Raw genomic sequence first — 72089 nt, 5'->3', positions numbered from 1 at the left:
TCACTCGATCATAAAAGTCCTACGGGCTTAGATATTCTGAGTTCGAGTTTGAAAAAATCAATCACTCAATTATTAAAGCCTAAGGGCTATCTTACTTCGAGTTCGAGCAATGACTCACTTGATCATAAAAGGCCTACGGACTTAGTTATTCTGAGTTCGAGTTCGAAACAATCACTCACTCAATTATTAAAACCTAAGGGCTATCTTACTTCGAGTTCGAGCAATCACTCACTCGATCATAAAAGGCCTACGGGCTTAGTTATTCTGAGTTCGAGTTTGACACAATCAATCACTTAATTATTAAAGCCTAAGGGCTATCTTACTTCAAGTTCGAGCAATCACTCACTCGATCATAAAAAGTCCTACGGGTTAGATATTCTGAGTTCGAGTTTGAAAAAATCACTCACTCAATTATTAAAGCCTAAGGGCTATCTTACTCCGAGTTCGAGCAATCACTCACTCGATCATAAAAGGCCTACGGGCTTAGATATTCTGAGTTCGAGTTCAAAACAATCAGTCACTCAATTATTAAAGCCTAAGGGCTACCTTACGTCGAGTTCGAGCAATCACTCACTCGATCATAAAAGGCTTAGATATTCTGAGTTCGAGTTCGAATCAATCACTCACTCAATTATTAAAGCCCAATGGCTATCTTTCTTTGAGTTCGAGCAATCACTCACTCGATCATAAAAGGCCTACGGGCTTAGATATTCTGAGTTCGAGTTCGAAACAATCACTCACTCAATTATTAAAGTCAAAGGGCTATCGTACTTCGAGTTCAAGAAATCACTCACTCGATCATAAAAGGAGTACGGGCTTAGATATTCTGAGTTCGAGTTCAAAACAATCACTCACTCAATTATTAAAGCCAAAGGGCGATCTGACTTTGAGTTCGATAAATCACTCATCCGATCATAAAAGGCCTACGGGCTTAGATATTCTGAGTTCGAGTTCGAAACAATCACTCACTACATTATTCAAGCCTACAGGCTATCATTCTTCGAGTTCGAGCAATCACTCACTCGATCATAAAATCACTACATGCTTAGTTATTCTGAGTTCGAGTTCGGAACAATCACTCACTTAATTATTAAAGCCTAAGGGCTATCTTACTTCGAGTTCGAGTAATGACTCACTTGATCATGAAAGGCCTACGGGCTTAGTTATTCTGAGTTCGAGTTCGAAACAATCACTCACTCAATTATTAAAGCCTAAGGGCTATCTTACTTCGAGTTCGAGCAATGACTCACTCGATCATAAAAGGCCTATGGGCTTAGTTATTCTGAGTTCGAGTTTGAAAGAATTACTCACTCAATTATTAAAGCCTAAGGGCTATCTTACTTCGAGTTCGAGCAATCACTCACTCGATCATAAAAGGCCTACGGGCTTAGTTATTATGAGTTCGAGTTTGACACAATCAATCACTCAATTATTAAAGCCTAAGGGCTATCTTACTTCGAGTTCGAGCAATCACTCACTCGATCATAAAAGTCCTACGGGCTTAGATATTCTGAGTTCGAGTTCGAAAAAATCACTCACTCAATTATTAAAGCCTAAGGGCTATCTTACTTCGAGTTCGAGCAATCACTCACTCGATCATAAAAGGCCTACGGGCTTAGATATTCTGAGTTCGAGTTCAAAACAATCAGTCACTCAATTATTAAAGCCTAAGGGCTATCTTACTTCAAGTTCGAGCAATCACTCACTCGATCATAAAAGTCCTACGGGTTAGATATTCTCAGTTCGAGTTTGAAAAAATCACTCACTCAATTATTAAAGCCTAAGGGCTATCTTTCTTCGAGTTCGAGCAATCACTCACTCGATCATAAAAGGCCTACGGGCTTAGATATTCTGAGTTCGAGTTCAAAACAATCAGTCACTCAATTATTAAAGCCTAAGGGCTACCTTACGTCGAGTTCGAGCAATCAGTCACTCGATCATAAAAGTCCTACATGCTTAGATATTTTGAATTCGAGTTCGAAACAATCACTCACTCAATTATTAAAGCCCAATGGCTATCTTTCTTTGAGTTCGAGCAATCACTCACTCGATCATAAAAGGCCTACGGGCTTAGATATTCTGAGTTCGAGTTCGAAACAATCACTCACTCAATTATTAAAGTCAAAGGGCTATCGTACTTCGAGTTCAAGAAATCACTCACTCGATCATAAAAGGAGTACGGGCTTAGATATTCTGAGTTCGAGTTCAAAACAATCACTCACTCAATTATTAAAGCCAAAGGGCTATCTGACTTCGAGTTCGAAAAATCACTCATCCGATCATAAAAGGCCTACGGGCTTAGATATTCTGAGATCGAGTTCGAAACAATCACTCACTAAATTATTAAAGCCTACAGGCTATCATTATTCGAGTTCGAGCAATCACTCACTCGATCATAAAATAACTACATGCTTAGTTATTCTGAGTTCGAGTTCGGAACAATGACTCACTCAATTATTAAAGCCTAAGGGCTATCTTACTTCGAGTTCGAGCAATGACTAACTTGATCATAAAAGGCCTACGGGCTTAGTTATTCTGAGTTCGAGTTTGAAACAATCACTCACTCAATTATTAAAGCCTAAGGGCTATCTTACTTCGAGTTCGAGCAATGACTCACTCGATCATAAAAGGCCTATGGGCTTAGTTATTCTGAGTTCGAGTTTGAAACAATCACTCACTCAATTATTAAAGCCTAAGGGCTATCTTACTTCGAGTTCGAGCAATCACTCACTCGATCATAAAAGGCCTACGGGCTTAGTTATTCTGAGTTCGAGTTTGACACAATCAATCACTCAATTATTAAAGCCTAAGGGCTATCTTACTTTGAGTTCGAGCAATCACTCACTCGATCATAAAAGTCCTACGGGCTTAGATATTCTGAGTTCGAGTTCGAAAAAATCACTCACTCAATTATTAAAGCCTAAGGGCTATCTTACTTCGAGTTCGAGCAATCACTCACTCGATCATAAAAGGCCTACGGGCTTAGATATTCTGAGTTCGAATTCAAAACAATCAGTCACTCAATTATTAAAGCCTAAGGGCTACCTTACGTCGAGTTCGAGCAATCACTCACTCGATCATAAAAGGCTTAGATATTCTGAGTTCGAGTTCGAATCAATCACTCACTCAATTATTAAAGCCCAATGGCTATCTTTCTTTGAGTTTGAGCAATCACTCACTCGATCATAAAAGGCCTACGGGCTTAGATATTCTGAGTTCGAGTTCGAAACAATCACTCACTCAATTATTAAAGTCAAAGGGCTATCGTACTTAGAGTTCAAGAAATCACTCACTCGATCATAAAAGGAGTACGGGCTTAGATATTCTGAGTTCGAGTTCAAAACAATCACTCACTCAATTATTAAAGCCAAAGGGCTATCTGACTTCGAGTTCGAAAAATCACTCATCCGATCATAAAAGGCCCACGGGCTTAGATATTCTGAGATCGAGTTCGAAACAATCACTCACTAAATTATTAAAGCCTACAGGCTATCATTATTCGAGTTCGAGCAATCACTCACTCGATCATAAAATAACTACATGCTTAGTTATTCTGAGTTCGAGTTCGGAACAATGACTCACTCAATTATTAAAGCCTAAGGGCTATCTTACTGTGAGTTCGAGCAATCACTCTCTCGATCAAAAAAGTCCTACGGACATAGATATTCTGAGTTCGAGTTCGAAACAATCACTCACTCAATTATTAAAGCCTAAGGGCTATCTTACATCGAGTTCGAGCAATGACTCCCTCGATCATAAAAGGCCCACGGGCTTAGTTATTCTGAGTTCGAGTTCGAAACAATCACTCACTCAATAATTAAAGCCTAAGGGCTATCTTACTTCGAGTTCGAGTAATGACTCACTTGATCATAAAAGGCCTACGGGCTTAGTTATTCTGAGTTCGAGTTCGAAACAATCACTCACTCAATTATTAAAGCCTAAGGGCTATCTTACTTCGAGTTCGAGCAATGACTCACTCGATCATAAAAGGCCTATGGGCTTAGTTATTCTGAGTTCGAGTTTGAAACAATCACTCACTCAATTATTAAAGCCTAAGGGCTATCTTACTTCGAGTTCGAGCAATCACTCACTCGATCATAAAAGGCCTACGGGCTTAGTTATTCTGAGTTCGAGTTTGACACAATCAATCACTCAATTATTAAAGCCTAAGGGCTATCTTACTTCGAGTTCGAGCAATCACTCACTCGATCATAAAAGTCCTACGGGCTTAGATATTCTGAGTTCGAGTTCGAAAAAATCACTCACTCAATTATTAAAGCCTAAGGGCTATCTTACTTCGAGTTCGAGCAATCACTCACTCGATCATAAAAGGCCTACGGGCTTAGATATTCTGAGTTCGAGTTCAAAACAATCAGTCACTCAATTATTAAAGCCTAAGGGCTACCTTACGTCGAGTTCGAGCAATCACTCACTCGATCATAAAAGGCTTAGATATTCTGAGTTCGAGTTCGAATCAATCACTCACTCAATTATTAAAGCCCAATGGCTATCTTTCTTTGAGTTCGAGCAATCACTCACTCGATCATAAAAGGCCTACGGGCTTAGATATTCTGAGTTCGAGTTCGAAACAATCACTCACTCAATTATTAAAGTCAAAGGGCTATCGTACTTCGAGTTCAAGAAATCACTCACTCGATCATAAAAGGAGTACGGGCTTAGATATTCTGAGTTCGAGTTCAAAACAATCACTCACTCAATTATTAAAGCCAAAGGGCTATCTGACTTCGAGTTCGAAAAATCACTCATCCGATCATAAAAAGCCTACGGGCTTAGATATTCTGAGATCGAGTTCGAAACAATCACTCACTAAATTATTAAAGCCTACAGGCTATCATTATTCGAGTTCGAGCAATCACTCACTCGATCATAAAATAACTACATGCTTAGTTATTCTGAGTTCGAGTTCGGAACAATGACTCAATCAATTATTAAAGCCTAAGGGCTATCTTACTGTGAGTTCGAGCAATCACTCACTCGATCAAAAAAGTCCTACGGACATAGATATTCTGAGTTCGAGTTCGAAACAATCACTCACTCAATTATTAAAGCCTAAGGGCTATCTTACTTCGAGTTCGAGCAATGACTCACTCGATCATAAAAGGCCTACGGGCTTAGTTATTCTGAGTTCGAGTTCGAAACAATCACTCACTCAATTATTAAAGCCTAAGGGCTATCTTTCTTCGAGTTCGAGCAATGACTCACTTGATCATAAAAGGCCTACGGGCTTAGTTATTCTGAGTTCGAGTTCGAAATAATCACTCACTCGATTATTAAAGCCTAAGGGCTATCTTACTTCGAGTTCGAGCAATGACTCACTCGATCATAAAAGGCCTATGGGCTTAGTTATTCTGAGTTCGAGTTTGAATAAATCACTCACTCAATTATTAAAGCCTATGGGCTATCTTACTTCGAGTTCGAGCAATCACTCACTCGATTATAAAAGTCCTACGGGCTTAGATATTCTGAGTTCGAGTTCGAAAAAATCACTCACTCAATTATTAAAGCCTAAGGGCTGTCTTACTTCGAGTTCGAGCAATCACTCACTCGATCATAAAAGGTCTACGGGCTTAGATATTCTGAGTTCGAGTTCAAAACAATCAGTCACTCAATTATTAAAGCCTAAGGGCTACCTTACGTCGAGTTCGAGCAATCAGTCACTCGATCATAAAAGTCCTACATGCTTAGATATTTTGAATTCGAGTTCGAAACAATCACTCACTCAATTATTAAAGCCTAAGGGCTATCATACTTCGAGTTCGAGCAATCACTCACTCGATCATAAAAGGCCTACGGGCTTAGATATTCGGAGCTCGAGTTAGAAACAATCACTCAATCAATTATTAAAGCCAAAGGGCTATCATACTTCGAGTTCGATAAATCACTCACCCTATCTTAAAAGGCCTACGGGCTTAGATATTCTGAGTTCGAGTTCGAAACAATCACTAACTCAATTATTAAAGCCTACGGGCTATCATTCTTCGAGTTCGAGCAATCACTCACTCGATCATAAAATCACTATATGTATAGTTATTCTGAGTTTGAGTTCGGAACAATCACTCACTCAATTATTAAAGCCTAAGGGCTATCTTACATCGAGTTCGAGCAATGACTCACTCGATCATAAAAGGCCCACGGGCTTAGTTATTCTGAGTTCGAGTTCGAAACAATCACTCACTCAATTATTAAAGCCTAAGGGCTATCTTACTTCGAGTTCGAGTAATGACTCACTTGATCATAAAAGGCCTACGGGCTTAGTTATTCTGAGTTCGAGTTCGAAACAATCACTCACTCAATTATTAAAGCCTAAGGGCTATCTTACTTCGAGTTCGAGCAATGACTCACTCGATCATAAAAGGCCTATGGGCTTAGTTATTCTGAGTTCGAGTTTGAAACAATCACTCACTCAATTATTAAAGCCTAAGGGCTATCTTACTTCGAGTTCGAGCAATCACTCACTCGATCATAAAAGGCCTACGGGCTTAGTTATTCTGAGTTCGAGTTTGACACAATCAATCACTCAATTATTAAAGCCTAAGGGCTATCTTACTTCGAGTTCGAGCAATCACTCACTCGATCATAAAAGTCCTACGGGCTTAGATATTCTGAGTTCGAGTTCGAAAAAATCACTCACTCAATTATTAAAGCCTAAGGGCTATCTTACTTCGAGTTCGAGCAATCACTCACTCGATCATAAAAGGCCTACGGGCTTAGATATTCTGAGTTCGAGTTCAAAACAATCAGTCACTCAATTATTAAAGCCTAAGGGCTACCTTACGTCGAGTTCGAGCAATCACTCACTCGATCATAAAAGGCTTAGATATTCTGAGTTCGAGTTCGAATCAATCACTCACTCAATTATTAAAGCCCAATGGCTATCTTTCTTTGAGTTCGAGCAATCACTCACTCGATCATAAAAGGCCTACGGGCTTAGATATTCTGAGTTCGAGTTCGAAACAATCACTCACTCAATTATTAAAGTCAAAGGGCTATTGTACTTCGAGTTCAAGAAATCACTCACTCGATCATAAAAGGAGTACGGGCTTAGATATTCTGAGTTCGAGTTCAAAACAATCACTCACTCAATTATTAAAGCCAAAGGGCTATCTGACTTCGAGTTCGAAAAATCACTCATCCGATCATAAAAAGCCTACGGGCTTAGATATTCTGAGATCGAGTTCGAAACAATCACTCACTAAATTATTAAAGCCTACAGGCTATCATTATTCGAGTTCGAGCAATCACTCACTCGATCATAAAATAACTACATGCTTAGTTATTCTGAGTTCGAGTTCGGAACAATGACTCAATCAATTATTAAAGCCTAAGGGCTATCTTACTGTGAGTTCGAGCAATCACTCACTCGATCAAAAAAGTCCTACGGACATAGATATTCTGAGTTCGAGTTCGAAACAATCACTCACTCAATTATTAAAGCCTAAGGGCTATCTTACTTCGAGTTCGAGCAATGACTCACTCGATCATAAAAGGCCTACGGGCTTAGTTATTCTGAGTTCGAGTTCGAAACAATCACTCACTCAATTATTAAAGCCTAAGGGCTATCTTACTTCGAGTTCGAGCAATGACTCACTTGATCATAAAAGGCCTACGGGCTTAGTTATTCTGAGTTCGAGTTCGAAACAATCACTCACTCGATTATTAAAGCCTAAGGGCTATCTTACTTCGAGTTCGAGCAATGACTCACTCGATCATAAAAGGCCTATGGGCTTAGTTATTCTGAGTTCGAGTTTGAATAAATCACTCACTCAATTATTAAAGCCTATGGGCTATCTTACTTCGAGTTCGAGCAATCACTCACTCGATTATAAAAGTCCTACGGGCTTAGATATTCTGAGTTCGAGTTCGAAAAAATCACTCACTCAATTATTAAAGCCTAAGGGCTGTCTTACTTCGAGTTCGAGCAATCACTCACTCGATCATAAAAGGTCTACGGGCTTAGATATTCTGAGTTCGAGTTCAAAACAATCAGTCACTCAATTATTAAAGCCTAAGGGCTACCTTACGTCGAGTTCGAGCAATCAGTCACTCGATCATAAAAGTCCTACATGCTTAGATATTTTGAATTCGAGTTCGAAACAATCACTCACTCAATTATTAAAGCCTAAGGGCTATCATACTTCGAGTTCGAGCAATCACTAACTCGATCATAAAAGGCCTACGGGCTTAGATATTCGGAGCTCGAGTTAGAAACAATCACTCAATCAATTATTAAAGCCAAAGGGCTATCATACTTCGAGTTCGATAAATCACTCACCCTATCTTAAAAGGCCTACGGGCTTAGATATTCTGAGTTCGAGTTCGAAACAATCACTAACTCAATTATTAAAGCCTACGGGCTATCATTCTTCGAGTTCGAGCAATCACTCACTCGATCATAAAATCACTATATGTATAGTTATTCTGAGTTTGAGTTCGGAACAATCACTCACTCAATTATTAAAGCCTAAGGGCTATCTTACTTTGAGTTCGAGCAATCACTCACATAATCAAAAAAGTCCTACGGACATAGATATTCTGAGTTCGAGTTCGAAACAATCACTCACTCAATTATAAAAGCCTAAGGGCTATCTTACTTCTAGTTCGAGCAATGACTCACTTGATCATAAAAGGCCTACGGGCTTAGTTATTCTGAGTTCGAGTTCGAAACAATCACTAACTCAATTATTAAAGCCTACGGGCTATCATTCTTCGAGTTCGAGCAATCACTCACTCGATCATAAAATCACTACATGCATAGTTATTCTGAGTTCGAGTTCGGAATAATCACTCACTCAATTATTAAAGCCTAAGGGCAATCTTACTTTGAGTTCGAGCAATCACTCACTCGATCAAAAAAGTCTTACGGACATAGATATTCTGAGTTTGAGTTCGAAACAATCACTCACTCTATTATAAAAGCCTAAGGGCTATCTTACTTCTAGTTCGAGCAATGACTCACTCTATCATAAAAGACCTACGGGCTTAGTTATTCTGAGTTCGAGTTCGAAACAATCACTCACTCAATTATTAAAGCGTAAGGGCTATCTTACTTCGAGTTCGAGCAATGACTCACTCGATCATAAAAGGCATACGGGCTTAGTTATTCTGAGTTCGCGTTCGAAAAAATCACTCACTCAATTATTAAAGCCTAAGGGCTATCTTACTTCAAGTTCGAGCAGTCAGTCACTCGATCATAAAAGGCATATGGGCTTAGTTATTCTGAGTTCGAGTTTGAAACAATTACTCACTCAATTATTAAAGCCTAAGGGCTATCTTACTTCGAGTTCGAGCAATCACTCACTCGATCATAAAAGTCCTACGGGCTTAGATATTCTGAGTTCGAGTTCGAAACAATCACTCACTCAATTATTAAAGCCTAAGGGCTATCTTACTTCGAGTTCGAGCAATCACTCACTCGATCATAAAAGGCCTACGGGCTTAGTTATTCTGAGTTCGAGTTTGACAACAATTACTCACTCAATTATTAAAGCCTAAGGGCTATCTTACTTCGAGTTCGAGCAAACACTCACTCGATCATAAAAGGCCTACGGGCTTAGATATTCTGAGTTCGAGTTCGAAACAATCACTCACTCAATTATTAAAGCCTAAGGGCTATCTTACTTCGAGTTGGAGCAATCACTCATTCGATCATAAAAGGCCTACGGGCTTAAATATTCTGAGTTCGAGTTCGAAACAATCACTCACTCAATATTTAAAGCCTAAGGTCTACCGTACTTTGAGTTCGAGCAATCACTCACTCGATCATAAAAGGCTTAGATATTCTGAGTTCGAGTTCGAATCAATCACTCACTCAATTATTAAAGCCCAAGGGCTATCTTTCTTTGAGTTCGAGCAATCACTCATTCGATCATAAAAGGCCTACGGGCTTAGATATTCTGAGTTCGAGTTCGCAACAATCACTCACTCAATTATAAAGGTCAAAGGGCTATCTTACTTCGAGTTCAAGAAATCACTCACTCGATCATAAAAGGACTACGTGCTTAGATATTTTGAGTTCAAGTTCGAAACAATCACTCACTCAATTATTAAAGTCAAAGTTCGATCTTACTTCGAGTTCGATAAATCACTCACCTGATCATAAAAGGCTTACAGTCTTAGATATTCTGACTTCGAGTTCGAAATAATCACTCACTCAATTATTAAAGCCTATGGGCTATCATTCTTCAAGTTCGAGCAATCACTCACTCGATCATAAAATCACTACATGCTTAGTTATTCTGAGTTCGAGTTCGGAACAACCACTCACTCAATTATTAAAGCCTAAGGGCTATCTTACTTTGAGTTCGAGCAATCACTCACTCGATCAAAAAAGTCCTACAGACATAGATATTCTGAGTTCGAGTTCGAAACAATCACGCACTCAATTATAAAAGCCTAAGGGCTATCTTACTTCTAGTTCGAGCAATGACTCACTCGATCATAAAAGGCCTACGGACATAGATATTATGAGTTCGAGTTCGAAACAATCACTCACTCAATTATAAAAGCCTAAGGGCTATCTTACTTCTAGTTCGAGCAATGACTCACTCGATCATAAAAGGCCTACGGGCTTAGTTATTCTGAGTTCGCGTTCGAAAAAATCACTCACTCAATTATTAAAGCCTAAGGGCTATCTTACTACGAGTTCGAGCAGTCACTCACTCGATCATAAAAGGTATACGGGCTTAGTTATTCTGAGTTCGCGTTCGAAAAAATCACTCACCCAATTATTAAAGCCTAAGGGCTATCTTACTACGAGTTCGAGCAGTCACTCACTCGATCATAAAAGGCCTACGGGCTTAGTTATTCTGAGTTCGAGTTTGAAACAATCAGTCACTCAATTATTAAAGCCTAAGGGCTACCTTACGTCGAGTTCGAGCAATCACTCACTCGATCATAAAAGGCTTAGATATTCTGAGTTCGAGTTTGAATCAATCACTCACTTAATTATTAAAGCCCAAGGGCTATCTTTCTTTGAGTTCGAGCAATCACTCACTCTTTCATAAAAGGCCTACAGGCTTAGATATTCTGAGTTCGAGTTCGCAACAATCACTCACTCAATTATTAAAGTCAAAGGGCTATCGTACTTCGAGTTCAAGAAATCACTCACTCGATCATAAAAGGACTACGTGCTTAGTTATTCTGAGTTCAAGTTCGAAATAATCACTCACTCAATTATTAAAGTCAAAGGGCGATCTTACTTCGAGTTCGATAAATCACTCACCAGATCATAAAAGGCTTACGGGCTTAGATATTCTGACTTCGAGTTCGAGATAATCACTCACTCAATTATTAAAGCCTACGGGCTATCATTCTTCAAGTTCGAGCAATGACTCACTTGATCATAAAATCACTACATGCTTAGTTATTCTGAGTTCGAGTTCGAAACAATCACTAACTCAATTATTAAAGCCTACGGGCTATCTTACTTTGAGTTCGAGCAATCACTCACTCAATCAAAAAAGTCCTACGGACCTGGATATTCTGAGTTCGAGTTCGAAACAATCACTCACTCAATTATTAAAGCCTAAGGGTTGTCTTACTTCGAGTTCGAGCAATCACTCACTCGATCATAAAAGGCCTACGGGCTTAGATATTCTGAGTTCGAGTTCGAAACAGTCACTCACTCAATTATTAAAGCCTAAGGGTTGTCTTACTTCGAGTTCGAGCAATCACTCACTCGATCATAAAAGGCCTACGGGCTTAGTTATTCTGAGTTCGCATTCGAAAAAATCACTCACGCAATTGTTAAAGCCTAAGGGCTATCTTACTACGAGTTCGAGCAGTCACTCACTCGATCATAAAAGGCATACGGGCTTAGTTATTCTGAGTTCGCGTTCGAAAAAATCACTCACTCAATTATTAAAGCCTAAGGGCTATCTTACTACGAGTTCGAGCAGTCACTCACTCGATCATAAAAGTCCTACGGGCTTAGTTATTCTGAGTTCGAGTTTGAAACAATCACTCACTCAATTATTAAAGCCTAAGGGCTATCTTACTTCGAGTTCGAGCAATCACTCACTCGATCATAAAAGTCCTACGGGCTTAGATATTCTGAGTTCGAGTTCGAAACAATCACTCACTCAATTATTAAAGCCTAAGGGCTATCTTACTTCGAGTTCGAGCAATCACTCACTCGATCATAAAAGGCCTGCGGGCTTAGTTATTCTGAGTTCGACTTTGAAACAATTACTCACTCAATTATTAAAGCCTAAGGGCTATCTTACTTCGAGTTCGAGCAAACACTCACTCGATCTTAAAAGGCCTACGAGCTTAGATATTCTAAGTTCGAGTTCGAAACAATCACTCACTCAATTATTAAAGCCTAAGGGCTATCTTACTTTGAGTTCGAGCAATCACTCACTCGATCATAAAAGGCTACTGGCTTAGATATTCTGAGTTTGAGTTCGAAACAATCACTCACTCAATTATTAAAGCCTAAGGGCTACCGTACTTTGAGTTCGAGCAATCACTCACTCGATCATAAAAGGCTTAGATATTCTGAGTTCGAGTTCGAATCAATCACTCACTCAATTATTAAAGCCCAAGGGCTATCTTTCTTTAATTTCGAGCAATCACTCACTCGATCATAAAAGGCCTACGGGCTTAGATATTCTGAGTTCGAGTTCGAAACAATCACTCACTCAATTATTAAAGCCTAAGGGCTATCGTACTTCAAGTTCAAGAAATCACTCACTCAATCATAAAAGGAGTACGGGTTTAGATATTCTGAGTTCGAGTTCAAAACAATCACTCACTCAATTATTAAAGCCAAAGGGCTATCTGACTTCGAGTTCGAAAAATCACTCATCCGATCATAAAAGGCCTACGGGCTTAGATATTCTGAGATCGAGTTCGAAACAATCACTCACTAAATTATTAAAGCCTACAGGCTATCATTATTCGAGTTCGAGCAATCACTCACTCGATCATAAAATAACTACATGCTTAGTTATTCTGAGTTCGAGTTCGGAACAATGACTCAATCAATTATTAAAGCCTAAGGGCTATCTTACTGTGAGTTCGAGCAATCACTCACTCGATCAAAAAAGTCCTACGGACATAGATATTCTGAGTTCGAGTTCGAAACAATCACTCACTCAATTATTAAAGCCTAAGGGCTATCTTACTTCGAGTTCGAGCAATGACTCACTCGATCATAAAAGGCCTACGGGCTTAGTTATTCTGAGTTCGAGTTCGAAACAATCACTCACTCAATTATTAAAGCCTAAGGGCTATCTTACTTCGAGTTCGAGCAATGACTCACTTGATCATAAAAGGCCTACGGGCTTAGTTATTCTGAGTTCGAGTTCGAAACAATCACTCACTCAATTATTAAAGCCTAAGGGCTATCTTACTTCGAGTTCGAGCAATGACTCACTCGATCATAAAAGGCCTATGGGCTTAGTTATTCCGAGTTCGAGTTTGAAACAATCACTCACTCAATTATTAAAGCCTAAGGGCTATCTTACTTCGAGTTCGAGCAATCACTCACTCGATCATAAAAGGCCTACGGGCTTAGATATTCTGAGTTCGAGTTCGAAACAGTCACTCACTCAATTATTAAAGCCTAAGGGTTGTCTTACTTCGAGTTCGAGCAATCACTCACTCGATCATAAAAGGCCTACGGGCTTAGTTATTCTGAGTTCGCATTCGAAAAAATCACTCACGCAATTGTTAAAGCCTAAGGGCTATCTTACTACGAGTTCGAGCAGTCACTCACTCGATCATAAAAGGCATACGGGCTTAGTTATTCTGAGTTCGCGTTCGAAAAAATCACTCACTCATTTATTAAAGCCTAAGGGCTATCTTACTACGAGTTCGAGCAGTCACTCACTCGATCATAAAAGTCCTACGGGCTTAGTTATTCTGAGTTCGAGTTTGAAACAATCACTCACTCAATTATTAAAGCCTAAGGGCTATCTTACTTCGAGTTCGAGCAATCACTCACTCGATCATAAAAGTCCTACGGGCTTAGATATTCTGAGTTCGAGTTCGAAACAATCACTCACTCAATTATTAAAGCCTAAGGGCTATCTTACTTCGAGTTCGAGCAATCACTCACTCGATCATAAAAGGCCTGCGGGCTTAGTTATTCTGAGTTCGACTTTGAAACAATTACTCACTCAATTATTAAAGCCTAAGGGCTATCTTACTTCGAGTTCGAGCAAACACTCACTCGATCTTAAAAGGCCTACGAGCTTAGATATTCTAAGTTCGAGTTCGAAACAATCACTCACTCAATTATTAAAGCCTAAGGGCTATCTTACTTTGAGTTCGAGCAATCACTCACTCGATCATAAAAGGCTACTTGCTTAGATATTCTGAGTTTGAGTTCGAAACAATCACTCACTCAATTATTAAAGCCTAAGGGCTACCGTACTTTGAGTTCGAGCAATCACTCACTCGATCATAAAAGGCTTAGATATTCTGAGTTCGAGTTCGAATCAATCACTCACTCAATTATTAAAGCCCAAGGGCTATCTTTCTTTAATTTCGAGCAATCACTCACTCGATCATAAAAGGCCTACGGGCTTAGATATTCTGAGTTCGAGTTCGAAACAATCACTCACTCAATTATTAAAGCCTAAGGGCTATCGTACTTCAAGTTCAAGAAATCACTCACTCAATCATAAAAGGAGTACGGGTTTAGATATTCTGAGTTCGAGTTCAAAACAATCACTCACTCAATTATTAAAGCCAAAGGGCTATCTGACTTCGAGTTCGAAAAATCACTCATCCGATCATAAAAGGCCTACGGGCTTAGATATTCTGAGATCGAGTTCGAAACAATCACTCACTAAATTATTAAAGCCTACAGGCTATCATTATTCGAGTTCGAGCAATCACTCACTCGATCATAAAATAACTACATGCTTAGTTATTCTGAGTTCGAGTTCGGAACAATGACTCAATCAATTATTAAAGCCTAAGGGCTATCTTACTGTGAGTTCGAGCAATCACTCACTCGATCAAAAAAGTCCTACGGACATAGATATTCTGAGTTCGAGTTCGAAACAATCACTCACTCAATTATTAAAGCCTAAGGGCTATCTTACTTCGAGTTCGAGCAATGACTCACTCGATCATAAAAGGCCTACGGGCTTAGTTATTCTGAGTTCGAGTTCGAAACAATCACTCACTCAATTATTAAAGCCTAAGGGCTATCTTACTTCGAGTTCGAGCAATGACTCACTTGATCATAAAAGGCCTACGGGCTTAGTTATTCTGAGTTCGAGTTCGAAACAATCACTCACTCAATTATTAAAGCCTAAGGGCTATCTTACTTCGAGTTCGAGCAATGACTCACTCGATCATAAAAGGCCTATGGGCTTAGTTATTCCGAGTTCGAGTTTGAAACAATCACTCACTCAATTATTAAAGCCTAAGGGCTATCTTACTTCGAGTTCGAGCAATCACTCACTCGATTATAAAAGTCCTACGGGCTTAGATATTCTGAGTTCGAGTTCGAAACAATCACTCACTCAATTATTAAAGTCAAAGGGCTATCGTACTTCGAGTTCAAGAAATCACTCACTCGATCATAAAAGGACAGTGGCTTTAGATATTCTGAGTTTGAGTTCGGAACAATCACTCACTCAATTATTAAAGCCAAAGGGCTATCTTACTTTGAGTTCGAGAAATCACTCACTCGATCATAAAAGTCCTACATGCTTAGATATTTTGAATTCGAGTTCGAAACAATCACTCACTCAATTATTAAAGCCTAAGGGATATCATACTTCGAGTTCGAGCAATCACTCACTCGATCATAAAAGGCCTACGGGCTTAGATATTCGGAGCTCGAGTTAGAAACAATCACTCAATCAATTATTAAAGCCAAAGGGCGATCTTACTTTGAGTTCGATAAGTCACTCACCCTATCTTAAAAGGCCTACGGGCTTAGATATTCTGAGTTCGAGTTCGAAACAATCACTAACTCAATTATTAAAGCCTACGGGCTATCATTCTTCGAGTTCGAGCAATCACTCACTCGATCATAAAATCACTATATGTATAGTTATTCTGAGTTTGAGTTCGGAACAATCACTCACTCAATTATTAAAGCCTAAGGGCTATCTTACTTTGAGTTCGAGCAATCACTCACTCAATCAAAAAAGTCCTACGGACATAGATATTCTGAGTTCGAGTTCGAAACAATCACTCACTCAATTATAAAAGCCTAAGGGCTATCTTACTTCTAGTTCGAGCAATGACTCACTTGATCATAAAAGGCCTACGGGCTTAGTTATTCTGAGTTCGAGTTCGAAACAATCACTAACTCAATTATTAAAGCCTACGGGCTATCATTCTTCGAGTTCGAGCAATCACTCACTCGATCATAAAATCACTACATGCATAATTATTCTGAGTTCGAGTTCGAAACAATCACTCACTAAATTATTAAAGCCTAAGGGTTGTCTTACTTCGAGTTCGAGCAATCACTCACTCGATCATAAAAGGCCTACGAGCTTAGTTATTCTGAGTTCGCGTTCGAAAAAATCACTCACTCAATTGTTAAAGCCTAAGGGCTATCTTACTACGAGTTCGAGCAGTCACTCACTCGATCATAAAAGGCATACGTGCTTAGTTATTCTGAGTTCGCGTTCGAAAAAATCACTCACTCAATTATTAAAGCCTAAGGGCTATCTTACTACGAGTTCGAGCAGTCACTCACTCGATCATAAAAGGCCTACGGGCTTAGTTATTCTGAGTTCGAGTTCGAAACAATCACTCACTCTATTATTAAAGCCTAAGGGCTATCTTACTTCGAGTTCGAGCAATGACTCACTCGATCATAAAAGGCCTACGGGCTTAGTTATTCTGAGTTCGAGTTCGAAACAATCACTCACTCAATTGTTAAAGCCTAAGGGCTATCTTACTTCGAGTTCGAGCAATGACTCACTCGATCATAAAAGGCCTACGGGCTTAGTTATTCTGAGTTCGAGTTTGAAACAATCACTCACTCAATTATTAAAGCCTAAGGGCTATCTTACTTCGAGTTCGAGCAATCACTCACTCGATCATAAAAGGCCTACGGGCTTAGATATTCGGAGCTCGAGTTAGAAACAATCACTCAATCAATTATTAAAGCCAAAGGGTGATCTTACTTTGAGTTCGATAAATCACTCACCCTATCTTAAAAGGCCTACGGGCTTAGATATTCTGAGTTCGAGTTCGAAACAATCACTAACTCAATTATTGAAGCCTACGGGCTATCATTCTTCGAGTTCGAGCAATCACTCACTCGATCATAAAATCATTATATGTATAGTTATTCTGAGTTTGAGTTCGGAACAATCACTCACTCAATTATTAAAGCCTAAGGGCTATCTTACTTTGAGTTCGAGCAATCACTCACTCGATCAAAAAAGTCCTACGGACATAGATATTCTGAGTTCGAGTTCGAAACAATCACTCACTCAATTATAAAAGCCTAAGGGCAATCTTACTTCTAGTTCGAGCAATGACTCACTTGATCATAAAAGGCCTACGGGCTTAGTTATTCTGAGTTCGAGTTTGAAACAATCACTAACTCAATTATTAAAGCCTACGGGCTATCATTCTTCGAGTTCGAGCAATCACTCACTCGATCATAAAATCACTACATGCATAGTTATTCTGAGTTCGAGTTCGAAACAATCACTCACTCAATTATTAAAGCCTAAGGGTTGTCTTACTTCGAGTTCGAGCAATCACTCACTCGATCATAAAAGGCCTACGGGCTTAGTTATTCTGAGTTCGCGTTTGAAAAAATCACTCACTCAATTGTTAAAGCCTAAGGGCTATCTTACTACGAGTTCGAACAGTCACTCACTCGATCATAAAAGGCATACGTGCTTAGTTATTCTGAGTTCGCGTTCGAAACAATCACTCACTCAATTATTAAAGCCTAAGGGCTATCTTACTACGAGTTCGAGCAGTCACTCACTCGATCATAAAAGGCCTACGGGCTTAGTTATTCTGAGTTCGAGTTCGAAACAATCACTCACTCAATTATTAAAGCCTAAGGGCTATCTTACTTCGAGTTCGAGCAATGACTCACTCGATCATAAAAGGCCTACGGGCTTAGTTATTCTGAGTTCGAGTTCGAAACAATCACTCACTCAATTATTAAAGCCTAAGGGATATCTTACTTCGAGTTCGAGCAATGACTCACTCGATCATAAAATCACTACATGCATAGTTATTCTGAGTTCGAGTTCGAAACAATCACTCACTCAATTATTAAAGCCTAAGGGTTGTCTTACTTCGAGTTCGAGCAATCACTCACTCGATCATAAAAGGCATACGGGCTTAGTTATTCTGAGTTCGCGTTTGAAAAAATCACTCACTCAATTGTTAAAGCCTAAGGGCTATCTTACTACGAGTTCGAACAGTCACTCACTCGATCATAAAAGGCATACGTGCTTAGTTATTCTGTGTTCGCGTTCGAAAAAATCACTCACTCAATTATTAAAGCCTAAGGGCTATCTTACTACGAGTTCGAGCAGTCACTCACTCGATCATAAAAGGCCTACGGGACATAGATATTCTGAGTTCGAGTTCGAAACAATCACTCACTCAATTATAAAAGCCTAAGGGCTATCTTACTTCTAGTTCGAGCAATGACTCACTTGATCATAAAAGGCCTACGGGCTTAGTTATTCTGAGTTCGAGTTCGAAACAATCACTAACTCAATTATTAAAGCCTACGGGCTATCATTCTTCGAGTTCGAGCAATCACTCACTCGATCATAAAATCACTACATGCATAGTTATTCTGAGTTCGAGTTCGAAACAATCACTCACTCAATTATTAAAGCCTAAGGGTTGTCTTACTTCGAGTTCGAGCAATCACTCACTCGATAATAAAAGGCCAACGGGCTTAGTTATTCTGAGTTCGCGTTCGAAAAAATCACTCACTCAATTGTTAAAGCCTAAGGGCTATCTTACTACGAGTTCGAGCAGTCACTCACTCGATCATAAAAGGCATACGTGCTTAGCTATTCTGAGTTCGCGTTCGAAAAAATCACTCACTCAATTATTAAAGCCTAAGGGCTATCTTACTACGAGTTCGAGCAGTCACTCACTCGATCATAAAAGGCCTACGGGCTTAGTTATTCTGAGTTCGAGTTTGAAACAATCACTCACTCAATTATTAAAGCCTAAGGGCTATCTTACTTCGAGTTCGAGCAATCACTCACTCGATCATAAAAGTCCTACGGGCTTAGATATTCTGAGTTCGAGTTCGAAACAATCACTCACTCAATTATTAAAGCCTAAGGGCTATCTTACTTCGAGTTCGAGCAATCACTCACTCGATCATAAAAGGCCTACGGGCTTAGTTATTCTGAGTTCGAGTTTGACACAATCAATCACTCAATTATTAAAGCCTAAGGGCTATCTTACTTCGAGTTCGAGCAATCACTCACTCGATCATAAAAGGCCTACGGGCTTAGATATTCTAAGTTCGAGTTCGAAACAATCACTCACACAATTATTAAAGCCTAAGGGCTATCTTACTTTGAGTTCAAGAAATCACTCACTCGATCATAAAAGGCCTACGGGCTTAGATATTCTGAGTTTGAGTTCGAAACAATCACTCACTCAATTATTAAAGCCTAAGGGCTACCGTACTTTGAGTTCGAGCAATCACTCACTCGATCATAAAAGGCTTAGATATTCTGAGTTCGAGTTCGAATCAATCACTCACTCAATAATTAAAGCCCAAGGGCTATCTTTCTTTGAGTTCGAGCAATCACTCACTCGATCATAAAAGGCCTACGGGCTTAGATATTCTGAGTTCGAGTTCGCAACAATCACTCACTCAATTATTAAAGTCAAAGGGCTATCGTACTTCGAGTTCAAGAAATCACTCACTCGATCATAAAAGGACTACGTGCTTAGATATTCTGAGTTCAAGTTCGAAACAATCACTCACTCAATTATTAAAGTCAAAGGGCGATCTTACTTCTAGTTCGATAAATCACTCACCCGATCATAAAAGGCTTACGGGCTTAGATATTCTGACTTCGAGTTCGAAACAATCACTCGCTCAATTATTAAAGCCTACGGGCTATCATTCTTCAAGTTCGAGCAATCACTCACTCGATCCTAAAATCACTACATGCTTAGTTATTCTGAGTTCGAGTTCGTAACAACCACTCACTCAATTATTAAAGCCTAAGGGCTATCTTACTTTGAGTTCGAGCAATCACTCACTCGATCAAAAAAGTCCTACGGACATAGATATTCTGAGTTCGAGTTCGAAACAATCACTCACTCAATTATAAAAGCCTAAGGGCTATCTTACTTCTAGTTCGAGCAATGACTCACTCGATCATAAAAGGCCTACGGGCTTAGATATTCTGAGTTCGAGTTCGAAACAATCACTCACTCAATTATTAAAGCCTAAGGGTTGTCTTACTTCGAGTTCGAGCAATCACTCACTCGATCATAAAAGGCCTACGGGCTTAGATATTCTGAGTTCGAGTTCAAAACAATCACTCACTCAATTATTAAAGCCTAAGGGCTACCGTACTTTGAGTTCGAGCAATCACTCACTCGATCATAAAAGGCTTAGATATTCTGATTTCGAGTTCGAATCAATCACTCACTCAATTATTAAAGCCCAATGGCTATCTTTCTTTGAGTTCGAGCAATCACTCACTAGATCGTAAAAGGCCTACAGGCTTAGATATTCTGAGTTCGAGTTCGCAACAATCACTCACTCAATTATTAAAGTCAAAGAGCTATCGTACTTCGAGTTCAAGAAATCACTCATTCGATCATAAAAAGACTACGTGCTTAGATATTCTGAGTTCAAGTTCGAAACAATCACTCACTCAAGTATTAAAGTCAAAGGGCGATCTTACTTCGAGTTCGATAAATCACTCACCCGATCATAAAAGGCTTACGGGCTTAGATATTCTGACTTCGAGTTTGAAATAATCACTCACTCAATTATTAAAGCCTACGGGCTATCATTCTTCAAGTTCGAGCAATCACTCACTCGATCATAAAATCACTACATGCTTAGATATTCTGAGTTCGAGTTCGAAACAATCACTCACTCAATTATAAAAGCCTAAGGGCTATCTTACTTCTAGTTCGAGCAATGACTCACTCGATCATAAAAGGCCTACGGACATAGATATTCTGAGTTCGAGTTCGAAACAATCACTCACTCAATTATAAAAGCCTAAGGGCTATCTTACTTCTAATTCGAGCAATGACTCACTCGATCATAAAAGGCCTACGGGCTTAGTTATTCTGAGGTTGCGTTCGAAAAAATCACTCACTCAATTATTAAAGCCTAAGGGCTATCTTACTACGAGTTCGAGCAGTCACTCACTCGATCATAAAAGGTATACGGGCTTAGTTATTCTGAGTTCGCGTTCGAAAAAATCACTCACCCAATTATTAAAGCCTAAGGGCTATCTTACTACGAGTTCGAGCAGTCACTCACTCGATCATAAAAGGCCTACGGGCTTAGTTATTCTGAGTTCGAGTTTGAAACAATCAGTCACTCAATTATTAAAGCCTAAGGGCTACCTTACGTCGAGTTCGAGCAATCACTCACTCGATCATAAATGGCTTAGATATTCTGAGTTCGAGTTCGAATCAATCACTCACTCAATTATTAAAGCCCAAGGGCTATCTTTCTTTGAGTTCGAGCAATCACTCACTCGATCATAAAAGGCCTACAGGCTTAGATATTCTGAGTTCGAGTTCGCAACAATCACTCACTCAATTATTAAAGTCAAAGGGCTATCGTACTTCGAGTTCAAGAAATCACTCACTCGATCATAAAAGGACTACGTGCTTTGATATTCTGAGTTGAAGTTCGAAACAGTCACTCACTCAATTATTAAAGTCAAAGGGCAATCTTACTTCGAGTTCGATAAATCACTCACCCGATCATAAAAGGCTTACGGGCTTAGATATTCTGACTTCGAGTTCGAAATAATCACTCACTCAATTATTAAAGCCTACGGGCTATCATTCTTCAAGTTCGAGCAATCACTCACTCGATCATAAAATTGCTACATGCTTAGTTATTCTGAGTTCGAGTTCGGAACAACCACTCACTCAATTATTAAAGCCTAAGGGCTATCTTACTTTGAGTTCGAGCAATCACTCACTCAATCAAAAAAGTCCTACGGACATAGATATTCTGAGTTCGAGTTCGAAACAATCACTCGCTCAATTATAAATGCCTAAGGGCTATCTTACTTCTAGTTCGAGCAATGACTCACTCGATCATAAAAGGCCTACGGGCTTTGATATTCTGAGTTCGAGTTCGAAACAATCACTCACTCAATTATTAAAGCCTAAGGGTTGTCTTACTTCGAGTTCGAGCAATCACTCACTCGATCATAAAAGGCCTACGGGCTTAGTTATTCTGAGTTCGCGTTCGAAAAAATCATTCACTCAATAATTAAAGCCTAAGGGCTATCTTACTACGAGTTCGAGCAGTCACTCACTGGATCATAAAAGGCATACGGGCTTAGTTATTCTGAGTTCGCGTTTGAAAAAATCACTCACTCAATTATTAAAGCCTAAGGGCAATCTTACTACGAGTTCGAGCAGTCACTCAATCGATCATAAAAGGCCTACGGGCTTAGTTATTCTGAGTTCGAGTTTGAAACAATCACTCACTCAATTATTAAAGCCTAAGGGCTATCTTACTTCGAGTTCGAGCAATCACTCACTCGATCATAAATGTCCTACGGGCTTAGATATTCTGAGTTAGAGTTCGAAATAATCACTCACTCAATTATTAAAGCCTAAGGGCTATCTTACTTCGAGTTCGAGCAATCACTCACTCGATCATAAAAGGCCTACGGGCTTAGTTATTGTGAGTTCGACTTTGAAACAATTACTCACTCAATTATTAAAGCCTAAGGGCTATCTTACTTCGAGTTCGAGCAAACACTCACTCGATCATAAAAGGCCTACGGGCTTAGATATTCTGAGTTCGAGTTCGAAACAATCACTCACTCAATTATTAAAGCCTAAGGGTTGTCTTACTTCGAGTTCGAGCAATCACTCACTCGATCATAAAAGGCCTACAGGCTTAGATATTCTGAGTTCGAGTTCGCAACAATCACTCACTCAATTATTAAAGTCAAAGGGCTATCGTACTTCGAGTTCAAGAAATCACTCACTCGATCATAAAAGGACTACGTGCTTTGATATTCTGAGTTGAAGTTCGAAACAGTCACTCACTCAATTATTAAAGTCAAAGGGCAATCTTACTTCGAGTTCGATAAATCACTCACCCGATCATAAAAGGCTTACGGGCTTAGATATTCTGACTTCGAGTTCGAAATAATCACTCACTCAATTATTAAAGCCTACGGGCTATCATTCTTCAAGTTCGAGCAATCACTCACTCGATCATAAAATTGCTACATGCTTAGTTATTCTGAGTTCGAGTTCGGAACAACCACTCACTCAATTATTAAAGCCTAAGGGCTATCTTACTTTGAGTTCGAGCAATCACTCACTCAATCAAAAAAGTCCTACGGACATAGATATTCTGAGTTCGAGTTCGAAACAATCACTCGCTCAATTATAAATGCCTAAGGGCTATCTTACTTCTAGTTCGAGCAATGACTCACTCGATCATAAAAGGCCTACGGGCTTTGATATTCTGAGTTCGAGTTCGAAACAATCACTCACTCAATTATTAAAGCCTAAGGGTTGTCTTACTTCGAGTTCGAGCAATCACTCACTCGATCATAAAAGGCCTACGGGCTTAGTTATTCTGAGTTCGCGTTCGAAAAAATCATTCACTCAATAATTAAAGCCTAAGGGCTATCTTACTACGAGTTCGAGCAGTCACTCACTGGATCATAAAAGGCATACGGGCTTAGTTATTCTGAGTTCGCGTTTGAAAAAATCACTCACTCAATTATTAAAGCCTAAGGGCAATCTTACTACGAGTTCGAGCAGTCACTCAATCGATCATAAAAGGCCTACGGGCTTAGTTATTCTGAGTTCGAGTTTGAAACAATCACTCACTCAATTATTAAAGCCTAAGGGCTATCTTACTTCGAGTTCGAGCAATCACTCACTCGATCATAAATGTCCTACGGGCTTAGATATTCTGAGTTAGAGTTCGAAATAATCACTCACTCAATTATTAAAGCCTAAGGGCTATCTTACTTCGAGTTCGAGCAATCACTCACTCGATCATAAAAGGCCTACGGGCTTAGTTATTGTGAGTTCGACTTTGAAACAATTACTCACTCAATTATTAAAGCCTAAGGGCTATCTTACTTCGAGTTCGAGCAAACACTCACTCGATCATAAAAGGCCTACGGGCTTAGATATTCTGAGTTCGAGTTCGAAACAATCACTCACTCAATTATTAAAGCCTAAGGGCTATCTTACTTCGAGTTCGAGCAATCACTCACTCGATCATAAAAAGCCTACGGGCTTAGATATTCTGAGTTCGAGTTCGAAACAATCACTCACTCAATTATTAAAGCCTAAGGGCTACCATACTTTGAGTTTGAGCAATCACTCACTCGATCATAAAAGGCTTAGATATTCTGAGTTCGAGTTCGAATCAATCACTCACTCAATTATTAAAGCCCAAGGGCTATCTTTCTTTGAGTTCGAGCAATCACTCACTCGATCATAAAAGGCCTACGGGCTTAGATATTCTGAGTTCGAGTTCGCAACAATCACTCACTCAATTATTAAAGTCAAAGGGCTATCGTACTTCGAGTTCAAGTAATCACTCACTCGATCATAAAAGGACTACGTGCTTAGATATTCTGAGTTCAAGTTCGAAACAATCACTCACTCAATTATCAAATTCAAAGGGCGATCTTACTTCGAGTTCGATAAATCACTCACCCGATCATAAAAGGCTTATGGGCTTAGATATTCTGACTTCGAGTTCGAAACAATCACTCACTCAATTATTAAAGCCTACGGGCTGTCATTCTTCAAGTTCGAGCAATCACTCACTCGATCATAAAATCACTACATGCTTAGTTATTCTGAGTTCGAGTTCGTAACAACCACTCACTCAATTATTAAAGCCTAAGGGCTATCTTACTTTGAGTTCGAGCAATCACTCACTCGATCAAAAAAGTCCTACGGACATAGATATTCTGAGTTCGAGTTCGAAACAATCACTCACTCAATTATAAAAGCCTAAGGGCTATCTTACTTCTAGTTCGAGCAATGACTCACTCGATCATAAAAGGCCTACGGGCTTAGATATTCTGAGTTCGAGTTCAAAACAATCACTCACTCAATTATTAAAGCCTAAGGGTTGTCTTACTTCGAGTTCGAGCAATCACTCACTCGATCATAAAAGGCCTACGGGCTTACATATTCTGAGTTCGAGTTCGAAACAATCACTCACTCAATTATTAAAGCCTAAGGGCTACCGTACTTTGAGTTCGAGCTATCACTCACTCGATCATAAAAGGCTTAGATATTCTGAGTTCGAGTTCGAATCAATCACTCACTCAATTATTAAAGCCCAAGGGCTATCTTTCTTTGAGTTCGAGCAATCACTCACTCGATCATAAAAGGCCTACAGGCTTAGATATTCTGAGTTCGAGTTCGCAACAATCACTCACTCAATTATTAAAGTCAAAGGGCTATCGTACTTTGAGTTCAAGAAATCACTCACTCGATCATAAAAGGACTACGTGCTTAGATATTCTGAGTTCAAGTTCGAATCAATCACTCACTCAATATTTAAAGTCAAAGGGTGATCTTACTTCGAGTTAGATAAATCACTCACCCGATCATAAAAGGCTTACGGGCTTAGATATTCTGAGTTCGAGTGCGAAATAATCACTCACTCAATTATTAAAGCCTATGGGCTATCATTCTTCAAGTTCGAGCAATCACTCACTCGATCATAAAATCACTACATGCTTAGTTATTCTGAGTTCGAGTTCGGAACAACCACTCACTCAATTATTAAAGCCTAAGGGCTATCTTACTTTGAGTTCGAGCAATCACTCACTCGATCAAAAAAGTCCTACGGACATAGATATTCTTGAGTTCGAGTTCGAAACAATCACTCACTCAATTATAAAAGCCTAAGGGCTATCTTACTTCTAGTTCGAGCAATGACTCACTCGATCATAAAAGGCCTACGGACATAGATATTCTGAGTTCGAGTTCGAAACAATCACTCACTCAATTATAAAAGCCTAAGGGCTATCTTACTTCTAGTTCGAGCAAAGACTCACTCGATCATAAAAGGCCTACGGACATAGATATTCTGAGTTCGAGTTCGAAACAATCACTCACTCAATTATTAAAGCCTACGGGCTATCATTCTTCAAGTTCGAGCAATCACTCACCCGATCATAAAATCACTACGGGCTTAGTTATTCTTATTTCGCGTTCGAAAAAATCACTCACTCAATTATAAAAGCCTAAGGGCTATCTTACTACGACTTCGAGCAGTCACTCACTCGATCATAAAAGGCATACGGGCTTAGTTATTCTGAGTTCAAGTTCGAATCAATCACTCACTCAATAATTAAAGTCAAAGGGTGATCTTACTTCGAGTTAGATAAATCACTCACCCGATCATAAAAGGCTTACGGGCTTAGATATTCTGACTTCGAGTGCGAAATAATCACTCACTCAATTATTAAAGCCTATGGGCTATCATTCTTCAAGTTCGAGCAATCACTCACTCGATCATAAAATCACTACATGCTTAGTTATTCTGAGTTCGAGTTCGTAACAACCACTCACTCAATTATTAAAGCCTAAGGGCTATCTTACTTTGAGTTCGAGCAATCACTCACTCGATCATAAAAGTCCTACGGACATAGATATTCTGAGTTCGAGTTCGAAACAATCACTCACTCAAATATAAACGCCTAAGGGCTATCTTACTTCTAGTTCGAGCAATGACTCACTCGATCATAAAAGGCCTACGGGCTTAGATATTCTGAGTTCGAGTTCGAAACAATCACTCACTCAATTATTAAAGCCTAAGGGTTGTCTTACTTCGAGTTCGAGCAATCACTCACTCGATCATAAAAGGCCTACGGGCTTAGATATTCTGAGTTCGAGTTCGAAACAATCACTCACTCAATTATTAAAGCGTAAGGGCTATCTTACTACGAGTTCGAGCAATCACTCACTCGATCATATAATGCCTACGGGCTTAGATATTCTGAGTTCGTGTTCGAAACAATCACTCACTCAATTATTAAAGCCTAAGGGCTACCGTACTTTGAGTTCGAGCAATCACTCACTCGATCATAAAAGGCTTAGATATTCTGAGTTCGAGTTCAAATCAATCACTCACTCAATTATTAAAGCCCAAGGGCTATCTTTCTTTGAGTTCAAGCAATCACTCACTCGATCATAAAAGGCCTACGGGCTTAGATATTCTGAGTTCAAGTTCGCAACAATTACTCACTCAATTATTAAAGTCAAAGGGCTATCGTACTTCGAGTTCAAGAAATCACTCACTCGATCATAAAAGGACTACGTGCTTAGATATTCTGAGTTCAAGTTCGAAACAATCACTCACTCAATTATTAAAGTCAAAGGGCGATCTTACTTCGAGTTCGATAAATCACTCACCCGATCATAAAAGGCTTACGGGCTTAGATATTCTGACTTCGAGTTCGAAACAATCACTCACTCAATTATTAAAGCCTACGGGCTATCATTCTTCAAGTTCGAGCAATCACTCACTCGATCATAAAATCACTACATGCTTAGTTATTCTGAGTTCGAGTTCGGAACAACCACTCACTCAATTATTAAAGCCTAAGGGCTATCTTACTTTGAGTTCGAGCAATCACTCACTCGATCAAAAAAGTCCTACGGACATAGATATTCTGAGTTCGAGTTCAAAACAATCACTCACTCAATTATAAATGCCTAAGGGCTATCTTACTTCTAGTTCGAGCAATGACTCACTCAATCATAAAAGGCCTACGGACATAGATATTCTGAGTTCGAGTTCGAAACAATCACTCACTCAATTATTAAAGCCTAAGGGCTATCTTACTACGAGTTCGAGCAGTCACTCACTCAATCATAAAAGGCCTACGGGCTTAGTTATTCTGAGTTCGAGTTTGAAACAATCACTCACTCAATTATTAAAGCCTAAGGGCTATCTTACTTTGAGTTCGAGCAATCACTCACTCGATCATAAAAGTCCTACGGTCTTAGATATTCTGAGTTCGAGTTCGAAGCAATCACTCACCTAATTATTAAAGCCTAAGGGCTATCTTACTTCGAGTTCGAGCAATCACTCACTCGATCATAAAAGGCCTACGGGCTTAGATATTCTGAGTTCGAGTTCGAAACAATCACTCACTCAATTATTAAAGCCTAAGGGCTATCTTACATCGAGTTCGAGCAATCACTAACTCGATCATAAAAGGCCTACGGGCTTAGATATTCTGAGTTCGTGTTCGAAACAGTCACTCACTCAATTATTAAAGCCTAAGGGCTACCGTACTTTGAGTTCGAGAAATCACTCACTCGATCATAAAAGGCTTAGATATTCTAAGTTCGAGTTCGAATCAATCAATCACTCAATTATTAAAGCCCAAGGGCTATCTTTCTTTGAGTTCGAGCAATCACTCACTCGATCATAAAAGGCCTACGGGCTTAGATATTCTGAGTTCAAGTTCAAAACAATCACTCACTCAATTATTAAAGTCAAAGGGCGATCTTACTTCGAGTTCGATAAATCACTCACCCGATCATAAAAGGCTTACGGGCTTAGATATTCTGACTTCGAGTTCGAAACAATCACTCACTCAATTATTAAAGTCAAAGGGCTATCGTACTTCGAGTTCAAGAAATCACTCACTCGATCATAAAAGGACTACGTGCTTAGATATTCTGAGTTCAAGTTCGAAACAATCACTCACTCAATTATTAAAGTCAAAGGGCGATCTTACTTCGAGTTCGATAAATCACTCACCCGATCATAAAAGGCTTACGGGCTTAGATATTCTGACTTCGAGTTCGAAACAATCACTCACTCAATTATTAAAGCCTACGGGCTATCATTCTTCAAGTTCGAGCAATCACTCACTCGATCATAAAATCACTACATGCTTAGTTATTCTGAGTTCGAGTTCGTAACAACCACTCACTCAATTATTAAAGCCTAAGGGCTATCTTACTTTGAGTTCGAGCAATCACTCACTCGATCATAAAAGTCCTACGGACATAGATATTCTGAGTTCGAGTTCGAAACAATCACTCACTCAAATATAAACGCCTCAGGGCTATCTTACTTCTAGTTCGAGCAATGACTCACTCGATCATAAAAGGCCTACGGGCTTAGATATTCTGAGTTCGAGTTCGAAACAATCACTCACTCAATTATTAAAGCCTAAGGGTTGTCTTACTTCGAGTTCGAGCAATCACTCACTCGATCATAAAAGGCCTACGGGCTTAGATATTCTGAGTTCGAGTTCGAAACAATCACTCACTCAATTATTAAAGCCTAAGGGCTACCGTACTTTGAGTTCGAGCTATCACGCACTCGATCATAAAAGGCTTAGATATTCTGAGTTCGAGTTCGAATCAATCACTCACTTAATTATTAAAGCCCAAGGGCTATCTTTCTTTGAGTTCAAGCAATCACTCACTCGATCGTAAAAGGCCTACAGGCTTAGATATTCTGAGTTCGAGTTCGCAACAATCACTCACTCAATTATTAAAGTCAAAGGGCTATCGTACTTCGAGTTCAAGAAATCACTCACTCGATCATAAAAGGACTACGTGCTTAGATATTCTGAGTTCAAGTTCGAAACAATCACTCACTCAATTATTAAAGTCAAAGGGCGATCTTACTTCGAGTTCGATAAATCACTCACCCGTTCATAAAAGGCTTACGGGCTTAGATATTCTGACTTCGAGTTCGAAATAATCACTCACACAATTATTAAAGCCTACGGGCTATCATTCTTCAAGTTCGAGCAATCACTCACTCAAACATAAAATCACTACATGCTTAGTTATTCTGAGTTCGAGTTCGGAACAACCACTCACTCAATTATTAAAGCCTAAGGGCTATCTTACTTTGAGTTCGAGCAATCACTCACTCGATCAAAAAAGTACTACGGACATAGATATTCTGAGTTCGAGTTCGAAACAATCACTCACTCAATTATAAAAGCCCAAGGGCTATCTTACTTCTAGTTCGAGCAATGACTCACTCGATCATAAAAGGCCTACGGACATAGATATTCTGAGTTCGAGTTCGCAACAATCAGTCGCTCAATTATTAAAGTCAAAGGGCTATCTTACTTCGAGTTCAAGCAATGACTTACTCGATCATAAAAGGCCTACGTGCTTAGATATTCTGAGTTCAAGTTCGAAACAATCACTCACTCAATTATTAAAGTCAAAGGGCGTTCTTACTTCGAGTTTAATAAATCACTCATACGATCAAAAACGGCTTACGGGCTTAGTTATTCTGACTTCGAGTTCGAAATAATCACTCACTCAATTATTAAAGCCTACGGGCTATCATTCTTCAAGTTCGAGCAATCACTCACTCGATCATAAAATAACTACATGCTTAGTTATTCTGAGTTTGAGTTCGGAACAACCACTCACTCAATTATTAAAGCCTAAGGGCTATCTTACTTTGAGTTCGAGCAATCACTCACTCGATCAAAAAAGTCCTACGGACATAGATATTCTGAGTTCGAGTTCGAAACAATCACTCACTCAATTATAAAAGCCTAAGGGCTATCTTACTTCTAGTTCGAGCAATGACTCACTCGATCATAAAAGGCCTACGGACATAGATATTCTGAGTTCGAGTTCGAAACAATCACTCACTCAATTATAAAAGCGTAAGGGCTATCTTACTTCGAGTTCGAGCAATGACTCACTCGATCATCAAAGGCCTACGGGCTTAGTTATTCTGAGTTCGCGTTCGAAAAAATCACTTACTCAATTATTAAAGCCTAAGGGCTATCTTACTATGAGTTCGAGCAGTCACTCACTCGATAATAAAAGGCATACGGGCTTAGTTATTCTGAGTTCGCGTTCGAAAAAATCACTCACTCAATTATTAAAGCCTAAGGGCTATCTTACTACGAGTTCCAGCAGTCACTCACTCGATCATAAAAGGCCTACGGGCTTAGTTATTCTGAGTTCGGGTTTGAAACAATCACTCACTCAATTATTAAAGCCTAAGGGCTATCTTACTTCGAGTTCGAGCAATCATTCACTCGATCATAAAAGGCCTACGGGCTTAGATATTCTGAGTTCGAGTTCGAAACAATCACTCACTCAATTATTAAAGCCTAAGGGCTACCGTACTTTGAGTTCGAGCAATCACTCACTCGATCATAAAAGGCTTAGATATTCTGAGTTCGAGTTCGAATCAATCACTCACTCAATTATTAAAGCCCAAGGGCTATATTTCATTGAGTTCAAGCAATCACTCACTCGATCATAAAAGGCCTACGGGCTTAGATATTCTGAGTTCAAGTTCGCAACAATTACTCACTCAATTATTAAAGTCATAGGGCTATCGTACTTCGAGTTCAAGAAATCACTCACTCGATCATAAAAGGACTACGTGCTTAGATATTCTGAGTTCAAGTTCGAAACAATCACTCACTCAATTATTAAAGTCAAAGGGCGATCTTACTTCGAGTTCGATAAATCACTCACCCGATCATAAAAGGCTTACGGGCTTAGATATTCTGACTTCGAGTTCGAAACAATCACTCACTCAATTATTAAAGCCTACGGGCTATCATTCTTCAAGTTCGAGCAATCACTCACCCGATCATAAAATCACTACATGCTTAGTTATTCTAAGTTCGAGTTCGGAACAACCACTCACTCAATTATTAAAGCCTAAGGGCTATCTTACTTTGAGTTCGAGCAATCACTCACTCGATCAAAAAAGTCCTACGGTCATAGATATTCTGAGTTCGAGTTCGAAACAATCACTCACTCAATTATAAAAGCCTAAGGGCTATCTTACTTCTAGATCGAGCAATGACTCACTCGATCATAAAAGGCCTACGGACATAGATATTCTGAGTTCGAGTTCGAAAAGATCACTCACTCAATTATAAAAGCGTAAGGGCTATCTTACTTCGAGTTCGAGCAATGACTCACTCGATCATAAAAGGCCTACGGGCTTAGTTATTCTGAGTTCGCGTTCGAAAAAATCACTTACTCAATTATTAAAGCCTAAGGGCTATCTTACTATGAGTTCGAGCAGTCACTCACTCGATAATAAAAGGCATACGGGCTTAGTTATTCTGAGTTCGCGTTCGAAAAAATCACTCACTCAATTATTAAAGCCTAAGGGCTATCTTACTACGAGTTCGAGCAGTCACTCACTCGATCATAAAAGGCCTACGGGCTTAGTTATTCTGAGTTCGAGTTTGAAACAATCACTCACTCAATTATTAAAGCCTAAGGGCTATCTTACTTCGAGTTCGAGCAATCACTCACTCGATCATAAAAGGCCTACGGGCTTAGATATTCTGAGTTCGAGTTCGAAACAATCACTCACTCAATTATTAAAGCCTAAGGGCTACCGTACTTTGAGTTTGAGCAATCACTCACTCGATCATAAAAGGCTTAGATATTCTGAGTTCGAGTTCGAATCAATCACTCACTCAATTATTAAAGCCCAAGGGCTATATTTCATTGAGTTCAAGCAATCACTCACTCGATCATAAAAGGCCTACGGGCTTAGATATTCTGAGTTCAAGTTCGCAACAATTACTCACTCAATTATTAAAGTCATAGGGCTATCGTACTTCGAGTTCAAGAAATCACTCACTCGATCATAAAAGGACTACGTGCTTAGATATTCTGAGTTCAAGTTCGAAACAATCACTCACTCAATTATTAAAGTCAAAGGGCGATCTTACTTCGAGTTCGATAAATCACTCACCCGATCATAAAAGGCTTACGGGCTTAGATATTCTGACTTCGAGTTCGAAACAATCACTCACTCAATTATTAAAGCCTACGGGCTATCATTCTTCAAGTTCGAGCAATCACTCACTCGATCATAAAATCACTACATGCTTAGTTATTCTAAGTTCGAGTTCGGAACAACCACTCACTCAATTATTAAAGCCTAAGGGCTATCTTACTTTGAGTTCGAGCAATCACTCACTCGATCAAAAAAGTCCTACGGACATAGATATTCTGAGTTCGAGTTCGAAACAATCACTCACTCAATTATAAAAGCCTAAGGGCTATCTTACTTCTAGTTCGAGCAATGACTCACTCGATCATAAAAGGCCTACGGACATAGATATTCTGAGTTCGAGTTCGAAAACAATCACTCACTCAATTATAAAAGCGTAAGGGCTATCTTACTTCGAGTTCGAGCAATGACTCACTCGATCATAAAAGGCCTACGGGCTTAGTTATTCTGAGTTCGCGTTCGAAAAAATCACTCACTCAATTATTAAAGCCTAAGGGCTATCTTACTATGAGTTCGAGCAGTCACTCACTCGATAATAAAAGGCATACGGGCTTAGTTATTCTGAGTTCGCGTTCGAAAAAATCACTCACTCAATTATTAAAGCCTAAGGGCTATCTTACTACGAGTTCGAGCAGTCACTCACTCGATCATAAAAGGCCTACGGGCTTAGTTATTCTGAGTTCGAGTTTGAAACAATCACTCACTCAATTATTAAAGCCTAAGGGCTATCTTACTTCGAGTTCGAGTAATCACTCACTCGATCATAAAAGTCCTACGGGCTTAGATATTCTGAGTTCGAGTTCGAAACAATCACTCACACAATTATAAAAGCCTAAGGGCTATCTTACTTCGAGTTCGAGCAATGACTCACTCGATCATAAAAGGCCTACGGGCTTAGTTATTCTGAGTTCGCATTTGAAAAAATAAATCACTCAATTATTAAAGCCTAAGGGCTATCTTACTACGAGTTTGAGTAGTCACTCACTCGATCATAAAAGGCATACGGGCTTATTTATTCTGAGTTCGCGTTCGAAAAAATCACTCACTCAATTATTAAAGCCTAAGGGCTATCTTACTCCGAGTTCGAGCAGTCACTCACTCGATCATAAAAGGCCTACGGGCTTAGTTATTCTGAGTTCGAGTTTGAAACAATCACTCACTCAATTATTAAAACCTAAGGGCTATCTTACTTCGAGTTCGAGCAATCACTCACTCGATCATAAAAGGCTTAGATATTCTGAGTTCGAGTTTGAATCAATCAATTACTCAATTATTAAAGCCCAAGGGCTATCTTTCTTTGAGTTCGAGCAATCACTCACTCGATCATAAAAGGCCTACGGGCTTAGATATTCTGAGTTCGAGTTCGCAAAAATCACTCACTCAACTATTAAAGTCAAAGAGCTATCGTACTTCGAGTTCAAGAAATCACTCATTCGATCATAAAAGGACTATGTGCTTAGATATTCTGAGTTCAAGTTCGAAACAATCACTCACTCAATTATTAAAGTCAAAGGGCGATCTTACTTCGAGTTCGATAAATCACTCACCCGATCATAAAAGGCTTACGGGCTTAGATATTCTGACTTCGAGTTCGAAACAATCACTCACTCAATTATTAAAGCCTACGGGCTATCATTCTTCAAGTTCGAGCCAATCACTCACTCGATCATAAAATCACTACATGCTTAGTTATTCTGAGTTCGAGTTCGTAACAACCACTCACTCAATTATTAAAGCCTAAGGGCTATCTTACTTTGAGTTCGAGCATCACTCACTCGATCAAAAAAGTCCTACGGACATAGATATTCTGAGTTCGAGTTCGAAACAATCACGCACTCAATTATAAAAGCCTAAGGGCTATCTTACTTCTAGTTCGAGCAATGACTCACTCGATCATAAAAGGCCTACGGACATAGATATTCTGAGTTCGAGTTCGAAACAATCACTCACTCAATTATAAAAGCCTAAGGGCTATCTTACTTCTAGTTCGAGCAAAGACTCACTCGATCATAAAAGGCCTACGGACATAGATATTCTGAGTTCGAGTTCGAAACAATCACTCACTCAATTATTAAAGCCTACGGGCTATCATTCTTCAAGTTCGAGCAATCACTCACCCGATCATAAAATCACTACATGCTTAGTTATTCTAAGTTCGAGTTCGGAACAACCACTCACTCAATTATTAAAGCCTAAGAGCTATCTTACTTTGAGTTCGAGCAATCACTCACTCGATCAAAAAAGTCCTACGGACATAGATATTCTGAGTTCGAGTTCGAAACAATCACTCACTCAATTATAAAAGCCTAAGGGCTATCTTACTTCTAGTTCGAGCAATGACTCACTCGATCATAAAAGGCCTACGGACATAGATATTCTGAGTTGGAGTTCGAAAAGATCACTCACTCAATTATAAAAGCGTAAGGGCTATCTTACTTCGAGTTCGAGCAATGACTCACTCGATCATAAAAGGCCTACGGGCTTAGTTATTCTGAGTTCGCGTTCGAAAAAATCACTTACTCAATTATTAAAGCCTAAGGGCTATCTTACTATGAGTTCGAGCAGTCACTCACTCGATAATAAAAGGCATACGGGCTTAGTTATTCTGAGTTCGCGTTCGAAAAAATCACTCACTCAATTATTAAAGCCTAAGGGCTATCTTACTACGAGTTCGAGCAGTCACTCACTCGATCATAAAAGGCCTACGGGCTTAGTTATTCTGAGTTCGAGTTTGAAACAATCACTCACTCAATTATTAAAGCCTAAGGGCTATCTTACTTCGAGTTCGAGCAATCACTCACTCGATCATAAAAGGCCTACGGGCTTAGATATTCTGAGTTCGAGTTCGAAACAATCACTCACTCAATTATTAAAGCCTAAGGGCTACCGTACTTTGAGTTCGAGCAATCACTCACTCGATCATAAAAGGCTTAGATATTCTGAGTTCGAGTTCGAATCAATCACTCACTCAATTATTAAAGCCCAAGGGCTATATTTCATTGAGTTCAAGCAATCACTCACTCGATCATAAAAGGCCTACGGGCTTAGATATTCTGAGTTCAAGTTCGCAACAATTACTCACTCAATTATTAAAGTCATAGGGCTATCGTACTTCGAGTTCAAGAAATCACTCACTCGATCATAAAAGGACTACGTGCTTAGATATTCTGAGTTCAAGTTCGAAACAATCACTCACTCAATTATTAAAGTCAAAGGGCGATCTTACTTCGAGTTCGATAAATCACTCACCCGATCATAAAAGGCTTACGGGCTTAGATATTCTGACTTCGAGTTCGAAACAATCACTCACTCAATTATTAAAGCCTACGGGCTATCATTCTTCAAGTTCGAGCAATCACTCACTCGATCATAAAATCACTACATGCTTAGTTATTCTGAGTTCGAGTTCGTAACAACCACTCACTCAATTATTAAAGCCTAAGGGCTATCTTACTTTGAGTTCGAGCATCACTCACTCGATCAAAAAAGTCCTACGGACATAGATATTCTGAGTTCGAGTTCGAAACAATCACGCACTCAATTATAAAAGCCTAAGGGCTATCTTTCTTCTAGTTCGAGCAATGACTCACTCGATCCTAAAAGGCCTACGGACATAGATATTCTGAGTTCGAGTTCGAAACAATCACTCACTCAATTATAAAAGCCTAAGGGCTATCTTACTTCTAGTTCGAGCAATGACTCACTCGATCATAAAAGGCCTACGGGCTTAGATATTCTGAGTTCGAGTTCGAAACAATCACTCACTCAATTATTAAAGCCTAAGGGTTGTCTTACTTCGAGTTCGAGCAATCACTCACTCGATCATAAAAGGCCTACGGGCTTAGATATTCTGAGTTCGAGTTCGAAACAATCACTCACTCAATTATTAAAGCCTAAGGGCTACCGTACTTTGAGTTCGAGCAATCACTCACTCGATCATAAAAGGCTTAGATATTCTGAGTTCGAGTTCGAATCAATCACTCACTCAATTATTAAAGCCCAAGGGCTATCTTTCTTTGAGTTCAAGCAATCACTCACTCGATCATAAAAGGCCTACGGGCTTAGATATTCTGAGTTCAAGTTCGCAACAATTACTCACTCAATTATTAAAGTCAAAGGGCTATCGTACTTCGAGTTCAAGAAATCACTCACTCGATCATAAAAGGACTACGTGCTTAGATATTCTGAGTTCAAGTTCGAAACAATCACTCACTCAATTATTAAAGTCAAAGGGCGATCTTACTTCGAGTTCGATAAATCACTCACACGATCATAAAAGGCTTACGGGCTTAGTTATTCTGACTTCGAGTTCGAAATAATCACTCACTCAATTATTAAAGCCTACGGGCTATCATTCTTCAAGTTCGAGCAATCACTCACCCGATAATAAAATCACTACATGGTTAGTTATTCTGAGTTCGAGTTCGGAACAACCACTCACTCAATTATTAAAGCCTAAGGGCTATCTTACTTTGAGTTCGAGCAATCACTCACTCGATCAAAAAAGTCATACGGACATAGATATTCTGAGTTCGAGTTCGAAAAAATCACTCACTCAATTATTAAAGCCTAAGGGCTATCTTACTACGAGTTCGAGCAATCACTCACTCGATCATAAAAGGCCTACGGGCTTAGATATTCTGAGTTCGAGTTCGAAACAATCACTCACTCAATTATTAAAGCCTAAGGGCTACCGTACTTTGAGTTCGAGCAATCACTCACTCGATCATAAAAGGCTTAGATATTCTGAGTTCGAGTTCGAATCAATCACTCACTCAATTATTAAAGCCCAAGGGCTATCTTTCTTTGAGTTCAAGCAATCACTCACTCGATCATAAAAGGCCTACGGGCTTAGATATTCTGAGTTCAAGTTCGCAACAATTACTCACTCAATTATTAAAGTCAAAGGGCTATCGTACTTCGAGTTCAAGAAATCACTCACTCGATCATAAAAGGACTACGTGCTTAGATATTCTGAGTTCAAGTTCGAAACAATCACTCACTCAATTATTAAAGTCAAAGGGCGATCTTACTTCGAGTTCGATAAATCACTCACATGATCATAAAAGGCTTACGGGCTTAGTTATTCTGACTTCGAGTTCGAAATAATCACTCACTCAATTATAAAAGCTTACGGGCTATGATTCTTCAAGTTCGAGCAATCACTCACTCGATCATAAAATCACTACATGCTTAGTTATTCTGAGTTCGAGTTCGGAACAACCACTCACTCAATTATTAAAGCCTAAGGGCTATCTTACTTTGAGTTCGAGCAATCACTCACTCGATCAAAAAAGGCCTACGGACATAGATATTCTGAGTTTGAGTTCGAAACAATCACTCACTCAATTATAAAAGCGTAAGGGCTATCTTACTTCGAGTTCGAGCAATGACTCACTCGATCATAAAAGGCCTACGGGCTTAGTTATTCTGAGTTCGCGTTCGAAAAAATCACTCACTCAATTATTAAAGCCTAAGGGCTATCTTACTATGAGTTCGAGCAGTCACTCACTCGATAATAAAAGGCATACGGGCTTAGTTATTCTGAGTTCGCATTCGAAAAAATCACTCACTCAATTATTAAAGCCTAAGGGCTATCATACTACGAGTTCGAGCAGTCACTCACTCGATCATAAAAGGCCTACGGGCTTAGTTATTCTGAGTTCGAGTTTGAAACAATCACTCACTCAATTATTAAAGCCTAAGGGCTATCTTACTTCGAGTTCGAGCAATCACTCACTCGATCATAAAAGGCCTACGGGCTTAGATATTCTGAGTTCGAGTTCGAAACAATCACTCACTCAATTATTAAAGCCTAAGGGCTACCGTACTTTGAGTTCGAGCAATCACTCACTCGATCATAAAAGGCTTAGATATTCTGAGTTCGAGTTCGAATCAATCACTCACTCAATTATTAAAGCCCAAGGGCTATCTTTCTTTGAGTTCAAGCAATCACTCACTCGATCATAAAAGGCCTACGGGCTTAGATATTCTGAGTTCAAGTTCGCAACAATTACTCACTCAATTATTAAAGTCAAAGGGCTATCGTACTTCGAGTTCAAGAAATCACTCACTCGATCATAAAAGGACTACGTGCTTAGATATTCTGAGTTCAAGTTCGAAACAATCACTCACTCAATTATTAAAAGTCAAAGGGCGATCTTACTTCGAGTTCGATAAATCACTCACCCGATCATAAAAGGCTTACGGGCTTAGATATTCTGACTTCGAGTTCGAAACAATCACTCACTCAATTATTAAAGCCTACGGGCTATCATTCTTCAAGTTCGAGCAATCACTCACTCGATCATAAAATCACTACATGCTTAGTTATTCTAAGTTCGAGTTCGTAACAACCACTCACTCAATTATTAAAGCCAAAGTGCTATTTTACTTTGAGTTCGATAAATCACTCTCATAAAAGGCCTACGGGCTTAGATATTCTGTGTTTAAGTTCGAAACAATCACTCACTCAATTACTAAAGCCTAAGGGCTATCTTACTTCGAGATCGAGCAATCACTCACTCGATCCTAAAAGTCCTACGGGCTTAGATATTCTGAGTTCGAGTTCGAAACAATCACTCACTCAATGATTAAAGCCTAAGAGCTATCTTACTTTGAGTTCGAGCAATCACTCACTCGATCATAAAAGGCCTACGGGCTTAGATATTCTGAGTTCGAGTTCAAAACAATCACTCACTCAATTATTAAAGCCTAAGAGCTATCTTACTTTGAGTTCGAGCAATCACTCACTCGATCAAAAAAGTCCTACGGACATAGATATTCTGAGTTCGAGTTCGAAACAATCACTCACTCAATTATAAAAGCGTAAGGGCTATCTTACTTCGAGTTCGAGCAATGACTCACTCGATCATAAAAGGCCTACGGGCTTAGTTATTCTGAGTTCGCGTTCGAAAAAATCACTCACTCAATTATTAAAGCCTAAGGGCTATCTTACTATGAGTTCGAGCAGTCACTCACTCGATAATAAAAGGCATACGGGCTTAGTTATTCTGAGTTCGCGTTCGAAAAAATCACTCACTCAATTATTAAAGCCTAAGGGCTATCTTACTACGAGTTCGAGCAGTCACTCACTCGATCATAAAAGGCCTACGGGCTTAGTTATTCTGAGTTCGAGTTTGAAACAATCACTCACTCAATTATTAAAGCCTAAGGGCTATCTTACTTCGAATTCGAGCAATCACTCACTCGATCATAAAAGGCCTACGGGCTTAGATATTCTGAGTTCGAGTTCGAAAAAATCACTCACTTAATTATTAAAGCCTAAGGGCTACCGTACTTTGAGTTCGAGCAATCACTCACTCGATCATAAAAGGCTTAGATATTCTGAGTTCGAGTTCGAATCAATCACTCACTCAATTATTAAAGCCCAAGGGCTATCTTTCTTTGAGTTCAAGCAATCACTCACTCGATCATAAAAGGCCTACGGGCTTAGATATTCTGAGTTCAAGTTCGCAACAATTACTCACTCAATTATTAAAGTCAAAGGGCTATCGTACTTCGAGTTCAAGAAATCACTCACTCGATCATAAAAGGACTACGTGCTTAGATATTCTGAGTTCAAGTTCGAAACAATCACTCACTCAATTATTAAAGTCAAAGGGCGATCTTACTTCGAGTTCGATAAATCACTCACCCGATCATAAAAGGCTTACGGGCTTAGATATTCTAACTTCGAGTTCGAAACAATCACTCACTCAATTATTAAAGCCTACGGGCTATCATTCCTCAAGTTCGAGCAATCACTCACTCGATCATAAAATCACTACATGCTTAGTTATTCTAAGTTCGAGTTCGTAACAACCACTCACTCAATTATTAAAGCCAAAGTGCTATTTTACTTTGAGTTCGAGAAATCACTCTCATAAAAGGCCTACGGGCTTAGATATTCTGTGTTTAAGTTCGAAACAATCACTCACTCAATTACTAAAGCCTAAGGGCTATCTTACTTCGAGATCGAGCAATCACTCACTCGATCCTAAAAGTCCTACGGGCTTAGATATTCTGAGTTTGAGTTCGAAACAATCACTCACTCAATTATTAAAGCCTAAGGGCTATCTTACTTCGAGTTCGAGCAATCACTCACTCGATCATAAAAGGCCTACGGGCTTAGATATTCTGAGTTCGAGTTCAAAACAATCACTCACTCAATTATTAAAGCCTAAGAGCTATCTTACTTTGAGTTCGAGCAATCACTCACTCGATCAAAAAAGTCCTACGGACATAGATATTCTGAGTTCGAGTTCGAAACAATCACTCACTCAATTATAAAAGCCTAAGGGCTATCTTACTTCTAGTTCGAGCAATGACTCACTCGATCATAAAAGGCCTACGGGCTTAGATATTCTGAGTTCGAGTTCGAAACAATCACTCACTCAATTATTAAAGCCTAAGGGTTATCTTACTTTGAGTTCGAGCAATCACTCACTTGATCATAAAAGGCCTACGGGCTTAGATATTCTGAGTTCGAGTTCGAAACAATCACTCACTCAATTATTAAAGCCTAAGGGCTACCGTACTTTGAGTTCGAGCAATCACTCACTCGATCATAAAAGGCTTAGATATTCTGAGTTCGAGTTCGAATCAATCACTCACTCAATTATTAAAGCCCAAGGGCTATCTTTCTTTGAGTTCGAGCAATCACTCACTCGATCATAAAAGGCCTACGGGCTTAGATATTCTGAGTTCGAGTTCGCAACAATCACTCACTCAATTATTAAAGTCAAAGGGCTATCGTACTTCGAGTTCAAGAAATCACTCACTCGATCATAAAAGGACTACGTGCTTAGATATTCTGAGTTCAAGTTCGAAACAATCACTCACTCAATTATTAAAGTCAAAGGGCGATCTTACTTCGAGTTCGATAAATCACTCACCCGATCATAAAAGGCTTACGGGCTTAGATATTCTGACTTCGAGTTCGAAACAATCACTCACTCAATTATTAAAGCCTACGGGCTATCATTCTTCGAGTTCGAGCAATCACTCACTCGATCATAAAATCACTACATGCTTAGTTATTCTGAGTTCGAGTTCGGAACAATCACTCACTCAATTATTAAAGCCTAAGGGCTATCTTACTTCGAGTTCGAGCAATCACTCACTCGATCATAAAAGGCATATGGGCTTAGTTATTCTGAGTTCGAGTTCGAAACAATCACTCACCCAATTATTAAAGCCAAAGGGCTATCTTACTTCGAGTTTGAGAAAGCACTCACTCGATGATAAAAGGCCTATTGGCTTAGATATTCTGAGTCCGAGTTCGAAACAATCACTCACTTAATTATTAAAGCCTAAGGCCTATCTTACTTCGAGTTCGAGAAATCACTCACTCGATCATAAAAGGCCTACTGGCTTAGATATTCTGAGTTCGAGTTCGAAACAATCACTCACTCAATTATTAAAGCCTAAGGGCTACCTTACTTCGAGATCAAGAAATTACTCACTCGATCATAAAAGGCCTACGGGCTTAGATATTCTGAGTTTGAGTTTGAAACAATCACACACTCAATTATTAAAGCCAAAGGACTATCTTACTTCGAGTTCGAGAAATCACTCACTCGATCATAAAAGACCTACTGGGTTAGATATTCTTAGTTCGAGTTCGAAACAAAGGACTATCTTACTTTGAGTTCGAGAAATTACTCACTCGATCATAAAAGGCCTACGCACTTAGATATTCTGAGTTTGAGTTTGAAACAATCACTAACTCAATTATTAAAGCCTAAGGGATATCTTACTTCGAGTTCGAGCAATCACTCACTCTATCATAAAAGGCCTACATGCTTAGATATTCTGAGTTCTAGTTCGTAACAATCACTCACTCAATTACTAAAGCCTAAGGGCTATCTTACTTCGAGGTCGAGCAATCACTCACTCGATCCTAAAAGTCCTACGGGCTTAGATATTCTGAGTTCGAGTTCGAAACAATCACTCACTCAATTATTAAAGCCTAAGAGCTATCTTACTTTGAGTTCGAGCAATCACTCACTCGATCAAAAAAGTCCTACGGACATAGATATTCTGAGTTCGAGTTCGAAACAATCACTCACTCAATTATAAAAGCCTAAGGGCTATCTTACTTCTAGTTCGAGCAATGACTCACTCGATCATAAAAGGCCTACGGGCTTAGATATTCTGAGTTCGAGTTCGAAACAATCACTCACTCAATTATTAAAGCCTAAGGGATATCATACTATGAGTTCGAGCAGTCACTCACTCGATCATAAAAGGACTACGGGCTTAGATATTTTGAGTTCGAGTTCGAAACAATCACTCACTCAATTATTAAAGCCTAAGGGCTACCTTACTTCGAGTTCGAGCAATCACTCACTCGCTAATAAAAGGCCTACATGCTTAGATATTCTGAGTTCGAGTTCGAAACAATCACTCGCTCAATTATTAAAGCCTAAGGGATATCTTACTTCGAGTTCGAGCAATCACTAACTCGATCATAAAAGGCAAACATGCTTAGATTTTCTGAGTTCGAGTTCGAAACAATCACTCACTCAATTATTAAAGCCTAAGGGCTATCTTACTTTGAGTTCGATCAATCACTCACTCGATCATAAAAGGCCTACGGGCTTAGTTATTCTGAGTTCGAGTTTGAAACAATCACTCACTCAATCATTAAAGTCTAAGGGCTATCTTACTTCGAGTTCGAGCAATCACTCACTCGATCATAAAAGGCCTGTGGGCTTAGATATTCTGAGTTCGAGTTCGAAACAATCACTCACTCAATTATTAAAGCCTAAGGACTATCTTACTTCGAGTTCGAGCAATCACTCACTCGATCATAAAAGGCCTACGGGCTTAGATATTCTGAGTTCGAGTTCGAAACAATCACTCACTCAATTATTAAATCCTAAGTTCTACCTTACTTCGAGTTCGAGCAATCACTCACTCGATCATAAAAGGTCTACGGGCTTAGTTATTCTGAGTTCGAGTTCGAAACAATCACTCACCCAATTAGTAAAGCCAAAGGGTTATCTTACTTCGAGTTCGAGAAAGCACTCACTCGATGATAAAAGGCCTACTGGCTTAGATATTCTGAGTCCGAGTTCGAAACAATCACTCACATAATTATTAAAGCCTAAGGCCTATCTTACTTCGAGTTCGAGAAATCACTCACTCGATCATAAAAGGCCTACTGGCTTAGATATTCTGAGTTCGAGTTCGAAACAATCACTCACTCAATTATTAAAGCCTAAGGGCTACCTTACTTCGAGATCAAGAAATTACTCACTCGATCATAAAAGTCCAACGGGCTTAGATATTCTGAGTTCGAGTTCGAAACAATCATTCAATCAATTATTAATGCCTAAGGGATATCTTACTTTGAGTTCGAGCAGTCACTCACTCGATCATAAAAGGACTACGGGCTTAGATATTTTGAGTTCGAGTTCGAAACAATCACTCACTCAATTATTAAAGCCTAAGGGCTACCTTACTTCGAGTTTGAGCAATCACTCACTCGCTAATAAAAGGCCTACATGCTTAGATATTCTGAGTTTGAGTTCGAAACAATCACTCGCTCAATTATTAAAGCTTAAGGGCTATCTTACTTCGAGTTCGAGCAGTCACTCACTCGATCATAAAAGGCCTACAGGCTTAGATATTTTGAGTTCGAGTTCGAAACAATCACTCACTCAATTATTAAAGCCTAAGGGCTACCTTACTTCGAGTTCGAGCAATCACTCACTCGCTAATAAAAGGCCTACATGCTTAGATATTCTGAGTTCGAGTTCGAAACAATCACTCGCTCAATTATTAAAGCCTAAGGGATATCTTACTTCGAGTCCGGGCAATCACTAACTCGATCATAAAAGGCAAACATGATTAGATTTTCTGAGTTCGAGTTCGAAACAATCACTCACTCAATTATTAAAGCCTAAGGGCTATCTTACTTCGAGTTCGAGCAATCACTCACTAGATCATAAAGGGCCTACGGGCTTAGATATTCTAAGTTCGAGTTCGAAACAATAACTCATTCAATTATTAAAGCCTAAGAGCTATCTTACTTTGAGTTCGAGAAATCACTCACTCGATCATAGAAGGCCTACGGGCTTAGATATTCTGAGTTCGAGTTCGAAACAATCACTCACTCAATTATTAATGCCTAAGGGATATCTTACTTTGAGTTCGAGCAGTCACTCACTCGATCATAAAAGGACTACGGGCTTAGATATTTTGAGTTCGAGTTCGAAACAATCACTCACTCAATTATTAAAGCCTAAGGGCTACCTTACTTCGAGTTCGAGCAATCACTCACTCGCTAATAAAAGGCCTACATGCTTAGATATTCTGAGTTCGAGTTCGAAACAATCACTCGCTCAATTATTAAAGCCTTAGGGGTATCTTACTTCGAGTCCGAGCAATCACTAACTCGATCATAAAAGGCAAACATGCTTAGATTTTCTGAGTTCGAGTTCGAAACAATCACTCACTCAATTATTAAAGCCTAAGGGCTATCTTACTTTGAGTTCAAGCAATCACTCACTCGATCATAAAAGGCCTACGGGCTTAGTTATTCTGAGTTCGAGTTTGAAACAATCACTCACTCAATTATTAAAGTCTAAGGGCTATCTTACTTCGAGTTCGAGCAATCACTCACTCGATCATAAAAGGCCTACGGGCTTAGATATTTTGAGTTCGAGTTCGAAACAATCACTCACTCAATTATTAAAGCCTAAGGGCTATCTTACTTCGAGTTCGAGCAATCACTCACTCGATCATAAAAGGCCTACGGGCTTAAATATTCTGAGTTTGAGTTCGAAACAATCACTCACTCAATTATTAAATCCTAAGTGCTACCTTACTTCGAGTTCGAGCAATCACTCACTCGATCATAAAAGGCCTACGGGCTTAGTTATTCCGAGTTCGAGTTCGAAACAATCACTCACTGTTACACCCTATATTTTCGTATGTAAAAATGCGTCGTAAGCAAACTAATGTAGGACAAAAAAATGAGATAATATTTAAAAGTATATAAAGTAAGTTAATCATGTTACCTATGAGGTTACAAATATTGAAGATCATGAACAACAAGTACAAAGAGGGTTGGACAGTTAAGAAGCTAAAGCAATTAAATAAAACAATGTTTCATCGAAAGTCGACAAGTTGGGAATGTTATAACATGTACCTTTGGGGTGAGACTAGGGTGATTAACATGATAAAGAGATTATGTTATGATTTATATTAGTCGTATTACATCCGTGTGTTATGTTTTTAAGTCAAGCGAGTTGTGGAACAAAAGTCGATGAAAGTCATCACAAGTTACATTCATAAGTTTTACTGAAACTTTGGGTCAAATGTAACTGCAATTTTCTCCCAATATACTTAGAGTTATGGTGTGTTCCACACATCAAATTAAAGATCTATGAGTCTATTTTCCAACTCATTAAACCATTTGTCAATACGACATCGGAGTAGAGAGATATGTGCATTTTTGCGATACTGCGCAAGCTGCTAGGTGACAAGTAGGTGTGTCACCTACTTGCTTAAATGAAAGCCCAAAAATGGGCCATTTCGGGTCGTCCAAAGAGGCCTTTTAAGGGCCTATTTTCTTCATATATTAGACTTAAAATAGAGCATAATAACCAGACATAAGCTCTGCAAAGAATCCTCCCAAAAATTTCCCACAAACCCTAATTGATTTTCTCTCCCTTTCAAGTTCCAATTGGAGGTAAAACTTAGAGTTTGAAGAACCAAGATAGGAGCTGAGTTATCCAACAAATAAGGTGAGTTTACTGCTCTCTTTCATCCATTTTTTATTCTGTAAATTCATGGTAAGTAGTTCTATACTTGTAAGAACTCACGGGATGGTGATCGGAAGCCGTGAGTTCGAGTTATTCACTTGTAGCGGACTGTTTTGTGGACTGTTTTGTGTTGCTGTTGGGCTGCGTGTTTTATTACTATTTTGTGGAGTTTTGGAGGATGAAGGGGGTTTATAAACACCATATAAATGTAGGGTGGTTGGCTGGTCGTTCGTCATAACATTTTTGGGTCGTTTGACACTACTACGGTGGTCGTTTTGTGTACGAAGAGATTGGGGTGTGTTGGGCTGTTTTGTAGTATTTGATGGTGTATATAGGGCTGGAAAATGATGTATATATGTTGTTATTGTTCTGTCCTTGTATTGTTGGTGTTATCTTGAAGTTGGAGGAAGGGCATATTATAGGGGAGATGCTGCCCGTTTTAATACAAAATAGGTTTGTCGTTCGTTGTGCGATAGTTGTACCTTTCGTAACTTAACGATAGTATTATTATCATTCTTGTGGATTAAGGTGCGAAGAGGTGAGTTCAACTTGGTGATTGAAAAGATTGTGATAAGGTATGTTAAGGCTAAGCCTTCCTTCATTTTGGCATGATCTCGTAGCTACATGTGTTAGTAATGAGACAAAAAGAGAAGTTCATATTCATGAATTTATTCACACTATTCTAGTCTCATAAGTTACAATATTATTCCTTATCGAGACTCTATATTCAATTTTAGTATTGTCTTCTTTCAGTCAAGAGAGCAGCAAGCCTATATATACAGTATTACAGTATTTTCATTACCATCGAGCTATAATCGATGGGCAGGCCCCTATTGGGCAACTTCTGATCAGATGGAAAGTTATATACCGAGCCTACTGTGGCCGAGCGCCTATGAGCGAGCCCAGCATGGTCGAGATACATAGCCTAGTATGGCCGAGCGCCTATAAGCGAGCCTACTATGGCAGAGCAGTTATATATACCGAGCCTTATAAGGCCGTACAATTATTTTACTTACTATATTGAAGGAGTTGAGTCAGTATCAGCAGGTAAGTATATCTCCAGATCATCTTTGACTCCCAGTTAATTTCAGTTATCATATTATCAGTTCAGTTTCAGATTTCAGTTATTTTATTGCCTTACATACTCGGTACATTATTTCGTACTGACGTCCCTTTTTTGGGGGCGCTGTATTTCATGCGTGCAGGTTCAGACAGACAGACGGGTAGACCTCCTCAGTAGGTGTTTTCCGAGTTCCGCCTGATCGGTAAGCTCCACGTCTTTCGGAGTTGCCAGGACTAGAGTTTTGTGTACATCTTATGTATATCTGTATATATGTTATGGGTAGGTCGGGGCCCTGTTCCGATCACAGTACATCTATCAGTAGAGGCTTGTAGGCATATCCTGTTGGTTAGTGCAGTATGTTGGGTTTGTATAAATTGGTGGTTTGTCAGCTTTAGTAGCTATGACGGCCTTGTCGGCCTAGCTTTATATTGATATTTAGTTAGTGCTAGTTTCCATTCAGTTTTATATTTTGCTCCGCAAATTGTCTTGCAAGGTGGCCCCATGGCCAAAGTATGACATTATGTGTTCAGAGTCCCTTAGTCGCAATTTGGTACGCCAGGTTAGGTGAGGCACGGGGTGCTTGTCTCGCTCCTAGGTTCGGGGCGTGACAAACTTGGTATCAGAGCAGTTCTGTCCTAGGGAGTCTACAAGCCGTGTCTAGTAGGGTCTTGTTTATAGATGTGTTGTGCACCACATTATATAAGCAAGGAACTACAGGGCATTTAGGAGTTGGTTACACTTCTTTGAAATCTAAATCGTGCTATAGAACTGAGTTATAGGAAATTTGAATTAAACTTATGTGTTGGTGTTTGCATGCACAGATGACGGTGACTAGGAAGACTACGGCTAGCCAGAGGAGAGATACAGTAGTAGGTGAGGGGACCAACAGGGTACCCCCAGTAGATGGGGCCCAGTCTGAGGCTCAAGGGGAGACCCCTACTCAGCCATTACCGGCTCCTCCACCAACTACGGAGATTCCTAGGGAAACCGCACATCCAGTTCCCCTCCACTTCCATCAGATCAGGACTTAAGGAGTGCGGTGCATTTGTTGACACAGTTGGTAGCTACCCAGCAACATGCTAGGGCATCAGCTAGTGCAGGAACTTCTGAGGGGTCTGGGAGTTCAAGGGTCCGAGAGTTTATTGCTTTGAGTCCCCCAGAGTTCACGGGGACAGATCAGAGGGAGGACCCGCAGGATTTCATAGATCAGCTTCACAGGATCTTTCGTGTTATGCATGCCACGGAGAAAGAGGCAGTTGAGCTAGCAGCTTTTCGACTCCGAGATATAGCCATCCTTTGGTATGAGGGATGGGAGAGGTCCAGGGGACGTGATACACCTCCAGCTATTTGGGAGAATTTTTCAGATGCTTTCCTTGACCAGTACTTACCGCGGGAGATCCGACAGGCTCGAGTCGATCAGTTTCTAGCCCTCAAGCAGGGTAATATGAGTGTTCGAGAGTATAGTCTCCGTTTTGACTCATTGGCCAGATATGCACCATCCATAGTTTCTACTATGCGGGACAGGATTCACAGGTTTATAGCAGGGTTAGCCCCAGAGTTAACCGAGGCATATGCCACCGCTGCATTGCAGGATAGTATGGATATCTCCCGGATTCAGGCATTCGCCCAGAATATAGAAAGGGGTAGGCGTCGGCAGCAGGGTACAGAGAGGGCTGAGCAAGGGCAACATAAGAGGATGAGATTTCCCAGGTCTCAGGAGCAATCTCAGGGTAGTTATAGGACCCAGTACTTCGGACGGCCACCTAGGCCTCCGCCACCTCAGTTACAGGGTTACGGGTATGACCGCTATACTCAGTCAGGACCAGGTGAGAGCTCACGGGCGTCGGGTTTGCAGCGACAACGAGGTTCTGCGCAGACATGGTCATTTCCTCCGCGGTGTGACATCTGTGGTAGAGGACACTTGGGTCAATGCTGAGCAGGTTCTGATGCTTGTTATACATGTGGGCGTCCGGGGCATATGATGCGAGATTGCCCAAATAGAGATTCTGGGGGAATGGCACAACCAGCGAGTTCAGCAACAGGATCGTCTATGTCCGTGCATCCTTTAAGGCGTGAGTCTCAGTCTTCGGCTGGTAGAGGTCGAGGCAGAGGTAGAGGTTCCAGTTCAAGTGGTAATTAGAACCGTATCTATGCTTTAGCGGGTCGACAGGACCAGGAGTCTTCACCAGACGTTGTGACAGGTATATTAACCATTTGCTCTCACGATGCTTATGCTTTGATAGACCCAGGATCTACTTTATCGTATATTACCCCATTTGTCGCGAGGAAGTTTGGTATAGTGCCTGAAATACTAAGTGATCCTTTTGCGGTATCTACACCGGTCAGAGAATCGATTATTGCTAGACGGGTTTACCGAGGTTGTACGGTGACAATTTGTAGTCGTCAGACCTCAGCTGACCTAGTTGAGCTAGAGATGATGGACTTTGATGCTATCATGGGCATGGACTGGTTGGCAGCTTGCTATGCCACAGTTGATTGCCGAGCAAAGGTAGCCAAATTTCATTTTTCGGGTGAGCCAGTCCTTGAATGGGTAGGTAATACACCAACACCCAGAGGTAGGTTTATTTCCTATCTGAAGGCGAGGAAAATGATCGCAAAAGGGTGCATTTATCATATTGTGCGAGTTAGAGATGCAGATGCTGAGATACCTACACTTCAGTCTATTCCCATAGTCAAAGAGTATGCAGATGTGTTTCCAGATGAGCTTCCAGGTATTCCTCCAGAGCGAGAGATTGATTTTAGCATCGATTTGCTTCCAGGAACTCAACCAATATCCGTCCCTCCGTATAGAATGGCACCTGCCGAATTGAAGGAGTTGAAGGAGCAGTTAAAAGATTTGCTGGAGAAAGGTTACATTAGGCCCAGTACCTCACCTTGGGGTGCACCGGTACTATTTGTGCGGAAGAAAGACGGCTCGCTGAGGATGTGTATCGATTATAGGCAGTTGAACAAGGTAACTATTAAGAATAAGTATCCACTTCCAAGGATCGATGACTTGTTTGATCAGTTGCAGGGAGCTAGATGCTTTTCCAAGATTGATTTGAGGTCGGGGTACCACCAGGTCAGAGTTCGGGAAAAAGATATTCCGAAGACAGCCTTCAGGACCCGATATGGCCACTTCGAGTTCCTTGTCATGTCCTTCGGGTTGACTAATGCACCCGCTGTATTTATGGACTTGATGAATAGCCTATTCCGGCCATTTTTAGATCTGTTCGTGATAGTATTTATTGATGATATTCTGGTTTATTCCCGTTCAGAGGATGAGCATGCGGACCACCTGCGAGCGGTACTCCAAACCCTCCGTGATCGTAAGTTGTATGCTAAGTTTTCTAAATGTGAGTTCTGGTTGAAGTCTGTAGCATTCTTGGGGCATATTGTATCAGATGAAGGGATAAAGGTGGACACTCAGAAGATTGAGGCCGTGAAATCTTGGCCTAGACCTACCACTCCGACAGAGGTTCGTAGCTTTCTAGGCTTAGCAGGATACTATCGGAGGTTCGTAGAGGGTTTTTCTTCCCTTTCGGCACCATTGACGAAGTTGACACAGAAAGAAACTAAGTTTCAATGGACAGAGGCTTGTGAGCGGAGTTTCCAAGAGCTTAAGAACAAGTTGACCTCAGCTCCAGTTCTAACACTTCCAGAGGGTCTAGAGGGTTATGCCGTGTATTGTGATGCATCAGGTGTCGGGTTAGGATGTGTCCTGATGCAACATGGGAAGGTAATTGCATATGCTTCAAGGCAGTTGAGGAAGCACGAGAGGAATTATCCGACCCACGACCTCGAGTTAGCTGCGGTTGTCCATGCACTTAAGATATGGCAGCATTATTTATATGGTGTTCATGTTGATATATTTACTGATCATAAAAGCCTACAATATATTTTCAAGCAGAAAGAGTTGAATTTGCGACAGAGGCGATGGCTTGAGTTATTGAAAGATTACGATGTTAACATTCTCTACCATCCAGGGAAAGCTAATGTTGTAGCAGATGCCTTAAGTTGCCGATCTATGGGTAGCTTAGCACATGTAGAGCCCGAGAAAAGACAATTAGCTAGAGATATTCATCAATTGGCTTCGTTGGGGGTTCGGTTAGTAGATTCTGAGGATGGTGGAGTTGTAATCCAAAACACTGCAAAATCATCCCTCATAGCTGAAGTCAAGGAAAGGCAGTACGAGGACCCAGAGTTGGTCGAGTTGAGAGAGCGAGTTCCGCAGCAGAAGAAGCCATTGTTAGAGCTCAAGGGAGATGGGGTTCTCAGATACAAGGGTCGTTTGTGTGTTCCAGATGTAGCAGGGCTACGAGACAGGATTATGTCAGAGGCACATTATTCATGGTATTCCATCCACCCTGGATCGACGAAGATGTATCATGACATTAAGGATATGTACTGGTGGAATGATATGAAGAAGAACATTGCTGAGTTTGTCGCCCAATGTACTAGTTGCCAGCAAGTGAAGGTAGAACACCAGAAGCCCGGAGGGCTAATGCAGACTATAGAGATCCCGACATGGAAATGGGAGGCGATAAACATGGACTTTATCATGGGTTTACCTCGTTCTAATCGTAAGTTCGATTCCATATGGGTGATAGTCGATAGGCTCACGAAATCAGCTCACTTCCTACCGGTCAGATCTACATATACAGCAGAAGATTATGCAAAGTTATATATTAAGGAGATAGTGCGGCTACACGGAGTACCAGTTTCTATTATATCTGACCGTGGGGCTCAGTTTATAGCACATTTTTGGAGGTCATTTCAGAGAGGTCTAGGGACTCAGGTAAATCTCAGCACAGCTTTTCATCCACAGACTGATGGACAAGCCGAGCGCACAATTCAGACGCTCGAGGATATGTTACGAGTATGTGTGTTGGATTTTAAAAGAAGTTGGGATGAACATCTACCTCTTATCGAGTTTGCATATAATAACAGTTACCACTCCAGTATCCAGATGGCTCCGTACGAGGCTTTGTATGGGCGTAAGTGCAGATCTCCTATAGGGTGGTTTGATGTTGGAGAATCTGGGTTACATGGGCCAGACCTGGTTCAGCAGGCCAAAGAGAAAGTAAAGGTTATCCGGGAGCGACTGTTAAATGCTCAGAGTCGTCAGAAGTCATATTCTGACGTACGGCGATGAGACTTAGAGTTCAGGATTAATGACTGGGTATTCTTAAAGGTATCACCTATGAAGGGCGTGATGAGGTTTTGCAAGAAAGGCAAGCTTAGCCCACAGTATATTGGGCCTTATAGGATTATTCGGAGAGCGGGCCAAGTAGCTTATGAGTTAGAGTTGCCCTCAGAATTGGAGTCTGTCCATCCAGTTTTTCACGTATCTATGCTACGGAAGTGCATTGGCGATCCTACCCGAGTGGTGCCCACGGATGATGTACAGATTACAGAGGACTTGTCATACGAGGAAATTCCAGTTGCCATCCTAGACCGACAAATCCGCAATCTACGAAATAAGGAGGTAGCTTCCGTAAAGGTTTTATGGAGGAGCAAGAATGTAGAAGAGATGACGTGGGAATCGGAGGAAGAAATGAAGTCTAAATACCCCCACCTATTTCAAAATGAAGATATGGTTCGAGATGGGACGCTACAACATAGCTCTATGTAGGCTAGCAGGTCATCAGGTAAGCTTTTATTTTTCACTTTCAATATTTATGATTTACGGTCGGTGAGGCAAATTGCTGCTATTTATAAAGATTGGCCATGTGTGGCATGCATAGTATGTTTCTAGCTACGTGCAGGTTGGTTTTAACCTAGTGTACGAAGGATACTCTGGAAAAAGTTTCCAAAGTCTCCAAGAGTAAACATTTGAGGATGAATGTTCCCAAGGGGGGAGTGATGTTACACCCTATATTTTCGTATGTAAAAATGCGTCGTAAGCAAACTAATGTAGGACCAAAAAATGAGATAATATTTAAAAGTATATAAAGTAAGTTAATCATGTTACCTCTGAGGTTACAAATATTGAAGATCATGAACAACAAGTACAAAGAGGGTTGGACAGTTCAGAAGCTAAAGCAATTAAATAAAACAATGTTTCATCGAAAGTCGACAAGTTGGGAATGTTATAACATGTACCTTTGGGGTGAGACTAGGGTGATTAACATGATAAAGATATTATGTTATGATTTATATTAGTCGTATTACATCCGTGTGTTATGTTTTTAAGTCAAGCGAGTTGTGGAACAAAAGTCGATGAAAGTCATCACAAGTTACATTCATAAGTTTTACTGAAACTTTGGGTCAAATGTAACTGCAATTTTCTCCCAATATACTTAGAGTTATGGTGTGTTCCACACATCAAATTAAAGATCTATGAGTCTATTTTCCAACGCATTAAACCATTTGTCAATACGACATCGGAGTAGAGAGATATGTGCATTTTTGCGATACTGCGCAAGCTGCTAGGTGACAAGTAGGTGTGTCACCTACTTGCTTAAATGAAAGCCCAAAAATGGGCCATTTCGGGTCGTCCAAAGAGGCCTTTTAAGGGCCTATTTTCTTCATATATTAGACTTAAAATAGAGCATAATAACCAGACATAAGCTCTGCAAAGAATCCTCCCAAAAATTTCCCACAAACCCTAATTGATTTTCTCTCCCTTTCAAGTTCCAATTGGAGGTAAAACTTAGAGTTTGAAGAACCAAGATAGGAGCTGAGTTATCCAACAAATAAGGTGAGTTTACTGCTCTCTTTCATCCATTTTTTCTTCTGTAAATTCATGGTAAGTCGTTCTATACTTGTAAGAACTCACGGGATGGTGATCGGAAGCCGTGAGTTCGAGTTATTCACTTGTAGCGGACTGTTTTGTGGACTGTTTTGTGTTGCTGTTGGGCTGCGTGTTTTATTACTATTTTGTGGAGTTTTGGAGGAGGAAGGGGGTTTATAAACACCATATAAATGTAGGGTGGTTGGCTGGTCGTTCGTCATAACATTTTCGGGTCGTTTGACACTACTACGGTGGTCGTTTTGTGTACGAAGAGATTGGGGTGTGTTGGGCTGTTTTGTAGTATTTGATGGTGTATATAGGGCTGGAAAATGATGTATATATGTTGTTATTGTTCTGTCCTTGTATTGTTGGTGTTATCTTGAAGTTGGAGGAAGGGCATATTATAGGGGAGATGCTGCCCGTTTTAATACAAAATAGGTTTGTCGTTCGTTGTGCGATAGTTGTACCTTTCGTAACTTAACGATAGTATTATTATCATTCTTGTAGATTAAGGTGCGAAGAGGTGAGTTCAACTTGGTGATTGAAAAGATTGTGATAAGGTATGTTAAGGCTAAGCCTTCCTTCATTTTGGCATGATCTCGTAGCTACATGTGTTAGTAATGAGACAAAAAGAGAAGTTCATATTCATGAATTTATTCACACTATTCTAGTCTCATAAGTTACAATATTATTCCTTATCGAGACTCTATATTCAATTTTAGTATTGTCTTCTTTCAGTCAAGAGAGCAGCAAGCCTATATATACAGTATTACAGTATTTTCATTACCATCGAGCTATAATCGATGGGCAGGCCCCTATTGGGCAACTTCTGATCAGATGGAAAGTTATATACCGAGCCTACTGTGGCCGAGCGCCTATGAGCGAGCCCAGCATGGTCGAGATACATAGCCTAGTATGGCCGAGCGCCTATAAGCGAGCCTACTATGGCAGAGCAGTTATATATACCGAGCCTTATAAGGCCGTACAATTATTTTACTTACTATATTGAATGAGTTGAGTCAGTATCAGCAGGTAAGTATATCTCCAGATCATCTTTGACTCCCAGTTAATTTCAGTTATCATATTATCAGTTCAGTTTCAGATTTCAGTTATTTTATTGCCTTACATACTCGGTACATTATTTCGTACTGACGTCCCTTTTTTGGGGGCGCTGCATTTCATGCGTGCAGGTTCAGACAGACAGACGGGTAGACCTCCTCAGTAGGTGTTTTCCGAGTTCCGCCTGATCGGTAAGCTCCACGTCTTTCGGAGTTGCCAGGACTAGAGTTTTGTGTACATCTTATGTATATATGTATATATGTTATGGGTAGGTCGGGGCCCTGTTCCGATCACAGTACATCTATCAGTAGAGGCTTGTAGGCATATCCTGTTGGTTAGTGCAGTATGTTGGGTTTGTATAAATTGGTGGTTTGTCAGCTTTAGTAGCTATGACGGCCTTGTCGGCCTAGCTTTATATTGATATTTAGTTAGTGCTAGTTTCCATTCAGTTTTATATTTTGCTCCGCAAATTGTCTTGCAAGGTGGCCCCATGGCCAAAGTATGACATTATGTGTTCAGAGTCCCTTAGTCGCAATTTGGTACGCCAGGTTAGGTGAGGCACGGGGTGCTTGTCTCGCTCCTAGGTTCGGGGCGTGACACTCACCCAATTAGTAAAGCCAAAGGGCTATCTTACTTCGAGTTCGAGAAAGCACTCACTCGATGATAAAAGGCCTACTGGCTTAGATATTATGAGTCCGAGTTCGAAACAATCACTCACATAATTATTAAAGCCTAAGGCCTATCTTACTTCGAGTTCGAGAAATCACTCACTCGATCATAAAAGGCCTACTGGCTTAGATATTCTGAGTTCGAGTTCGAAACAATCACTCACTCAATTATTAAAGCCTAAGGGCTACCTTACTTCGAGATCAAGAAATTACTCACTCGATCATAAAAGTCCAACGGGCTTAGATATTCTGAGTTCGAGTTCGAAACAATCACTCACTCAATTACTAAAGCCTAAGGGCTATCTTACTTCGAGTTCGAGCAGTCACTCACTCGATCATAAAAGGCCTACAGGCTTAGATATTTTGAGTTCGAGTTCGAAACAATCACTCACTCAATTATTAAAGCCTAAGGGCTACCTTACTTCGAGTTCGAGCAATCACTCACTCGCTAATAAAAGGCCTACATGCTTAGATATTCTAAGTTCGAGTTCGAAACAATCACTCGCTCAATTATTAAAGCCTAAGGGATATCTTACTTCGAGTCCGGGCAATCACTAACTCGATCATAAAAGGCAAACATGATTAGATTTTCTGAGTTCGAGTTCGAAACAATCACTCACTCAATTATTAAAGCCTAAGGGCTATCTTACTTCGAGTTCGAGCAATCACTCACTAGATCATAAAGGGCCTACGGGCTTAGATATTCTAAGTTCGAGTTCGAAACAATAACTCATTCAATTATTAAAGCCTAAGAGCTATCTTACTTTGAGTTCGAGAAATCACTCACTCGATCATAGAAGGCCTACGGGCTTAGATATTCGGAGTTCGAGTTCGAAACAATCACTAACTCAATTATTAAAGCCAAAGTGCTATTTTACTTTGAGTTCGAGAAATCACTCTCATAAAAGGCCTACGGGCTTAGATATTCTGTGTTTAAGTTCGAAACAATCACTCACTCAATTACTAAAGCCTAAGGGCTATCTTACTTCGAGTTCGAGCAATCACTCCCTCGATCATAAAAGGCCTATGGGCTTTGTTATTCTGAGTTCGAGTTCAAAACAATCACTCACCCAATTAGTAAAGCCAAAGGGCTATCTTACTTCGAGTTCGAGAAAGCACTCACTCGATGATAAAAGGCCTACTGGCTTAGATATTCTGAGTCCGAGTTCGAAACAATCACTCACATAATGTTAAAGCCTAAGGCCTATCTTACTTCGAGTTCGAGAAATCACTCACTCGATCATAAAAGGCCTACTGGCTTAGATATTCTGAGTTCGAGTTCGAAACAATCACTCACTCAATTATTAAAGCCTAAGGGCTACCTTACTTCGAGATCAAGAAATTACTCACTCGATCATAAAAGTCCAACGGGCTTAGATATTCTGAGTTCGAGTTCGAAACAATCACTTACTCAATTATTAAAGCCTAAGGGCTATCTTACTTCGAGTTCGAGCAGTCACTCACTCGACCATAAAAGGCCTACAGGCTTAGATATTTTGAGTTCAAGTTCGAAACAATCACTCACTCAATTATTAAAGCCGAAGGGATACCTTACTTCGAGTTCGAGCAATCACTCACTCGCTAATAAAAGGCCTACATGTTTAGATATTCTGAGTTCGAGTTCGAAACAATCACTCGCTCAATTATTAATGCCTAAGGGATATCTTACTTCTAGTCCGAGCAATCACTAACTCGATCATAAAAGGCAAACATGCTTAGATTTTCTGAGTTCGAGTTCGAAACAATCACTCACTCAATTATTAAAGCCTAAGGGCTATCTTACTTCGAGTTCGAGCAATCACTCACTAGATCATAAAGGGCCTATGGGCTTAGATATTCTAAGTTCGAGTTCGAAACAATCACTCATTCAATTATTAAAGCCTAAGAGCTATCTTACTTTGAGTTCGAGAAATCACTCACTCGATCATAGAAGGCCTACGGGCTTAGATATTCGGAGTTCGAGTTCGAAACAATCACTAACTCAATTATTAAAGCCAAAGTGCTATTTTACTTTGAGTTCGAGAAATCACTCTCATAAAAGGCATACGGGCTTAGATATTCTGTGTTTAAGTTCGAAACAATCACTCACTCAATTACTAAAGCCTAAGGGCTATCTTACTTCGAGATCGAGCAATCACTCACTCGATCCTAAAAGTCCTACGGGCTTAGATATTCTGAGTTCGAGTTCGAAACAATCACTCACTCAATGATTAAAGCCTAAGAGCTATCTTACTTTGAGTTCGAGCAATCACTCACTCGATCATAAAAGGCCTACAGGCTTAGATATTCTGAGTTCGAGTTCGAAACAAAAACTCACTCAATTATTAAAGCCTAAGAGCTATCTTACTTTGAGTTCGAGCAATCACTCACTCGATCATAAAAGTCCTACGGGCTTAGATATTCTGAGTTCGAGTTCGAAACAATCACTCACTCAATTATTAAAGCCTAAGGGCTACCTTACTTCGAGTTCGAGCAATCACTCACTCGATCATAAAAGGCTTATATATTCTGAGTTCGAGTTCGAAACAATCAGTCACTCAATTTTTAAAGCCAAAGGGCTATCTTACTTCGAGTTCGAGAAAGCACTCATTGATCATAAAAGGCCTACTGGCTTAGATATTCTGAGTTCGAGTTCGAAACAATCACTCACTGAATTATTAAAGCCTAAGGCCTATCTTACTTCGAGTTCGAGAAATCACTCACTCGATCATAAAAGTCCTACTGGCTTAGATATTCTGAGTTCGAGTTCGAAACAATCACTCACTCAATTATTAAAGCTTAAGGGCTACCTTACTTCGAGATCAAGAAATTACTCACTCGATCATAAAAGTCCTACGGGCTTAGATATTCTGAGTTCGAGTTCGAAACAATCACTCACTCAATGATTAAAGCCTAAGAGATATCTTACTTTGAGTTCGAGCAATCACTCACTCGATCATAAAAGGCCTACGGGCTTAGATATTCTGAGTTCGAGTTCGAAACAAAAACTCACTCAATTATTAAAGCCTAAGAGCTATCTTACTTTGAGTTCGAGCAATCACTCACTCGATCATAAAAGTCCTACGGGCTTAGATATTCTGAGTTCGAGTTCGAAACAATCACTCACTCAATTATTAAAGCCTAAGGGCTACCTTACTTCGAGTTCGAGCAATCACTCACTCGATCATAAAAGGCTTATATATTCTGAGTTCGAGTTCGAAACAATCAGTCACTTACTTTTTAAAGCCAAAGGGCTATCTTACTTTGAGTTCGAGAAAGCACTCACTCGATCATAAAAGGCCTACTGGCTTAGATATTCTGAGTTCGAGTTCGAAACAATCACTCACATAATTATTAAAGCCTAAGGCCTATCTTACTTCGAGTTCGAGAAATCACTCACTCGATCATAAAAGGCCTACTGGCTTAGATATTCTGAGTTCGAGTTCGAAACAATCACTCACTCAATTATTAAAGCCTAAGGGCTACCTTACTTCGAGATCAAGAAATTACTCACTCGATCATACAAGGCCCACGGGCTTAGTTATTCTGAGTTTGAGTTCGAAACAATCACCCACTCAATTATTAAAGCCAAAGGACTATCTTACTTCGAGTTCGAGAAATCACTCACTCGATCATAAAAGACCTACTGGGTTAGATATTCTTAGTTCGAGTTCGAAACAATCACTCACTCAATTATTAAAGCCAAAGGACTATCTTACTTTGAGTTCGAGAAATTACTCACTCGATCATAAAAGGCCTACGGACTTAGATATTCTGAGTTTGAGTTCGAAACAATCACTAACTCAATTATTAAAGCCTAAGGGATATCTTACTTCGAGTTCGAGCAATCACTCAATCTATCATAAAAGGCCTACATGCTTAGATATTCTGAGTTCTAGTTCGAAACAATCACTCACTCAATTACTAAAGCCTAAGGGCTATCTTACTTTGAGGTCGAGAAATCACTCACTCGATCCTAAAAGTCCTACGGGCTTAGATATTCTGAGTTCGAGTTCGAAAAAATCACTCACTCAATGATTAAAGCCTAAGAGCTATCTTACTTTGACTTCGAGCAATCACTCACTCGATCATAAAAGGCCTACAGGCTTAGATATTATGAGTTCGAGTTCGAAACAATCACTCACTCAATTATTAAAGCCTAAGGGCTATCTAATTTCGAGTTCGAGCAATCACTCACTCGATCATAAAAGTCCAACGGGCTTAGATATTCTGAGTTCGAGTTCGAAACAATCACTCATTCAATTATTAAAGCCTAAGGGATATCTTACTTCGAGTTCGAGCAGTCACTCACTCGATCATAAAAGGCCTACAGGCTTAGATATTTTGAGTTCGAGTCCGAAACAATCACTCACTCAATTATTAAAGCCTAAAGGCTACCTTACTTCGAGTTTGAGCAATCACTCACTCGCTAATAAAAGGCCTACATGCTTAGATATTCTGAGTTCGAGTTCGAAACAATCACTCGCTCAATTAAAAAGCCTAAGGGATATCTTACTTCGAGTCCGAGCAATCACTAACACGATCATAAAAGGCAAACATGCTTAGATTTTCTGAGTTCGAGTTCGAAACAATCACTAACTCAATTATTAAAGCCTAAGGGCTATCTTACTTCGAGTTCGAGCAATCACACACTCGATCATAAAAGGCCTACGGGCTTAGTTATTCTGTTTTCGAGTTTGAAACAATCACTCACTCAATTATTAAAGTCTAAGGGCTATCTTACTTCGAGTTCGAGCAATCACTCACTCGATCATAAAAGGCCTACGGGCTTAGATATTCTGAGTTCGAGTTCGAAACAATCACTCACTCAATTATTAAAGCCTAAGGGCTATCTTACTTCGAGTTCGAGCAATCACTCACTCGATCATAAAAGGCCTACAGGCTTAGATATTCTGAGTTTGAGTTCGAAACAATCACTCACTCAATTATTAAATCCTAAGGGCTACCTTACTTCAAGTTTGAGCAATCACTCACTCGATCACAAAAGGCCTACGGGCTTAGTTATTCTGAGTTCGAGTTCGAAACAATCACTCACCCAATTATTAAAGCCAAAGGGCTATCTTACTTCGAGTTCGAGAAAGCACTCACTCGATGATAAAAGGCCTACTGGCTTAGATATTCTGAGTCCGAGTTCGAAACAATCACTCACTTAATTATTAAAGCCTAAGGACTATCTTACTTCGAGTTCGAGAAATCACTCACTCGATCATAAAAGGCCTACTAGCTTAGATATTCTGAGTTCGAGTTCGAAACAATCACTCACTCAATTATTAAAGCCTAAGGGCTACCTTACTTCGAGATCAAGAAATTACTCACTCGATCATAAAAGGCCTACGGGCTTAGATATTCTGAGTTTGAGTTTGAAACAATCACACACTCAATTATTAAAGCCAAAGGACTATCTTACTTCGAGTTCGAGAAATCACTCACTCGATCATAAAAGACCTACTGGGTTAGATATTCTTAGTTCGAGTTCGAAACAATCACTCACTCAATTATTAAAGCCAAAGGACTATCTTACTTTGAGTTCGAGAAATTACTCACTCGATCATAAAAGGCCTACGGACTTAGATATTCTGAGTTTGAGTTCGAAACAATCACTAACTCAATTATTAAAGCCTAAGGGATATCTTACTTTGAGTTCGAGTAATTACTCACTCTATCATAAAAGGCCTACATGCTTAGATATTCTGAGTTCTAGTTCGAAACAATCACTCACTCAATTACTAAAGCCTAAGGGCTATCTTACTTCGAGGTCGAGCAATCACTCACTCGATCCTAAAAGTCCTACGGGCTTAGATATTCTGAGTTCGAGTTCGAAACACTCACCCACTAAATTATTAAAGCCAAAGGACTATCTTACTTCGAGTTCGAGAAATCACTCACTCGATCATAAAAGGCCTACGGTCTTAGATATTCTGAGTTCGAGTTCAAAACAATCACTCACTCAATTATTAAAGCCTAAGGGCTATCTAATTTCGAGTTCGAGCAATCACTCACTCGATCATAAAAGTCCAACGGACTTAGATATTCTGAGTTCGAGTTCGAAACAATCACTCACTCAATTATTAAAGCCAAAGGGCTATCTTACTTCGAGTTCGAGAAATAACTCACTCGATCATAAAAGGCATACTGGCTTAGATATTCTGAGTTCGAGTTCGAAACAATCACTCACTCAATTATTAAAGCCAAAGGACTATCTTACTTTGAGTTCGAGAAATTACTCACTCGATCATAAAAGGCCTACGGGCTTAGATATTCTGAGTTTGAGTTCGAAACACTCACCCACTAAATTATTAAAGCCAAAGGACTATCTTACTTCGAGTTCGAGAAATCACTCACTCGATCATAAAAGACCTACTGGCTTAGATATTCTGAGTTCGAGTTCGAAACAATCACTCACTCAATTATTAAAGCCAAAGGACTATCTTACTTTGAGTTCGAGAAATTACTCACTCGATCATAAAAGGCCTACGGGCTTAGATTTTCTGAGTTTGAGTTCGAAACACTCACCCACTAAATTATTAAAGCCAAAGAACTATCTTACTTCGAGTTCGAGAAATCACTCACTCTATCATAAAAGGCCTACATGCTTAGATATTCTGAGTTCGAGTTCGAAACAATCAGTCACTCAATTATTAAAGCCAAAGGGCTACCTTACTTCAAGTTCGAGCAATCATTCACTCGATCATAAAAGGCCTATGGGCTTAGATATTCTGAGTTCGAGATCGAAACAATCACTCCCTCAATTATTAAAGCCAAAGGGCGATCTTACTTCGAGTTCGAGAAATCACTCACTCAATCATATAAGGCCTACGGGCTTAGTTATAATGAGTTCGAGTTCGAAACAATCACTTACTCAATTATAAAAGCCCAAGGGCTATCTTACTTAGAGTTCGAACAATCACTCACTCGATCATAAAAGGCCTACGGGCTTAGATATTCTGAGTTCGAGTTCGAAACAATCACTCACTCAATAATTAAAGCCAAAGGGCTACCTTACTTCAAGTTTGAGCAATCATTCGCTCGATCATAAAAGGCCTACGGGCTTAGATATTCTGAGTTCGATCCCGAAACAATCACTCCCTCAATTATTAAAGCCTAAGGGATATCTTACTTCGAGTTCGAGAAGTCACTCACTCGATCATAAAAGGCCTACGGGCTTAGATATTTTGAGTTCGAGTTCGAAACAATCACTCACTCAATTATGAAAGCCTAAGGGCTACCTTACTTCGAGTTCGAGCAATCACTCACTCGATAATAAAAGGCCTACATGCTTAGATATTCTGAGTTCGAGTTCGAAACAATCACTCACTCAATGATTAAAGCCTAAGAGCTATCGAACTTTGAGTTCGAGCAATCACACACTTGATCATAAAAGGCCTACGGGCTTAGATATTCTGAGTTCGAGTTCGAAACAATCACTCACTCAATTATTAAAGCCTAAGGGCTATCTTACTTCGAGTTTGAGCAATCACTTACTCGATCATAAAATTCCTACGGGCTTAGATATTCTGAGTTCGAGTTCGAAACAATCACTCACTCAATTATTAAAGCCTAAGGGCTATCTTACTTTGAGTTCGAGCAGTCACTCACTCGATCATAAAAGGCCTACGGGCTTAGATATTCTGAGTTCGAGTTCTAAACAATCACTCACTCAATTATTAAAGCCTAAGGGCTATCTTACTTCGAGTTCGAGCAATCACTCACTCGATAATAAAAGGCCTACATGCTTAGATATTCTGAGTTCGAGTTCGAAACAATCACTCACTCATTTATTAAAGCCAAAGGGCTATCTTACTTCGAGTTCGAGAAAGCACTCACTCTATCATAAAAGGCCTACTGGCTTAGATATTCTGAGTCCCGGTTCGAAACAATTATTCACTCAATTATTAAAGCCAAAGGGCTATCTTACTTCTAGTTCGAGAAATCACTCACTCGATCATAAAAGGCATACTAGCTTAGATATTCTGAGTTCGAGTTTGAAACAATCACTCACTCAATTATTAAAGCCAAAGGACTATCTTACTTTGAGTTCGAGAAATTACTCACTCGATCATAAAAGGCCTACGGGCTTAGATATTCTGAGTTTGAGTTCGAAACACTCACCCACTAAATTATTAAAGCCAAAGGACTATCTTACTTCGAGTTCGAGAAATCACTCACTCGATCATAAAAGACCTACTGGCTTAGATATTCTGAGTTCGAGTTCGAAACAATCACTCACTCAATTATTAAAGCCTAAGGGCTATCTTACTTCGAGGTCGAGCAATCACTCACTCGATCATAAAAGTCCTACGGGCTTAGATATTCTGAGTTCGAGTTCGAAACAATCAATCACTCAATGATTAAAGCCTAAGAGCTATCGGACTTTGAGTTCCAGCAATCACACACTCGATCATAAAAGGCCTACGGGCTTAGATATTCTGAGTTCGAGTTCGAAACAATCACTCACTTAATTATTAAAGCCTAAGGGCTATCTAATTTCGAGTTCGAGCAATGACTTACTCGATCATAAAAGTCCTACGGGCTTAGATATTCTGAGTTCGAGTTCGAAACAATCACTCACTCAATTATTAAAGCCTAAGGGCTATCTAATTTCGAGTTCGAGCAATCACTCAGTCGATCATAAAAGACATACGGGGTTAGATATTCTGAGTTCGAGTTCGAAACAATTACTCACTCAATTATTAAAGCCTAAGGGCTACCTTATTTCGAGTTCGAGCAATCACTCACTCGATCATAAAAGGCCTACGGTCTTAAATAGTCTAAGTTCGAGTTCGAAACTATCACTCACTCAATTATTAAATCCAAAGGGCTATCGTACTTCGAGTTCGAGCAATCACTCACTCTATCATAAAAGGCCTACGGGCTTAGATATTCTGAGTTCGAGTTCGAAACAATCACTCACTCAATTATTAAAGCCTAAGGGCTATCTTACTTCGAGTTCGTGCAATCACTTACTCGATCATAAAATTCCTACGGGCTTAGATATTCTGAGTTCGAGTTCGAAACAATCACTCACTCAATTATTAAAGCCTAAGGGCTATCTAACTTCGAGTTTGAGCAGTCACTCACTCGATCATAAAAGGCCTACGGTCTTAAATAGTCTAAGTTCGAGTTCGAAACTATCACTCACTCAATTATTAAATCCAAAGGGCTATCGTACTTCGAGTTCGAGCAATCACTCACTCTATCATAAAAGGCCTACGGGCTTAGATATTCTGAGTTCGAGTTCGAAACAATCACTCACTCAATTATTAAAACCTAAGGGCTATCTTACTTCGAGTTCGTGCAATCACTTACTCGATCATAAAATTCCTACGGGCTTAGATATTCTGAGTTCGAGTTCGAAACAATCACTCACTCCATTATTAAAGCCAAAGGGCTATCTTACTTCTAGTTCGAGAAATCACTCACTCGATCATAAAAGGCATACTGGCATAGATATTCTGAGTTCGAGTTTGAAACAATCACTCACTCAATTATTAAAGCCAAAGGACTATCTTACTTTGAGTTCGAGAAATTACTCACTCGATCATAAAAGGCCTACGGGCTTAGATATTCTGAGTTTGAGTTCGAAACAATCACTCACTCAATTATTAAAGCCTAAGGGCTATCTTACTTCGAGGTCGAGCAATCACTCACTCGATCATAAAAGTCCTACGGGCTTAGATATTCTGAGTTCGAGTTCGAAACAATCACTCACTCAATTATTAAATCCAAAGGGCTATCGTACTTCGAGTTCGAGCAATCATACACTCGATCATAAAAGGCCTACGGGCTTAGATATTCTGAGTTCGAGTTCGAAACAATCACTCACTCAATTATTAAAGCCTAAGGGCTATCTAATTTCGAGTTCGAGCAATGACTTACTCGATCATAAAAGTCCTACGGGCTTAGATATTCTGAGTTCGAGTTCGAAACAATCACTCACTCAATTATTAAAGTCTAAGGGCCATCTAATTTCGAGTTCGAGCAATCATTCACTCGATCATAAAAGGCCTACGGGCTTAGATATTCTGAGTTCGAGATCGAAACAATCACTCCCTCATTTATTAAAGCCAAAGGGCGATCTTACTTCGAGTTCGAGAAATCACTCACTCGATCATAAAAGGCCTACGGGCTTAGATATTCTGAGTTCGAGTTCGAAACAATCACTCACTCAATTATTAACGCCAAAGGGCTACCTTACTTCAAGTTCGAGCAATCATTCACTCGATCATAAAAGGCCTACAGGCTTAGATATTCTGAGTTCGTGATCGAAACAATCACTCCCTCAATTATTAAAGCCAAAGGGCGATCGTACTTCGATTTCGCGAAATCACTCACTCGATCATAAAAGGCCTACAGGGTTAGATATTCTAAGTTCGAGTTCGAAACAATCACTCACTCAATTATTAAAGCCGAAGGGCTATCTTACTTCGAGTTCGAGAAAGCACTCACTCTATCATAAAAGGCATACTGGCTTAGATATTCTAAGTCCGGGTTCGAAACAATCACTCACTCAATTATTAAAGCCAAAGGTCTATCTTACTTCTTGTTTGAGAAATCACTCACTCGATCATAAAAGGCATACTGGCTTAGATATTCTGAGTTCGAGTTCGAAACAATCACTCACTCAATTATTAAAGCCAAAGGACTATCTTACTTTGAGTTCGAGAAATTACTCACTCGATCATAAAAGGCCTACGGGCTTAGATTTTCTGAGTTTGAGTTCGAAACACTCACCCACTAAATTATTAAAGCCAAAGAACTATCTTACTTCGAGTTCGAGAAATCACTCACTCGATCATAAAAGACCTACTGGCTTAGATATTCTGAGTTCGAGTTCGAAACAATCACTAACTCAATTATTGAAGCCTAAGGGCTATCTTACTTCGAGTTCGAGCAATCACTCACTCTATCATAAAAGGCCTACATGCTTAGATATTCTGAGTTCTAGTTCGAAACAATCACTCACTCAATTATTAAAGCCAAAGGGCTACCTTACTTCAAGTTTGAGCAATCACTCACTCAATCATAAAAGGCCTACATGCTTAGATATTCTGAGTTCTAGTTCGAAACAATCACTCACTCAATTATTAAAGCCAAAGGGCTACCTTACTTCAAGTTTGAGCAATCATTCGCTCGATCATAAAAGGCCTACGGGCTTAAATATTCTGAGTTCGATCTCGAAACAATCACTCCCTCAATTATTAAAGCCTAAGGGCTATCTTACTTCGAGTTCGAGCAATCACTCACTCGATAATAAAAGGCCTACGGGCTTAGATATTCTGAGATCGAGTTCGAAACATTCACTCACTCATTTATTAAAGCATAAGGGCTAACTTACTTCAAGTTCGAGCAATCATTCACTCGATCATAAAAGGCCTATGGGCTTAGATATTCTGAGTTCTAGATCAAAATAATCACTCCCTCAATTATTAAAACCAAAGGGCGATCTTACTTCGAGTTCGAGAAATCACTCACTCGATCATATAAGGCCTACGGGCTTAGTTATTCTGAGTTCGAGTTCGAAACAATCACTCACTCAATTATAAAAGCCCAAGGGATATCTTACTTAGAGTTCGAACAATCACTCACTCGATCATAAAAGGCCTACGGGCTTAGATATTCTGAGTTCGAGTTCGAAACAATCACTCACTCAATTATTAAAGCCTAAGGGCTATCTTACTTTGAGTTCGAGCAGTCACTCACTCGATCATAAAAGGCCTACGGGCTTAGATATTCTGAGTTCGAGTTCTAAACAATCACTCACTCAATTATTAAAGCCTAAGGGCTATCTTACTTCGAGTTCGAGCAATCACTCACTCGATAATAAAAGGCCTACATGCTTAGATATTCTGAGTTCGAGTTCGAAACAATCACTCACTCATTTATTAAAGCCAAAGGGCTATCTTACTTCGAGTTCGAGAAAGCACTCACTCTATCATAAAAGGCCTACTGGCTTAGATATTCTGAGTCCCGGTTCGAAACAATCATTCACTCAATTATTAAAGCCAAAGGGCTATCTTACTTCTAGTTCGAGAAATCACTCACTCGATCATAAAAGGCATACTAGCTTAGATATTCTGAGTTCGAGTTTGAAACAATCACTCACTCAATTATTAAAGCCAAAGGACTATCTTACTTTGAGTTCGAGAAATTACTCACTCGATCATAAAAGGCCTACGGGCTTAGATATTCTGAGTTTGAGTTCGAAACACTCACCCACTAAATTATTAAAGCCAAAGGACTATCTTACTTCGAGTTCGAGAAATCACTCACTCGATCATAAAAGACCTACTGGCTTAGATATTCTGAGTTCGAGTTCGAAACAATCACTCACTCAATTATTAAAGCCTAAGGGCTATCTTACTTCGAGGTCGAGCAATCACTCACTCGATCATAAAAGTCCTACGGGCTTAGATATTCTGAGTTCGAGTTCGAAACAATCACTCACTCAATGATTAAAGCCTAAGAGCTATCGGACTTTGAGTTCCAGCAATCACACACTCGATCATAAAAGGCCTACGGGCTTAGATATTCTGAGTTCGAGTTCGAAACAATCACTCACTCAATTATTAAAGCCTAAGGGCTATCTAATTTCGAGTTCGAGCAATGACTTACTCGATCATAAAAGTCCTACGGGCTTAGATATTCTGAGTTCGAGTTCGAAACAATCACTCACTCAATTATTAAAGCCTAAGGGCTATCTAATTTCGAGTTCGAGCAATCACTCAGTCGATCATAAAAGACATACGGGGTTAGATATTCTGAGTTCGAGTTCGAAACAATTACTCACTCAATTATTAAAGCCTAAGGGCTACCTTACTTCGAGTTCGAGCAATCACTCACTCGATCATAAAAGGCCTACGGTCTTAAATAGTCTAAGTTCGAGTTCGAAACTATCACTCACTCAATTATTAAATCCAAAGGGCTATCGTACTTCGAGTTCGAGCAATCACTCACTCTATCATAAAAGGCCTACGGGCTTAGATATTCTGAGTTCGAGTTCGAAACAATCACTCACTCAATTATTAAAGCCTAAGGGCTATCTTACTTCGAGTTCGTGCAATCACTTACTCGATCATAAAATTCCTACGGGCTTAGATATTCTGAGTTCGAGTTCGAAACAATCACTCACTCAATTATTAAAGCCTAAGGGCTATCTAACTTCGAGTTCGAGCAGTCACTCACTCGATCATAAAAGGCCTACGGTCTTAAATAGTCTAAGTTCGAGTTCGAAACTATCACTCACTCAATTATTAAATCCAAAGGGCTATCGTACTTCGAGTTCGAGCAATCACTCACTCTATCATAAAAGGCCTACGGGCTTAGATATTCTGAGTTCGAGTTCGAAACAATCACTCACTCAATTATTAAAGCCTAAGGGCTATCTTACTTCGAGTTCGTGCAATCACTTACTCGATCATAAAATTCCTACGGGCTTAGATATTCTGAGTTCGAGTTCGAAACAATCACTCACTCCATTATTAAAGCCAAAGGGCTATCTTACTTCTAGTTCGAGAAATCACTCACTCGATCATAAAAGGCATACTGGCATAGATATTCTGAGTTCGAGTTTGAAACAATCACTCACTCAATTATTAAAGCCAAAGGACTATCTTACTTATAAAAGGCCTACGGGCTTAGATATTCTGAGTTTGAGTTCGAAACAATCACTCACTCAATTATTAAAGCCTAAGGGCTATCTTACTTCGAGGTCGAGCAATCACTCACTCGATCATAAAAGTCCTACGGGCTTAGATATTCTGAGTTCGAGTTCGAAACAATAAATCACTCAATGATTAAAGCCTAAGGGCTATCTGACTTTGAGTTCGAGCAATCATACACTCGATCATAAAAGGCCTACGGGCTTAGATATTCTGAGTTCGAGTTCGAAACAATCACTCACTCAATTATTAAAGCCTAAGGGCTATCTAATTTCGAGTTCGAGCAATGACTTACTCGATCATAAAAGTCCTACGGGCTTAGATATTCTGAGTTCGAGTTCGAAACAATCACTCACTCAATTATTAAAGTCTAAGGGCCATCTAATTTCGAGTTCGAGCAATCATTCACTCGATCATAAAAGGCCTACGGGCTTAGATATTCTGAGTTCGAGATCGAAACAATCACTCCCTCATTTATTAAAGCCAAAGGGCGATCTTACTTCGAGTTCGAGAAATCACTCACTCGATCATAAAAGGCCTACGGGCTTAGATATTCTGAGTTCGAGTTCGAAACAATCACTCACTCAATTATTAACGCCAAAGGGCTACCTTACTTCAAGTTCGAGCAATCATTCACTCGATCATAAAAGGCCTACAGGCTTAGATATTCTGAGTTCGTGATCGAAACAATCACTCCCTCAATTATTAAAGCCAAAGGGCGATCGTACTTCGATTTCGCGAAATCACTCACTCGATCATAAAAGGCCTACAGGGTTAGATATTCTAAGTTCGAGTTCGAAACAATCACTCACTCAATTATTAAAGCCGAAGGGCTATCTTACTTCGAGTTCGAGAAAGCACTCACTCTATCATAAAAGGCATACTGGCTTAGATATTCTAAGTCCGGGTTCGAAACAATCACTCACTCAATTATTAAAGCCAAAGGTCTATCTTACTTCTTGTTTGAGAAATCACTCACTCGATCATAAAAGGCATACTGGCTTAGATATTCTGAGTTCGAGTTCGAAACAATCACTCACTCAATTATTAAAGCCAAAGGACTATCTTACTTTGAGTTCGAGAAATTACTCACTCAATCATAAAAGGCCTACGGGCTTAGATTTTCTGAGTTTGAGTTCGAAACACTCACCCACTAAATTATTAAAGCCAAAGGACTATCTTACTTCGAGTTCGAGAAATCACTCACTCGATCATAAAAGACCTACTGGCTTAGATATTCTGAGTCCGAGTTCGAAACAATCACTCACTCAATTATTAAAGCCAAAGGACTATCTTACTTTGAGTTCGAGCAATCACTCACTCTATCATAAAAGGCCTACGGGCTTAGATATTCTCAGTTTGAGTTCGAAACAATCACTAACTCAATTATTGAAGCCTAAGGGCTATCTTACTTCGAGTTCGAGCAATCACTCACTCTATCATAAAAGGCCTACATGCTTAGATATTCTGAGTTCTATTTCGAAACAATCACTCACTCAATTACTAAAGCCTAAGGGCTATCATACTTCGAGGTCGAGCAATCATTCACTCAATCATAAAAGTCCTACGGGCTTAAATATTCTGAGTTCGAGTTCTAAACAATCACTCACTCAATAATTAAAGCCTAAGAGCTATCTTACTTTGAGTTCGAGCAATCACACACTCGATCATAAAAGGCCAACGGGCTAAGATATTCTGAGTTCGAGATCGAAACAATCACTCACTCAATTATTAAAGCCAAAGGGCTATCTTACTTTGAATTCGAGAAATCACTCACTCGATCATAAAGGCCTACATTCTTAGATATTCTATGTTCGAGTTCGAAATAATGACTTTCTCGATCATAAAAGGCCTACTGGGTTAGATATTCTGAGTTCGAGTTCGAAACAATCACTAACTCAATTATTAAAGCCTAAGGGCTACCTTACTTCAAGTTCGAGCAATCACTCACTCGATCATAAAAGGCCTACAGGCTTAGATATTTTGAGTTCGAGTTCCAAACAATCACTCCCTTAATTATTAAAGCCAAAGGGCGATCTTACTTCGAGTTCGAGAAATCACTCACTCTATCATAAATGGCCTACGGGCTTAGTTATTCTGAGTTCGAGTTCGAAACAATCACTCACTCAATTATTAAAGTCTAAGGGATATCTTACTTCGAGTAC

This window comes from Nicotiana tabacum, unplaced genomic scaffold (genome assembly GCF_000715075.1).
Source record: "Nicotiana tabacum cultivar K326 unplaced genomic scaffold, ASM71507v2 Un00001, whole genome shotgun sequence".
Lineage (NCBI taxonomy): Eukaryota > Viridiplantae > Streptophyta > Magnoliopsida > Solanales > Solanaceae > Nicotiana > Nicotiana tabacum.
This window is presented reverse-complemented; position numbering follows the sequence as displayed.